Source organism: Fulmarus glacialis, unplaced genomic scaffold, assembly GCF_000690835.1.
Source record: "Fulmarus glacialis isolate BGI_N327 unplaced genomic scaffold, ASM69083v1 scaffold8305, whole genome shotgun sequence".
Classification (NCBI taxonomy): Eukaryota; Metazoa; Chordata; class Aves; order Procellariiformes; family Procellariidae; genus Fulmarus; species Fulmarus glacialis.
In genome coordinates this window covers 8,243-80,331 of record NW_009212291.1, presented here as the reverse complement: position 1 = coordinate 80,331, position 72,089 = coordinate 8,243, and the positions used below count along the sequence as shown (strand labels likewise).

The 72,089-nt window shown below is 42.5% G+C and overlaps 2 protein-coding genes across 2 annotated transcripts in view; one reads left to right on the top strand and one right to left on the bottom strand.

The window, feature by feature from the left end:
- The window catches only part of DHRS12 (dehydrogenase/reductase (SDR family) member 12), a gene marked incomplete at its 5' end in the record, with an annotated part of 28,888 nt that extends 22,330 nt beyond the window's left edge, over nt 1-6,558 (top strand). The window contains 5 exon segments of the mRNA XM_009577823.1: nt 827-888; nt 1,618-1,722; nt 2,266-2,356; nt 3,677-3,814; nt 6,431-6,558. Coding sequence (XP_009576118.1) covers nt 827-888; nt 1,618-1,722; nt 2,266-2,356; nt 3,677-3,814; nt 6,431-6,558 — 524 coding nt within the window.
- A 9,502-nt stretch (nt 6,559-16,060) lies between these two features.
- Nucleotides 16,061-46,921, bottom strand: WDFY2 (WD repeat and FYVE domain containing 2; the record flags this gene model as incomplete). Its single annotated transcript, XM_009577822.1, has 11 exons — nt 16,061-17,187; nt 17,830-17,938; nt 18,280-18,410; nt 19,944-20,045; nt 23,080-23,185; nt 25,217-25,343; nt 26,277-26,389; nt 28,034-28,184; nt 35,494-35,548; nt 41,498-41,571; nt 46,854-46,921. Coding segments are annotated over 11 exons (1,066 nt in total), but the record flags the coding sequence as incomplete, so codon positions are not given.
- Between the last annotated feature and the right edge of the window lie 25,168 nt (nt 46,922-72,089).

The following is a 72,089-nucleotide window of genomic DNA, read 5'->3' as shown; positions in this document are numbered from 1 at the left end:
AGTGGGTGGAATATCACTAGGTGTGTCTGAATCAAACACACTAGCAGTTGAACGATGTTTTGGATAACAAACTTTGCTGGTCATGGTAACAGCTGTAATGGAATATATTTGGGCGGTGTGTACAAATCTATGCTAAATGAACACGATTAAAGTGGGGAAGGACACACTTCAGTTTCCCCACGTAATCTTAGCTCAGCCTTGGGCATGCAACATTAGTATTTTCCCCCCAAGGGCTCCTTATCATCTGTAATAGTCATGCTGGGGATTTAAGAGGCAGTTTTTGTGTGCAACACAAATCAGAAGTGTCAGGGTACTCTGAGTGATTTCACAGTGAGAAGGTAAAAATGGATGAGTCTTAAGTGCATACGCAAGGGCCTAAGAAACACAAGTGTGAAGCACAGTTTCCTTCTCTTGTTTGTGACCCGGCATTGATATGTGTATATATGCCACATGTAGAGTGGAAATGCATTCCCTATTTCTTCACTGGCATCACCTCACCCACGAGGAAATCCATACCTGAGCCATTTTGCTTTCATAGTCATGGCTGGAATGTAGTGATCAGTTTGCTCTATAGGTACAATAAACATAAAAGTCTATAAAATAACTGATGTGCCTTTTGAGAAGTATGCAGCAATGCAGACCGCTACAAGTTGAATAGGCATATTGCAGGTAAAGCAGCGAGAAAATGGGTAAATTCAGATGAAGTTTCAGAAATATGATGTGATGTGATATGAAATATGATGTTCAGATGATGTGATAGGAGATGGAGAGAGAAGAAAGCTTTTTTAAAAAGAAAAGTTAATGTCGGTGTCTGTCTGTCTTGTAGGTACATATATTCTGACAACTGCCCTGCTGCCCCTCCTGGAAAAAGAAGCTGATGCCAGAGTGGTGAGTTTGTGATGCTATTGAAAAGTGGTGTTTTACTATTCTTACCTTCTGGTTTGTGACAGCATTCCTTTGACTGTGCTAGCAATGCAGGATTAGTTTTAATGCTGTAAGCATTTCTAGAATCCTCTTGGATTTTGTTAACAACAACCTCCTTCTACAAGGCAAAGCTCCTGCCTGCTACTCTCAACCCTTCATTGTAAAACACTTCCTTTGGAAACTTCCCCTTTTACTTTCGCAGGGGCAAGTTACCTCTCGCAGCATAGTGCAAAATACCTATAACAGGAGTATAGGCTTAAAAGAACCTTGCAGGTCTTGGTGTAAAAGTGGACAGCAGGTACATTTTTTAAATTAGATTTCCCAAGTTTTGTAGAGTGTCTCTTGTTTTCTGATTAGCTTCTGTAAATGCTAAACATAAACTACAAATAGTTCTATTCTGCTATTTTCTTTCTCCCAATTACTTTTCAAAAGGAAGAAGCACAAAGTTCCCTGATGGAGTCAACACCGCTTCAAATGAAAATCACTTTCTAAAAAAAATTCTATGTCTTCTACCTCATCTCCAGGTATGCTCCATACATGAGCACAAGCATAGTGCAAAGAGTATGCAGAGGAATCCTCCTCCTAGGGACTTAAAAAGATGGCCTGAAGACCACATTACATGCATGAGTGCGATTGTGGGGGAGTTCCTGGTTTTGTTTTTCATTCATTTGTTTTTCATTCATTTGATTACAGATAACTGTCTCTTCGGGGGGCATGCTAGTTCAAAAATTAAACATATCTGACTTGCAGTCGGGAAACGGGACATTTGATGGAACTATGGTGTATGCACAAAACAAGGTACAGTCCATGGTTTTCAAAACAAAGTCCAGCACTTGTTTGCTAGACGGCTTATACCATCTGCTTTGCAAAAAGCCTGTTGTTCACTGTTGCTTTCCCAGTGCATCCAATCCATACAGAGCTATAATCTTCAGGAGTATGATGGCATGCACTTATGAGTGCATACCATCTTGTACGGAAAGCATGGCTAGGCTTCCACTTGAGTTGATTTAAGTCTCAAGAGGGAAAACTGTCTTTAGCTGACAAACCCTTTCTGCCTGCTTAGTTCTCACCTACAGTCTGCAGCAAGTAGATGTGGTCAGTAAAAGCAGTGTAACCACTTTAAAAGTAAGCTTGTGGCCAGGATATGGATTGCAATGACCATGGTGGTCTCTGACAAAATTATCCAATAAATCCAATGAGGGTGAGCAAGGGTATATTTCTGCTATACATAAATGCCCTGGTATTTACAGCATATTTGGTGTAGTTTGTCTCCCTGGGAAATAACTTGGTGGATAGGCTATTGAACTTGATGCTAGTCTGGCTCTTTTTGCTCTATCCTAGAGACAGCAAGTTGTCTTGACAGAGCAGTGGGCAAAAGCTCACAGAAACATCCATTTCTCTGTTATGCACCCTGGCTGGGCAGACACTCCAGGTAACATCGGCTTGACACTCTTGACTATGTTTTTTTCTTTTCAGGATTAGTCTAAAAGCAAAGAGAAATGAGACTTTCTGGTAGATTTCTCCAACATGTGCAGTGATTTCTTGGCTCCATACTGGTGCTTGAAGTAGTTTTGTAGCCCCTTGGTAGCGCTGTTCTGCACAGTGTCTGCTATCTGTGTATAGCCAGAGAATAATAATGGACAATGAATGGTTCCAGCCCCACGCAAATGCACAGCAGAGCTGTAGCGCATTAAGCTAACCTTTAAGCTACATTTGTAGTGGGACTGTTAAACATACAGATAAGAGCTTTTGCCTCTGAGAGTACCAACGTGCAGACATTGGGAATTTGCAAGGGCATATAGGAAAATGGAGCACGCACCCATTGTGCAAGGCCTATTCTTCTGCTCTTCCTCTAAACATTTACTGCCGTTGAGAAGCAGCGTGTTTGGCCAGACAGCCCTTTGTCTGAGCTGCAGCTGTTCTTCGGTGACTGTGTCTCAGCAGGCGGGCCAGCGTTCCGCAATATGTTACCAGCCCCTAATACCCAAGTTTGGGATGCAGACTAGCAATCCAATCTCTAGGTCTTTTCTAGGGATGCAGTTTCCCAAATTTGCTTTTGATGACAGAAGCACTTACTCTGTCTACGTTATGCTTGAAAACTGCCCTTTCCAACTAAATATCCTAGTATTTCTTTTTCGTTAAGATACATTTATTTTTGCACATCCTTTGTGGATTTCAAACCTAATGAACCATAAAGTTATCCCACCTTAAAGTTCAAGGACTCTCCAACCCCCAGGGTTGGAGGAAGTGGGCCTTCAATCATCACCTGTTGGAGAAAATAAAAAGAAAACCAGAGTTTAAACATTAATTATGTCATTGGCTTAGGTACTGTTCACCATACAGTTTTTAAATACAGTGCTGCAATTGGTTTCCTTAAACTGGTGAGAAAATAGGAGCTAAAAATCCTGTTTGAATACCTGGTTTTTGGTATTTCTGTTTCCCCATGTCTTACTTCTTTGCAGTTTAGAGTAGAATTGGCTCAGGAACCTCTCACTGATCCTGTTCTCAGCTCCTACTAGTTTTGTCCCTGTAATTTGACGCAAACAAACAACTGGTGGATCATCTGGCAGTTTAGCACTATTCCACCACAAGTCATCGTACCCCTAGCTATGGGGCAATAATAATTCTTTCATAAACTCTGAGATGCCTGGTCTTCTTCCTACACTCACAATGGCAATTTTAAGCTGCTCTTTTTTTTTTTATCAAAAAAGCCTTGCATGGCAGGCCACCATTCCATTGTTATTCTTTCTAGCTGTGAGATCATCAATGCCAGATTTCTATCAGAAGATGAAGAATACTCTGCGCACAGAGGCCCAGGGAGCTGATACTGTTGTATGGTTGGCAGTATCATCTGAAGCAACAAAGTTACCGAGCGGCTTGTTCTTCCAAGGTAAGGCGGCAGTGTCTTACATGGCGTAGCAGTGGAGATCCCTAAGCTGCCTGAACTGTAGGATCCCCATCTGGCCCGGAAGGGGATGAAGGCTCGACCAGGCAACTGTTGTTCAAAGAGTAAAGTATTTCTCAAAATCTTTCCAAGACTAATGGTTCAAGTGAGCATTGTGCAACCAGAGAACGACCATGTTAAGTTGTTGTGTTCCTGCTTTTGTCCTCTAAAGTAGCTGATAGAGACTTCAAAGCATTTGTTTCGGGAGGTTGGGGTTTTCTTTAATGAAAATGGCTGTATGCAGGTCTGTGCCAAGGGAGGGTGAATCACAGCAGTCAAACAGCATCTTTTATGGTGCTGGGAAACTAGCATCCTTCTCACAGAGCACTGGAGGTTGGCTTTGCTTTGACAGGCTCTTCTTCCTACCGTTCCATGCTAGTTAGAACTGCCAACTCCCCCTTTTCTCTAACGCTGGGTAGAGATTTCAGCACAGTGGCATTTTTGGCACTGTAAGCATAGGGAATGGAAAAATAGGGCAGAGCCTTTCTTTCCTCCCAAGCAAATGACAGGCATCTTAGTAGAGTAGCTGGAAGCACAGATGTCTTAATGGTGATGCAGGTCAGCCCAGCAGGAGAAAGGAAAAGCTCAGGGTAACTGCTTACAGGAGCCCAGTATTTTTGTTGGATGTTGCACTCAAATCCTGATCCACTGAATTTCTGGCACAGCATGCAGGAAGTTCAGACTTTGTCCCTTCTGTCCCCTCCCAGACAGTCACACAGGGTTGGTTGATAGGTATTTAACCAGACCTTTTTCATGTCATCATGCAGTGCATGCAGAAACCCTACATCCCAGCTGGTCAGTGTTTTTTGTAGAACCAGGCTTTGTCTTTTTTGTACTCCTATCACCTTCTTCTGGTCCTAATGCTTCTGTGCTGTTGTTCTTGGTCTAGATCATAATTCCACCAGGGTCTTGCCTTTGGCCTTTGTCTCTAGCTTTAGTAAACAGGGAACACACTTTGGCTCTTTAGCTATAGATAATTGAGAGCTTTGGTCTTGAGACTTTTGAGAGCTTTGGTCTTGGCATGACTGCTCTTAAGGCTGCAAGAGAAGTCCTGTGTCCGTGTCCCATGCTTATCAAATAGTGATGAAGTTAGTTATTTCTCTCTCCTGCTGCCCTTTGGAAGCCACAGCTTCGAGTGGGCCCTCTTCAGGCCCTTTCAGTAAAGGGCTTTGTGTGCAGGAGTACTTTACCACAAGCCCTACTTTTCTGGTCCTAGACGGCCATTTCCTGAATCAGTCACACCTTCGTCCATTTCCTCCATTCTCTTTTATTCTGTTCCCTTTGAGTGCAAACCAAAGCCAACAAATTGTTTTTTCCTTAGGGAAAAAAAATGGGAAGTGAGAACATGACTCGTACAACCAGAATTCTCTGCATCTGCCAAAATAAATAAAAAATGTTTGACAGAGTCTTGCTTTCCAAAGACTAGAAGCATCTTCTCCATGATGCTGAACTTGGCTTTCACACATAGTTCCCAAACTTTAGCACAGGCTGCTAGAAGCACTACAGTTAGGTAGGAAGCAGTTCATATTCAATGATGGAGAAGGGAATGTTCCTGTGCATGTTTCTTTCTCCACAGTTTTCCATAAGCAGAGGTTGTGTGGTGTGTGCAGCCAGCTACAACATTTGCTCTTAAAGAGAGCAAACATCTCTGCTCCCCTGGGAAGCCTGATGGCAGCCTGGTAGGTTTTCAGAAAGATCTGCTGCCCAGTGTTGCAACAGCTCATTCTTTTAGTCTCAGCTGGCTACTGCGGAAGTTGGACTTATTAAAATAGACTAACAGTGCTGCACCAGCGCTTCATAGACATCTGAGAGCACTGTCATAAGGTTCCCAGGCTCTAGATACCATGTTTTTGGAGAGAAAAATCCCTTGGAATGGATGGTGATATAGCTATATTTACAAAGAGTGAGCGAGGAGTATGAGATTTGGAAAACCAATCAAAGCATCAAATTGAGCAGACCTGGTCAGACATCTTTATGTTGGATACATGTTACTTATCGCGATCGAGCAACTAGCGTAAATTCTTTAGCAATTAGAATTTAACCATTTGTTTTTAAGGGTGAAAGTAAGCATTTTAAGATATAATCCAAACTACGAAGTCCCAGCTGGGGAATTAGTGTAGCGCTAGAAACATTATCCAGGAGGCAAGGAAAAACCCTGTCTCATGCTGAAAAAGCAACCTCTGCCTGCAGCAATAATCTCAAGTTATTGGTCTTTGTCTACAGGAGTTACGCTAGCGACAGGGAGCAGGCGTAAACCCCCCAATAAGGCCTTTCTTTATCTATCCTGTCCCTAGCTGCAAGCGAGGTCTTGCTCCCCAGTCTAAGTCATATCGTGCTAAAGGACAATCACTCTAGTTCCAGAATACAAATGAAATTAGTTTAATTTCTGTTTTGGAAGATATGCTTAACTAACATTGTTTACAGATACCTAGAAGGTAAGTTTCCTGGCTTCAAACCATGAGGTATGTTTGGGCAGTATAGAGCCTAGCAGAAAAATCTCCTTTGTGCTAGGAGAGGTAGTTAAATGCACCCATAAGGATTTTTTTATTTTTTGTCTTCCAGACAGGCAACCAGTCCCTACACACTTACCCCTGGCAAGCACCCACAGTCCACCGGAGGATGAGGAGAAGCTAATGGAGGTACTGGAAGAGTTCTCCCAGAAGTTTAAATCCACTTCTCCAGGAACTTAGTGTCACTACTGACACAGCGTAACCACAAAGCTTCTAATTACACAGTAACAGTACTGTAGTGCATCTGCTGTTGAGGGGAAGTAGGATGCCATAGGCCTATTAAAAATAAATTGTGTTCAGGTGTTCTCATCATGGGGGAGAGTGGTGCCTGCAACTTTTTTTTTCTGCTGCTGAGACTCTCGCCCATTGTGAATATGCACCTGCTGTCTCAAGACACAGTAAGGTTGTGTTCTTCGAATTGGAAGAAAAATGGGGAGGCATTAAAATAAAACCCAAGGCTTTGTGAAGTTATCCAAAATCTTTTAAAACACTCAGCACAGAGAAATGCAGAGGAGTGTACCTTCAGTAGCCCTCATGAAAGACTTCAGGAAAGAAGTAGTAAATGTTTTAAACAGTGTTTAACTACTGTATTTGACAGATTGGTGGCTCCCTTCACTGCGTGAGGGTGACTGGGCTCAAACCTATAACTGGGAATGCAGAAACTCTCTCTTGCATTGCCTGCTTAGTTTAAATGGAAGGATTCCTCACAGCATTCAGTCTCTATAAAGCAATGCTGGTATGCAGAAGTGATCTGCTTCCTCATGTTTAAACAGCAAGAATTTAGGAACATTGCCAAATGCCTTCCCCATTACTTTATGCAGCCAGGGCTGAATATTATGCTGTTTATGTCAAGACACGAAGTAGGAGGTTTCAACACATAGCACACCCAGAGATGGTTGGATCCAGCAGAGAAATGGCTGCATGACTCTAGGCATGAAAAGAAATAACATGCTAAGCCGTACGTGCTTGCCATTTCTGTGAAAGATCAAAGGAATTGCTTTATCATTATGGGTGGATTAAGAGGGGGAAGGGAACACAGAGGGGGCACAGGTTTTAGAGAAGTCCACCTCCTGATGAGAGGGTTGTATTTTGCCTGGAACTGTTTATTTCCAGACACAGAGGATAGGATTCATCTTACCTGACCTGTGGATGTTTGAATTATTCATTGGGATTCTCACTGTAAATCAGTAGAGAGAAAAGAGGCTTTTTCACAGTGATTTACTGGATCTAGTTTAAGAAACAACCCCTACATTCCTACATCTTTCTACTGATGGTGAAGACAACCAGCTCAGACTAAGGCATTCAGGTGGGATTCATTTTGTCTTACGTATTTCAGATTTACTGCAAAGCCAAGACTATTAATAACGATAGTGGTAACACATTTTCTCCTGAACTGAGTGTGTTTGATAGCAGACTGCATACAGAACCCAACAAAGTTGCACTACTGTTTTACACATGGCTGTAGACCAGTGTGGTAGGACAAAAGACCTAGACACAAATATAACACAGGCATTCTTGAGCTCTCTGCAGTGACTAGTAGCTAAAGGCCATGCTGACAGGCAGAGGAGAGCTCATTATGTCCGCTTTACATAATTTAGTTTCCCAAAAGATATCATACTGGCTGATGGTATTTACTCATTATTCAGAGACACTCTATTAAGTATCAATTTAGAAAAAACTTCTATTGTCCATCTCCTTGGAAATAAAGGCTTTACTGTCAGAGAGGCCCTGAAATAAGTTTTCCCATGATAAGCAGGGCTGAGACACGTCAGGCTGTCACGGCTCTTCCTGAAGAGGCTGGATCAGCATTCAAGCTGCTGCTTCATTTTAGAAACTTAACTCCTTCTCACACTACAGTGAAAGAAAACAACAGCAAAGCTTGTACAGATGTTTATTTCCTAGGAGTCTGGTATTAACATTTTACATGGTTCAGACTCTTAAATACAGTTACTGAAAATAAGAGCATGGCTGAAAGCATATATAGTAAATAGCTTTGCAGCTACTGGATAGAGAAATGTAAGAAAGATATTTGCATACTTTAGTATTTAAGTTGCTTCTCAGCTCTGCAGTATAGAAGAAAAGTTTAATGATGGGTATTTACATAGTTCATAAAAATAACCAAAAGTGCATAATATATATGTAACATATATTTTAGTCCACATTCTGTACTGATGTATTTGAATAACCTGTATTTTTCTTTTTAGTCACAGCTTAAAAATGAAGCCAAGGGTATGAAAACTGCTTTAATCAAAGTTTGGTTACAGTGTGGTTTAAGACACTTGTGATTGATTGAAAAAGAATTAAAACGCAGGATAGCGATTAGAAACAAAATCCGAAGTCTCACACACTTTGGTATTACAGTCCCAATGATGCTTTATTTCAGCCCTTTTCCACAAGAGCAAACACGGTGTGTGGCTGTAAAGCCAGCGAGATGCTTTGTGTTAATGCAATCCGGAATGACTTGGAAATACGTTTAGTGTCACCTATAAAATTTTTAGGGGCAAGAGAAAAACAGAAATACAAGATGGTGCAAATTCTTGCTGAGCAAAGCAGTACAACCTGGTTCATAGGAGCCGAATGACAAGTACAGCAGCTGTTCTGGCTGCCCTTCCCTTTCCACGCTCAGCCCAACAATTCTTGTGTCAGCTTTCAGGCTTATATGACTCCGACCTCAGTTGTTTTTCACATTCTGAAAGCTTTTGCATTTTTCTTCATTTTGTGAATTCATGTACTCAGAAGGTTTTTGCTCTTGGGGATTTTGCACAGAGAGATGTAGCGCCACAGACTATGTGTAGAGTCATTTCTCCATGTCCTAATGGAAGGGCACAGCCCATCAACAGTGCGGCGGGACTCACTGCAGTGACACAGGGGCCACTGAAACGTTTCTCTGTCTTGGGTGAAAATTTTAGGACGTCAATGTAACAGATAGCAGACGATTTTGTAAACTGCATTTCCTCTTTTCCTAAATTTCATTTCTGGGCCATGTTTATTCTTTGTAAAAAACCAAAACAATCTGTGGTTGATTAAAGGTATAAACAATTGTTTGTTTTCTGCCTTTGAATAGCAGGGCATTCCCATATATACACCTCACTATTCTGGAGTAAGCTGCAAATACCAACTGCTTGCATTTGCACCAACACAGCTGCCAGCTTTTGTGCTGTCCTGGCTCTCCACACTCACTGTTCCACTCACTGGGAACAAGATGCAAGGAGGGACAGCCCTTCCCCTTAAACAAGGTGCAGGTGGGATCTTGAACATGCTGTGTCTGGGCTCAGAGAGGGGAGTTTTACTATAGACTTGAATATAAACAGACTTCAGTCAGTGCTGAAAAACTCAATGTAAACAATTCATTTGGTGGGACACAGCCCCGGGCCAGACATTTCAATTTTCAATTCAATCACTAATTGTATTTTTTGATTAACAGAGCATTTTTTAAAGCCATAGCAATAGAAGCAGTACTAGTTTTCATTAAGCAATGTTTAACTCGGTGAGCAGAGGGTGAACATGGAGTTATTCTTTCAGAGAACAACCTGGTGGTCATTGACTCCAGTGGAGAAGGGCAGCTATAAACCAGTTTAATCCATAAGTTCCTTCTGCCGGTGCCCTTCTTCCATTCCCTGTGTGTGTCGCTCTCTCACACTCCCTGCAAAAATAAAGCTCTCCTCGTGACACCAGATGCTACTTATCTAAAATTAGTGCTCATCAACATCCACCCACTGTCTTTTTAAATGAGCTGTTATCACTCTGAATGGCAGTGGGACCCTTCAGATCTCTCTTGGCTCAGCTCAGAGTATTTCCCCGTTTGTCCACCAGGCTTACATCTCTTGTTTTGTTGGGAGAGGTAGTTCTGGGTGCATTTGGGCAGACCGGGGACTGATTACAGGAAATAATTTTGAAATGCAAGTAAGATGACTTGAAAATTCTGTATTCTGGCAGGCATCCTAACAGCACCGATCTCGACCATGAAAGAAAGAAGGTATGGAAAAGGCAGGGAGTCTAACGGGGAGCGAGTGTACAAAAACACTTCTGGGACTAGAAGTGACCAAAGCCAAGAACTTCAGTATGTGAAGTAGGTCGGTATTTCTGTTCCTCTCTCTAGAGGGAGCCATCAGATAAACGTTAGGAAAAACGACATATTCTTGCGAAGGAAACTTGTTCTCTCTCAGAGTAGAATCTAACACGCAGCCTTACAAAGAGACACAGTGCCAGCCTGGCCAAACGTTTTCAGCAGGGCAGGTTTTCAGCCTACCGTCGTGAGAAACAACTCAAACCTTTGCTTTGACGTGCCAGCAGTGGCAGTGGTATTTCACAGATTAAAATGTTGCTAGAACGGAGGAAAAGGGGTAAAACCTGCACTGGTGCAAACTTCGGGCAGCTGCCAGGAAGTGGCATTTTCCTTGATGGTTAAAAATCACCTTCTTGAGCACCTTCTCTTTACTTCCAGCTGAGAATCCGCAATCCGCAGGGAGCCTTGGGCGATGCAGAAAATTGTGCAATTCGTTCGCTGCCCAAACACCCTGCTTCCCTTGGCTGCTCGCCTGCTGCCAGGCAGTCGGAGTGAGAATTCGTCGCAGCAAAGGACTGACCCCGCTTGCCCAAACAGCAGTTGTCAGTTCTATGCCAACTCACAGAACAGGTAGATGAAAACTCAATAACCCAAATTCCTCGTTACAAATCAACACACACATAGAGATGGAAAAGTAATAGCCAGAAGCTGATAGAAATTAATTCAGTGGGGTTAAACTAGCACAATTTATTCAGTTATGTTGGAGACACTTATTTACATAATGGAACAGAACTGGAAAGTGTTACAATATAATTAGCGGAAAAGATGGTCAAATTGCTGAGCAGTATTCCTAGAAAACACTGACCTGAACAGAAGCCAGTAAGACTTTTTCACGTAAAACCCCTCTATTCTGAAAGACAACAAAGCCCACAAGATATTGGTCAGTATGGTGAACTTAACTTACCAAGTAGAGAGTCAGAAGCAATGCTCAGCCTTTGGAAAACTAACCCACACCTGAAACTAGTGGTAATGACAAAGATGAATCTTTTTTTTCCTGAAACTTTCTTGATTACTTGGTGCTGGCAACCCCACAGAATTTTCTTGGGACAGGACAAAGTAGAGGTGTTAATGATGGGTCTTTCACATCTGAGGGAAGCCCTGAGCTGTTATAATATCTGCAAAGGTGCTGAATTCAGTGAACAGGGATGAAAAAAAAATCGTGTAAAGAAGCCTGGAAAGTACAAAGGTGATAAAATGTTTAATAAATTCACATTATTTAATGTATAAGGAACAAGTAACTGGAGAGAGGCAAAACCTGTATCTTTATAAGGCCTGACACCTCTTGGCACCATCTCAGTAGTGATGTGTCTCTTCCCCATCATTTAAATATCAAAGTGCTTCCGCATTTAATGCATTTCTCACAGCACTACTTGAGGTAGACAAATACTGGGCAATTAAACCAAAGAACAAGAAATTGAAGTCAGATCTTCAAAGACTCACTCTACCACCCCATCACTTGAAACAACTCTATGCTCCTCCTGGCTTCTGGATCCTCCTGGATCAGGGCTGCTGGTCAGCTTACAGTGCTGGGACAGGGGATGGTTCGGCTTTGTACAGTTCTGATGAATATTCATTTCTACACTACTGGCTTTTTTTGTATGCTGATAACGTTCTCTCTTGGCATCTCTTTTTTGCAAAGACTTTGCCAGTAGACTGTGCTCTTTTGAGTTCAATGTCCCCACATGGCACCAATTTCAATGCCTTTGAACTCAACCTCATTCTGTTCTCAGCGGTGTAATACTGTCCTGCAGCAAACAAAATTTCAGAGGTGGCCAAAAACTGGTCACAAAGGAAGATCCCCCAAACGGGGAAAATACAATGAAAAGTCACATGTGACCACACAGAGTTAATCTCAAATTTAAATTCCAGAACTTCAGGTTGTTGTCAAACCTAGGGACCACTTTTTTCTTCTGAGGAGCAAAGATTTCGTGCCAAATTTCACATGCAATTTTGAAGAGAAAAATCTGTTTCTTCCTCAATATTACACAAGAGGTCAATGCCGAAGGGACTTAGCACATCAATCTCAATCCATTTTTCAGGATGGATTATTGTTACTGTTGCATACTATTGTCACATATAGAAACAAAGTCTTCTAAATCCTAATTGAAAACATCCCATGTGCTCAATGTGGTCTCCTGGAAAGGACATGGCCCTGTAAAACCACACATCGCAGACCTATTTCCTACGTGCTACAAAACAGAATTTTGGCTGTTCTTACCCAAACCCTACTGTAAGCAGCAAGGACAGGCGTATGTAGCATTTGCCAACTTGTTAGTAGCCCTAGTATTTTAGATTTAAAGACAGACATCTCTTTTTTGGGGTTTTTTTTTTTTTTTTAATTTTCTAACCCATGCAGTGGACGCAGATGTTAAGTGGACTTCAAATTACTGAATGGTTGAGGTGGGAAGGGACCTCTGGAGGTCATCTGCTCAAGTGGGTCACTTACAGCTGGTTGTCAGGACCATGTCCAGACAGCTTTTGGCTGTCTCCAAGGATGGAGACTCCACAACCTCCCTGGGCAACTTGTGCCAGTGCTCAGTCATCCTCACAGTGAAAAAGTGTTTCTTCAGAGAGAACCTCCTGCGTTTCAGTTTGTGCCCATTGCCTCTGGTCCTGTCACTGGGCACCACTGATAGAGCCTGGCTACGTCCTCTTTGCACCCTCCCCTCAGGTATTTACATACATTGATGAGATCCCCCTGAGCCTTCTCTTCTCCAGGCTGAACAGTCCCAGCCCTCCCAGCCTTTTCTCACAGGAGAGATGCTCCAGTACCTTTATCATCTTAGCGGCCCTTTACTGGACTCTAACCAGTAGCTTCATCTCTCTCTTGTACTGGGGAGCCCAGAACTGGGCACAGTTGGGAAAAAAGTTGCAAGTCCTCTCTAACAGTGATTTCCTCAGCAGGCATAAAGCAAACTTTTTTTCCCCCTACACCTTTTTTGGATCATGCACAATCCTTTTTGAGCATCCAGCCACCCACCTTCTTTTCAGCAACCAACCCCACACAGAGGGGACACATCCCTCCTTTTCCCAGTACTGGAGATACTCATGCCACCCTCTCAGGCAGAGCGCAGTTACCACTTTTGATGTGCTAAGAGTCAATATGCTGACATTCAGGTGATGGCCTCAAGTTCAAGAGGATGAGGTGGGGAGGTCACTTGGGCTTCACTGTAAAGAGCAGCTGTAGACAAGAGTGCTGACAGCTGAGCACACTAATGTCAGCACTCAGGATTATTCTCTGTTACGCTGGCTGACTTTTAGCCCTATGCACTACCCCGTTTCAACCATGTCTAACCATGATGTTAGTCTCCTGTAGATGTAAGGACCATCAGTGCTATCATTGCAAGCAGTTGCCCACATACTTTTCCCTTTACTTAAGTATTTTCAGCTTAAAAAGACTGAAGTTTGGGGCTCAGGTTGATCTTCCTTCAGCCACCTGGAACACAAGCGGCTCAAGTCAGCTGCTCAGGCACTGTGTGTGCAACCAGTGCCTGCCCCATCATCTGCCTAAGTGCTACAGATACCGTTCATTTTAAAACCAAGAATGGCAGGTAGATGCTCTGAAGAATGCTGCTTCTTCCCCCAAGGAAACACCAGCTAAGAGACAAATGAAAATCAATTTTTCTGAAGTGAAGTGCAGAGGAAGGCCAGCATTGTTTGTACGCCCCTCGGCACAGCAGGAGGTATCACTAAAAGCCTGCTGCTGCACTTCAGCAACCCTGGGGGAAAAGGGACTTTGCTTCGTTTGAGTGTGTGTGGGTGTGTGTGGGGGTGCTGCATAGTTTACATCTGTACCAAAAGGCACCCTCCCCCCGCTCCCCAATAATGCAATTCATAAAAATAGCTCAGATTTGTTATTCAGCAACTAAAATGGAAATAAAAGGACCAGGCAACAGGGATCCCTTTTTGTGTGCATCTAGGAGACAGAAGAAATTGAGACTGTTACCCTAACATGGCAGAACAGGAGGGCAGGCATTTTAACTCGCCCAGCGTCAAATCCTTCTTGTTTCATTTGGGAGGTAAAGGAATTATTGTTTGAATTAGAGACACTTATTTTCCCTTCATATCTCTACATTACAGTTCTTAAGGTCATAGCAAAGGGACCCACTTACCCTTCTCCTCCAGCTTCACTTTCAGCTTATATCACTTTCTAAGCCAAGACAGTCTGTCCTGAGACTGCAAGATAAGGGAACGTTCAGGTTAAATTCAGATAACCCTGCAGGTAGTTTAGTCGGAAAGAACAGCAAGGAAAATTTTGCAAAATGGATTTGTATACCCAGCATCCACCCACAAGCAACACTGAACCCACAGCTGCTTGGAAGAGAAGGCGGGGGTGGCCAAGAGTTTACTGCAGAGCAGTCCAAACACACCTCGCTCCCAAATTTAGTATCCTTTGGAGTCGATTCCTCACCTTTGTTTGAATGTTACATGTTCAAAAGGACTAGCCTTGACTCAGGGCAGATCCTCAGCTTGCTGACTCCACCGCTCCACCAGCGTAAGCACAATCCATGGTGGAGTCCCAGGCTTGTTGCAACTGCTACGTCTCCTCAGGAACAGAGTGCTGAACAGCAATTTAAGTTCACTTCGGTGCTCCCATGTTTCTGCCACCATGAGAGATACTCTCTGCACAGCAAACCAAGTCAGGACTTCGGCCCTGAGCCCAAGGGAACGTGGAACAGGTTAGTCCAGCAAAGTTTCATACATCTTCTCCAGTTGGAATGAAATATTGGCAGGCGACTTGCTCATCTTGCATAGCTTCATCAGCCAAGAACACTTCAGTCATCAGAAAACATGCACAAGGTGTAAGGAAAAGCCTTCCAAGAGGAAACAAGCATCTAGCTTCCAGGAGAGAAAGTGGGAGGACTTAGAAAACAATTAACATTCAAGCTGGAAAAAGAATCTTTTTAGTGCTGTGTGAATTATGTTTGAAAATATGCTTTAAAATATGCTGCCTAGAGGGGAACCAACAACAGGCTGCATGACCAGGAAAGCCAAGCATCATTTCAGAGAACATGACTGCAAAATGCTTAAGCACAGTTTATAGGATGTTTAAAAAGAGAATTTTCCCTGAAAATATGTAGCAGTCCTGCAACACGCACACGAAAGTCCACTCACCCTTTACTGTGGCAGCTCACTGGTCTAGAATTAAGGCCAAGGATTGTGTTAACCTTTTTATCTCCTCAAAAATGAATTACTGCTGGCCAAACAAAGGAGAAGCTTTATTTTCTTTTGGCGTTATCACTCAAGGGAAAACACAAGGCTTCTCTAGGTAGCAATGTGCTCTGTAGTGGTAAACCTCATGGCCTCCCCACTTTAGAGGGGAAAAGTAAAGTCCAAAATGGGGCAAGACTGAGCACCACTGATGTGCTGTGTCACAGCAGCTACAGGCCACGAGGCCTGCTTAAACAGGAGATAGAGGAAAGCCCTAGGTCTGATCTGCAGTTCTATTCTCTACACCAGTTTCTTTGAAGCGCATCAGCAATAGCGTGCTAAAAAGTGAAATGGATTAAAGGAACAGAGAGTTGACTCTTCAGATAAGATCCCTTTGGAAAAAAAGGGCTTTTTTTGTTTATTCGTCTTGACAACATCCTTCTAAAAAGGTAATTTTGGTCAATCCAGGTTTTTAAATACCTTTTATTTTTAAAAGAAACCGTAAAATATGACAACAGGACAATGGGCATAGTTCAGCAGTATCAGTTTCTGGTCTATTGAGGAAATTAATAAAAACCATCAGCATTTTAAAAAATAAATATGACTAACCATATGGAAAACAGGAAAATCAAATTCATCTTCAACAACACAGACAGGTATAAATGCTGAAATGTTGCTGTGCAAGGTAGAGGTAGAGGTAAACCAGACTTTTCAGACCTAGACCAGTCTTAGATCTGCCCCCCCCCATGCACACACTCCCAAAAGTTCCTGTTGCCAATAATTTAATTTGAATCAGCCTGTCAGCCTCATCAAACTCAAACGGGTCTGTGCGCTCCTTGTAACGCTCTGAGGCGGAAAACTATTTCAGTTTTTGTAGAAATTAGTTGCTAAGCAACCTGCCCCCTGGTTCTGCGACTTGTGCAGCAAGGGAAGAGGCAGGAAGCTGGATTTTAGCTACTACAAACCAATAAATTCCTCTCTGGATGAGATGATGTCCGCTAGGACAAGTAGATGGTAGAGCCCTTTTAGGAATTGCAATTGTCCATCAGTTCCTCAGTGATGCACCCGGAGAACACGCAATGCAGCGCCTGGAGTTCCTCCACTGAAGAGAGCATGGTCAGCAGAAACATCCCAAACCAATAGGTACTCGCTGCAGGGAGAGCCGATTGCCTTATACAGTATGTTGATACCGAAAATTCACATGGTAAGACACAACCCAAGAACCCTCTGTACAAAGCAGCAAGCATCTTGACATAGTGAAATATAAAAACTAAAAATTGCACCGCACACAGATTTTCCAAACAACTCAAGACAACTGAAGTCAGATCGTACAAACCATTAGTTAAAAAAATATCTTCTTGTATATTTTGAGAATAAGTGGAAAGAGTCTTCGTGCAAATGTCCAGCCTTGATCAAGCAGAGGACGTAAAATCATTGTAAACGCATTAGTTCCTTTCTCATCTGCCATATGCGCCCGCGATATCTATCTTCTGCAGTATGATTAGGGTCAGGAAATCTGTTTCTTCTGTAAATATCACCTTTCAAGTTCCACTGATGTACCATCAAGACACTACTGGTGTCATATCCCACAACTGTTAATACAATAAAATATAACAACTTAGTGAATAATGGTAAAAGATAATAAAATACAGTATATAATGTCACCTCTAAATAATTTGCACCTTTTTTTTTTTTTGCTTAAGAGAGGCTACATGGTTATAGGTGGATGCAGCAAGTCTGAAGAAGTTTGATTTCATTTTCCAGCACTCATGTCAGACTGGTGGAGGTTGACCAAATGACATTCTGTATGTCACTATTCTTTACCTTTATGAGCCAGGTTCATAGCTGGCCATAAGAGAAATCAAAAAACTCACACTATATTGCTAACTTGAATGATTAGCATAGTCATAACACATTGTGAGGGTTTTTTAAAAATTATTGAAACTTTGTTATAAACTTATTCATTATTTTAGCTATTTCTTTACTTAGCCACACAAAGAAAGATTCACCGTGTTGAAATAGTTTGTCTTCCCAGAGGAAAACCTACAGTGAGCACTTGTCCCAGCCCCTTCAGGCAACAACTTCATAGACCAAGACCTCTTTGGTCCTTATTGGGCAGAAGTCCATCAGTGAGAGGTCTCTGGGTGGAAGAAAGCAGGTAGGACATACCTGCAACCACACGGGAGAGGAAGGGGAAATTAAATACAGGAGCTAGAGCAACCTCCTCGCCCTACCTTAATAACCTTGTCTGTCCCCGAGGTCAACAGCCATCCCCTGGTGGCATCAAAGTGTACATGAACGATGTTGTGCTTACTGTCGTGGAAAGTAGCTGTGGGCGCCCGCCTGAAGAAAGAAATAAAAAAATCTGCAAAGACTGTGACTGCAATATTTTCCCCCAAAATGTTCTCTATTGAGGAAATAAGTATTTGAATGCTGCTGTAAGTCATTAATTCAGCAACCTCCCTGTAAACTCCACTTTGAGACCTTTCCGGCATGAGAGGAGCACAGGTGGAGGGTGCTCTATCCCTCCCAGTTTGGTAAGCACCACAGAAGCTTATCTTGCTGAAAGGGCCCAGGGACCACCCCGCCAGACTGCTCCCTCCTGGAGCCTCACATCCACCCAGGCCCCCCCAGATACAGGAGCTTTGCCCCACTGTGCAAGCCGGCTCAGTGTCCACACTTACTCTTCATCCGTTATGGACTCGTGACAGCTATCGCAGACCCTCACTTCGAACTCGAACCCCATCAGCGGGATGGAGGAGCGCTTGGAGCTGCATTTACCGCACACAGCTTTCCCACACTTCCGGCAGTGATGCTGTAGGAGACAACATGCGGAAAGACATCTTCAGCCACAAACTCAGGTCACTGCTCAGGTCCCACTGGCTCTACCATCTCACCCCAGCAAGATCCAGCCGAGGCTGCAGCAAACAGGAAAGTGACTCTTCCAGAGAAGATGAAGGAAAACAGGCAAGGACTTCAGAATAAATGGGTGGCGGGGTACAGGGGGAGGAATCTAACTTTTTTTCCCCTTTTCCACTACCTGGGGCAAGCAGCAGCTGATCATTAGCATGGACACTGGGAAGTGGCAGATAAAGCACTACCCAGGCTAGGTGGACTCTACCTCTCTCCCAAGCTTCAGGGTGACAAACATACACCACCCAGTAAATCATCGCCACCTCCACCACTTGACACTTGTGGATGTAGCTGTGGGTCAGGGCTTCTACACTGTGACCAGTGTTACAGTGGGTTTTCAACAGGGTAGAAGGCAGAAGAAGAAAGTCCAAGCTGTCCTTTTTTCGTTAGCACAGCTAGAGAGGAGAGGACAGGACAAAGAGCCCCCCACGCACCCAGGAGATATGCCCCAGCCAGCCGGGCATCTGCTGCAGGGCTGGGAGCTGTAATTACCACTGTCCCCGGGAGTCTCACTTTGGGGCGTAGGGGATGACACCACCACTCAGCAGCACGTGACACATTAAAACATCTCCAGGTCAAGGTAAGACAGGGCTACATTAGCGCAGTGTCATTCTGGAGTCCTATCCCAGCCTCTAAGTATAAACATCTACCACTTAATCATCTCGGTCAACTTCTTTGGCCATTTTCAGCCCCAGAAGCACTAGTGTTTCTGCATTTTGATGCTACCCATCTCGCATTCTCATATGCACTAGCTGTGTAGGACCACAAGGCTGCCTCGCCAGCTGTAGGAGAGCCAGGCTCTGCGGTGATGAGCATTTCATCAAGGGAATATGCAGCTCAGCCCTGCCCCAGACACCTGACTTCTCCAAGCTCTATGAGAACATCCCTTTTAGAATTTTTTCATCCCTCTCCCAAAAGCCTGCAATCCGCAGCCCTCTCCTGCTGGGCAGGAAAACACAGCAACGTGTTCCAAGCAGACCAATAAGCCTTTTCCAAAAGAGCCTGAGCAGTTACAGATGTTTACCCAAGCCCATTGAAAACAGCTTTGATTCCAGGACAATCTCCAAAAATCAGTTACAAATTTCTTTCTACAACACATTCAACTAACAATAAGCAAAATCCCACATGGCTAAAGCCATGAACAGCCTAAAACCAATTTAGTCAGCCCAAGGTCTATTATATGCATTTGCTATTGGGACTGGCTGCAAGGGGGAAAAAAAAAAAAAAAGAAAAAAAAAAAGACAAAAGAAGTGTGTTCCTCTTGACCACAAAATCAAGCCTGATCAGAGGGGAGCTTACTGTCCCACTGTTGAGCATTCAGTGTAAGAACAAAGTGCATGTTCTCAAGGCTTTAGGGGAAAAAAGGTTACTATGATCTATTATGAGCAAGAAGCCTATTTGCACCATGTTAACACACCAAAGAACCCATACAAACCTGCCTGAGGCCTATTTTCTTACTGTCCCACATTTGCTTGAAGTTCCAGAAGAAAGGCTGGTCACATTTTTGACAGGAGTCACTGTCCAGCCACTCAGGGGTCTGCAACACACAGACACATAGACACAAGCGGGAGTGAGCAACAAACAGAAAAGCTTCCAATGGACCCCAGAGACAGGACAAGAAAGATGTATTGGGGTGCAGTAACATGGTGAATTAAACTTGATTAAAAATCCCCATTTTCACAAGAAGCCATTTTGACTGTTCCATGGGATGTCTTTTTTGGCTCAGCTCTGAGCCTTGAAGGACACAGGAGGGACATGTCTCATCCAAATCATGAAGCAGAGTTTGATTATAATCCAGGAACAAGCAAGCCTCTCCCACCTCTCCAAGTTTGGAATTAAGCTTTTAAAAATATTCTGTCCTGTCTGGACAGCATTTATCATCTGCTATTGCCTCTGGTAGGAACTGGGGGTAATTAGTATTTCCAATAGCCAAGCTACTCATCTGGAGTGAAGGGAGAAGTATCTGAAATGCTGGAGGGGTTTTATTATTATTTCTTTCTTTCTTTCAATACTGTAAGAGGCGTTCCTGCTGTCAGAGGTATCTGTGCTACAAATCACACATAGGGGCAAGAAAGATGAGATTCACCTGAACAAGCCTAAAACCCAAACCAGCTCTTTTCCTGCTTTTACAGAAAGACGATGGAAGAAACATTTTCCATTTCCTAACACAGCACGTAGCTTTGCCCTCACGCTGTGGATGAAGTGGGTAAGAAGATGTAAAGAAAAGAAAGAAAATATTAAAGGCACTTCCTTCTCCTGCAGCCAGGTTTTGCTGTGCGGAGCAGCATGGACCAGACACCCTGCAGGGAAGCAAGTCTTGCCAGATCCTGAAAAAGCTCAGGAAACGCCTGAAGTGGCAGGGGGGCATGTGGAGGGGGCAACTGATCTCCTCCCCTACATTTGGGTCCCCCGACACTTCTCTCGCATTGAGCTGCTGGGGGACAGACAGTGCATCTCCCCACAATGTTTAGGAAACCCTCCCTGGGATGTGAGACCCAGGAAGGGTCTTGGTTCTTGACCCCTATCCAGCTGGCTGTCAGCCTGTCTGTCCTAACCTGGCCTAGCAAGAGCAACCCCCCTTCCCCGCAGATGACTTCTGCTCCTTTCTCTGCCCCGCCAGGACAAGAGCTCAGTCCAAAGCCGGTGCTGGCAAGCGGGTCCGTCTTGTCCCTACAGTGGGGCAGCCCCAGCCAGACCAGGACATCCCTGCCAGCGCTGCCTTGGCACCACTGCAACACACTCTCACCAGCCCCACCAATCCCATGAGATTAAATAAACACTAAATAATGTTTAATACTTTGTGAGGAAGTGCTATTAGCAAACTGCAGTTGTCTTATCAGAGCCACTGGTTCGCACACGCTGCAATTTAAAAAGGCAAGAAACACAGCTGAGATTGAGAATTAAAAATAATACAAAAGCCAGACAAAGACAAGGTACAGCTGATGGAGACCCTCAGCTCCCAGGATAGCTTTGACCCCCAGCAATAAAGCAACCGCCTGCTTCACTACTTCTGCCAGTTACTCTGAAGGCAGTTCATCCTTCTGGGGCAAATCCTTGTCTTTGCTACCCACAACTGTCTTTCTGCTTGATGCCTACAGATTTACATCTGCGTGTATAAATATTAAAATAAAAAATCAAGGGCTAAAATGGCTTAATTCACTCTAATGCAATCTCAGAGATGTGGGAAAATCTGAGAGCATCAAAGTGAGTACTGAGCACACAAACCAATGTTTGGTATTAAAATCTCAAAGGTTTTAAGGGTGGTTTAGTGCCATGAGCACCCTATTGCACTACTGATAACACGAACAAGCCCACATAGCCATAGGCAGAGAAAGCAGTGCACCCCGTTAGCACCTGCTGTTAAGCCCTCATTTAGCTAATTATATTTCTCCTCCATTTTTTAAACCAGCCTTCTCACAGCATTACCGCCTGTTTTGCAACAAGCCAGTCTTAACCCTTACTGTAGCCTTTCGAAGGCAGCAAATAAAGGCTTTCATTTCTGGATGTTCAAGTTGCAGCAAAAAGGAAACATCTGTTGGGAAGGAGGAAGCCGCTCTGCTTTCGTTTCACTTTTGGAGCTGATGACATAATTGGCCATTAGATTAGCAATTAAAGAGAGCCAACTGGAATGCTAATTCACATAAAAAAGGGAGCTCAGTTCCTGCCTAGGCCTATTTCAGTAGTTTTTTTAAATCCAATTTTCCACTTAGCTTTCCTCCTCGCTCCAGGGAGACACACACACAGCCTGGGGAGACCAAAACCCTTGAGAACCAGCAAAGCTGGTGAAAGCCCATGCTGCTAAAACCATGTTGCCATGACTCACGTTACCAGGATTTGCCATGCTGCCGAGCAGGGCTGATGCCTGACTCACTCAGCACAGCACTCGCTCCCCCTCTCTGAGTCAGGTCTCAGAAATTGCAGAGCGGAGGCTGCTCCCACAGCGCCAAAGACCCAGGGTGCGTTTTTGCACCCGCTTACATTTGTTGGCTGCGCAGCACAAAGGCAATTAGGAGCGCGTGGGTGAAATCTTACTGTCTGGATTGGCAAAGTCACCATTTACCCCACTTTACGTGGTTACACCGGAGGGAAGCAAGACTGAGTAGCAGGTGAGATTGAAGCCCTAGTTAAATGTCTTTCTAGCAAGAACAGGAAAAAAACCACTGGGTTGCAGGTTTCCAGGATGACAAAGAGCTTTCTTGTTTTGTTTACTAAAAAACCCTAATAATTATCAATCCATCCATTTACCTCTAAACTGATAATATTTCTCATGATGTCCTGAAAAACAAAGCAGAACATCTCACGATATCCTCCTCAGAGGATGTCTTTCAGAGCAGTAATGTAAAGGGTAAGAGCCATTTAGCAGCCTACTTAATACACATTTTCTGCCAGACGATTTCCCCTGGACCATATTATCAAAGGCACTGCATAATTGCTGTATAACAACTGGAGCATGTCCAAAAACATTTTTAAAGCCTGGAATGATCTTGTTCAGGTTGAAAGTTGCACATTTTAGAAAGGCCCCTTCTGCCCAAGACTGTTTCAGACCAAATCGACAAGAACCAAGTATCTACCTCCTGCCTCTCAACATCCATGTTCCAGACAACGATTCCCCCATCTGCACCACAGGAGATGAGCTGTCGAGTGTGGTGAGCATAGGAGAGAGACTGAACTTTATCGCTGAAAAAGAAACAAGACAGTTACTAATCAACCATCTACGGCTAGCACACAAGTAAGCATAGAATATACAATAAAGCAGTATAAACCACTTGTTTGCCCATATGTTTCCCTCCCCACCTCACTGTACATGGCATCCATCAGATGCAAATCAGTCTTTGCTGTCCAGCTGGGACCAGAACCAGAGTGTTGCTCATCTGAGCAGGATCCACAAAAGCAAAGACCTGTTCTGATAACTGCTTTTGCTGCTCCTGAGATGGGAGGTCTCAGCTCCCCAAACAGAGCTGCAGCTCCGGGCTTCTCTGAAGGCACATCTGGATGCACAAACACAGCCTCCGTAAGGTACCTTCTTGTCACAAAGTCAGTAACAACTTTATTTTCGTAAATCTCTGCCACATCTAGGAGTGAAGCACTGAGGAACTATTGAAGATTTTCTTTTAACCCTAACAAGCATAGAGAGTATCAAAAATAATATAAGAATCACTAAATTGTTCCTAAGCCTTCCCAAAGTAAGGTAGAAGATTTAGGTGCTTTTGCTTCTTCTTTTAAGGAAAAAGCAGCATGGGAGAAATAATGCAGTTTAAACCCCCAAAGCTGTGCTCATTCCTTCATAAAAGAAAGAAAACCAGGCCTCACCTCAAGCTCATTTACAACCTGGGAAACAAAGACCGTACAACACTACTATGGAAAAAACAAGATTAAGAATAATCAGTAACCAAGCATACAGCAACTGGAATATCCCATAACATTTGGTTTTCTTTGCTACCACCACTGGTCTCATCTACCAAACGGACTTCCATGCTAACGCACTTGCTTGTGTGTATGGCTGCTCCTCCAGAGGGGAATGCATTTACGGGACAATTTGGTACAACACAGCCTGCCTTAACAGCGCCTGCCTGACGACGCCAGTGGCACCATCAGGTGAAATGTTTCTTAGTCCCTGTTGTCCTTAGGACCAGGTCTCTATACTGTACAGTGCCAGCCAACAGCCATGCCACAGATCTAGTTGAAGATGTCCCTGCTTATTGCAGGGGGGTTGGACTAGATGACCTTTAAAGGTTCCTTCCAACCCAAACTATTCTATGATTCTATGATTAAAATCCAGAGACTAACTTTGTATTAGGAGAACTAATTTCCACAGCAATAAATCTAGCAGCAGTGCATTAGCAAGCACCACTGGTAGGGTACGAGGGTGATCTGGGAATTTCAGCAAGAGCTCTGCAGTGCTCTGAAATCCCAGCAGCATCCAAATCGCTCAGCAGAGTGCAGCATCACTCAAAAGAAATGTATGAATATGTAAGAAACTGTTAGACCAAAACCAACATGGGATTTTGCCTCTCCAGACCTGAGCCTGGCATGCAAGTCCCACATATACGCACTCCCAATACACTAAAACAAACTTGTTGCATTGTCAGTGTTAAAAGGCTAGGATGTCATTGCAACTAGAGCCACTCTATCTCTGCTCAACACCCAGCACAGGTTTACTCTTCTTCAAAGACTTCTGCTATGCTACGCAAATGTGAAGTCTGTACGTGCGAAGATGAAGCCTCTTTGCATTGAGGAGATGGTGAAGGCCCCTATGGGTAAAGCACAATACTTGGAATTCAGGCTGTAGGTAAAGTGGCATAGAAAAAGTTAGCGTGGAGGAAAAATGGACTAATTGTCCAAGCCTGATGCTCCCTCTAGGGGAAGGAAAGACCTTCACACCTAAAAAGCGAGAATTTCTCTGCAGATGTTCTCATTTGAGGACCCTCCTCTTTCCAACAAAGGTGCAAGCTCTGGCATAACACATTCAGGACTACAGATACTGTGTTTTCCTTCACCACCCTTTGCAGACTCTCAAACCAGCCTGTGGGCCCAACGCTGAAAAACTTACTATAAGCAACTTATTCCAGTTGTATATGGGCCACAGGGAGTCACACATACAAGCTTGAGGCATGTGAAGACTGTAACCTTTGGGCTGTTTGTTTCCAGATATGGCTTCTGCCTTTAGCTTTTCTCCCATAAAAGCAGGAGGAAGGGCTTTGAACGTACTTATGTCCTTGCAGCTCGATGGCTGTTCCTTTTCTTCCTCCAATATCCCACATTATAATGGAATGATCAGAACTGCCCGAGAATAAAACTCGCTGTATTGGGTCCCAACAGAGAGCAGTGACACCACCTGAAATAGGAGATGTACACAACAGTCATTTCACTACAGAAAGTGGAAGACAGGAATGTAGCTAAATATATATATAAAGATACAATAAAAAATATGGAGAGATAGTGATTAAAATGCAGGTCTCTTTAGCAAAGGCCATGCAGCCACTGTGCTTGCTAGTTGAAAACTAACAGCCTAGAAAACCTACTGAAGCCCCATCCTGCTCTTCTCCGGGCAGAGGGCTCTGCTGCCACTCGCATAGATGAATCCACTGAGCAGTAAAGCATGGTAGAAGGATGGTCACGGTGTGACTACACAGATTTTCATCTCCGTCATTCCAGGAGATAGATTTTATTACAAAAGGGAAGCAAGTGTGGAATATTATGGGCATCTTCACAGTATCCTAGCACGAGGATTGAACTACCTTGTGCTACCTCGTGATTGAGCTATTAGCATTCAATCAGAGAGGAGGGATATGGAGAGAAAACGCTGAGGAATGACCACCATTTTTTCTGCTAGATGGCAGGATCACATTCCAGGGTTGCTGCTTTTAAAGTGTGATGGGCACAAGTCCCAGCAGCGAAACAAGCAGTTAGTGCCTCCAAGATGTGCCTATTCCACTTGGGCAAAAGTATCTACCACTATGGGTCTTTCCTCGAGGAGCATCCTTTTCCCCCCAAAGTACCACAACTCATTCTACTCTCACTCTGCTTTAATTAGCAGCTACTGATTGCAGCATTTTCTGCCATAGAAGTTTTCTGATCGGAAGTCTGATTGCTCTCGTTTTTACCAATAAAGAATAAAATGCCCTGAGCTGTAGTGATAGTTTAAGGTCTTTCTCCCTTCCACGCTATGCACTGACACAAGCCTTCCTAGTGTTTCACAGGAGAGTCAAACCACCATGATGCTGAGCACAGATGAAGAACCAAATTGGGTCTCCTCCTGAGGCCTTACCTGTGTGTCCCTTAAATGTCGTAACAAGGCTGCAGGACTCTTGTTCCAGTTTGAGTATGGTCACTTGCCCAGAATGATCACCAACAAACACGTGCCGAGTTTCCACATCAAATCTAACAGATAAAAGCTGAGGAAAATACATTGCTTATACAAGCTTTGCATTCCTTTCATGACTTGTTAATTCTTTTAATACAAGTATACTGCAACCTCATGAATAGTGCTCCAGGCTCAAGGAGGTATTCAGAGTGTACTTTTAGGCATCAAACTCATGCCTGTTCATATTAATAGCACCGTCTCCCTGAGTAAACCAAAGAGTGAGAACAAATGAGACTATTCCAGAGGACACAAGCTGTGTTTTTATTATGAAACACCTTTGAAGTAGCCCTTCGCCATGAGCAGAGGAGTCCTCTCCCCAGGCTCTCTAACTTAGAGAGCTACTGTTAGCTACAGTTGGACTTTCCCTTTCCAAAATTGTATGAAATAACTACTACTAGTTTTCTGCTTCTTCATTAGAGTTAAGTTTATGAATACAATGAAGGGGTATTTTTTTATGTCGTATTTGGGGATGTGAGAGCTACATCAGGTGCATCACACATCATATTCTAAGCTGAGTAAAATCTGGACCCATTCAACCACTTACTGGAACCACCTATCTGGACAGATTCTGACCTCTTCATCCAATTTAATTCCACATTTAGAGTCCATACTGGATATTTAAGGAGCAACTGCTTAGCACTGATTTTATGCACACAGGATCTTGGGGGAAAAAAACACATTCCTGGTTCTGCCAAGCTTTTTGCAATATTTGTGAATGATTCTCCCTTCCTCTGCCCTCCATCAGCATTACCTGGTTGACCCAAATTAAAGTGTCCTCCAAAATTTTGAATCACTCGAAACTGTCCGTTCTCTAGAGAGATCTAGGAAATACAGAACAAATTCCTGCATTATGCTTTCAAAAGTATTTATCATTTAATTAAAAATTAAGTTCAGTCTTTATGCCATTTAGATTGGCTGAATGACCAGATGCTATAAAGCAAGTCCATGTTCAGACAGTAATTTTGAGTGAGTCTCACTTCCCATGAACTAGCAAAACACACGTCATCTATACCACATACACTATGGGGCACTAAAAGTCTGTTTATGCTAACCCCTGGTTTCAGTCTAAGAGCTCATACTTTTCCACTTCCCTTTTCATTTGCAATAAAGCTGAATTAATATTTCTTTTATTGTCAGGCAGCTGGGGCAGCTCTAGGTGAATAAGCCACTTGAGTGCCATTTCTGGAGCCATTTACTCTTTAGTTAACCCAAGTTCCCAATACATAGTGGGCTGTTCCAGAGTGAAGGACAAGTACTCATTATTTTATATTAAAGTCATTTAATTTTTACCATGCATACACCCAGGCACACTGACCTGATCACTGACCTACTTTGCTACCGTTAATTCTTAGAAGAAAGCATGCGCTGCATGTTGAAATGAAGGCTCTGTCCATATTTATTACAATAGCAGACCACAATAGGTTGCAGATCGCCCATTGTTTTGCTCAGAAATGCTTAGACCTAAATATGCCACCACGTATTAAGGAGACAAAGCAAGGAGAACAGACAGTTTTTAAAATTGGTTTTAAATAGCAGTTTCTCTCACAAAGCACTGAACCTATACAGGGCACAAAATTTGGAGGATAACTAGAAAAATAAGCCAAAGAGGCTGTTTAAGTGCCAAAGGGCGGAAATAAAACTGAGAGCTCAGCAAAGGATACTGCAGGCCACAGGCACCTGCACTGGTGCGGTACCCTCCCAGCCGCTGGCCACTCTCTGAACAGTGCCACGTGAAGTGTTTGTCTTGTCCGGTGCTTAACACCCACTCCATCTCCAGGACAAACAGAATCATCATGACCCTGCTTTGATGAGCTGAAAATTAAGCAGACATATAATCGCATTGTGGAGAAGAACACGGGGGCAGAAGACCACTGCAAATACCAACTGCACTGAGCTCACCCTTCCCTACAGAAGAAACTGGTGTTTAATAATCCCATTGACACGAGCTACCATGCAAGCTTGTAAGGTCCCTGCTCTGCATGTTCAGCGTTTGCATGACAAAGAGCAGAAGCAAGACTTAATTCCTTCCATCCCTGTTGCAGCCATTTATCTCCTACAGTAGCACAAGTCTTCCTTCCATCATTGTATCATCACCAACAAAGCTGCCATTGTGGAAAGCACTCTGGGCTCTACTTAAACTTCTTTTGAGCCGGTTTTATGACAGCAGTGCAGATGCCTACGCTGACGCTCCTCCCGCTGTGAGGTCTGGTGGATCTGGGCTGCGGATTGTGGTACCCCAGCAGAATGATGAATTACAGCACAGGCACAACCCTGCACCAAAGGAAAGTTTTAGCATTGCATGTAAACCAGCTAAAAAGGAAATTGGAATAAAATAAAATAAAAACTAAAAAGATCACAGCTGGGCAAGATGAATAAAACAGCTGAAGGAATAAATTTCTACTGCTACCTAAATAAAGCCATCAAAAGCTTTTCATTAAAGCAAGGGAACCCAGGCTTGTGCAGACATTTTTTTGTATGAATGACCAGTGGGCTTGGTCATGAAGTGCTGATTGAGCCGACTTTTTAATAAAACAAGTGGCTGGAAAGACACGCAGAATTATTCCCAGCTGTAACTTAGCAGCGAATGCCATACTCCTCAATCCACAGCCCTACTGGTTTATTACTGTTCTGAGATCCGGCAACATGTGTTGCACAAAGCAGGCTCCTTGTATTTGTTTGTGTAAAAGCTGACACACTGGAAAGATTAAATATCTTTAGAAGCTTAAAAACCACCCCAAAAACTCTGTTTGAAATGCAGAGAAATTCCTCAGAACAGTATGGGAAGATTGCTGCCTGCCCTATACAAATATACAGCACAGATGAGAAACGTGTTCAAATCCCATGAGGGGGAACTAGTAGCAAAGAATAGGAGGCTTGCACAAGCCAACATCTGCCCGTGATTCACACTGCTTTTTAGACCCAGATTCCCTAAGGAGAAAATTCAATAGGTGCATTGACACAAGTTGCCCTAACTGTGAACTGGTCCAGCTGCCAACCACAGTGTCAGACGTGAACTGTGCCCAGAAGCTTTCACCCTTGCCCATAGAAGAGATCAGATTTTGGCTCTCGTTTCCACCCACTTTTAAACTCCAGGTTTGTAATCAAGATAGAGGGATGAGGACCACCCAGGAGTCACTTGAGCTCTTTTAAGCAGATCCTCTCTCCTTTCCGCCTTCCAGATTTCTTCTCTGGGAAGAAATTCAGTGACCCTATGGGTGACTAATGCTTGTCTTTATCTATCTGTTGGTCTCCTCAGGGGCATCCGCACTAGCTGGTGGAGTGGTGACTGCAGAAAGGGCCACGATGGGACGCATGCACCCTGATGGCCTCATATACATGTCCCAGGAGCTTGTGTACACCAGCAGTGCCGTAGATAGACCCATGCACTTCCACAGGATGTGCAAAGCTGGCTGAGATCAGGCTGTTCAAGGCCTGTCCAGGGATGTTTTCTCAGCACGTGGCAACTGCTACTGCTAGGTCATCTAAGTAAGGGAGGAAAGAGAGGACAAATGCAAGTAGAAAGTCACTTGTCATTTAAAGGCAATTTGACCCATGTAAAGCTTAAAGAAGCAAAATGTCAGTAGGCTGGAAGTTGATAGAAGAGCAATGAAGAGGTCTGGGCCCTAGGATCAACACAGGTTCAGGGTCATGAAGCAAACAAAAAGCTCGTCCTTCATCCACGGAAGGTTTGATCACCATTTGTGTGCAGAAAAAAAAGCGGAGCAAACACTTCCAAAGCTGCTCACTGCAACAACAGCAGGACGGAGAAGGGGGGATGGAGGGTGAACGTGGTCACAGTACAGAAAAAGCCACAGCAAGCACCAAGCAGGAGGAGATCTGTGTAAGCCAGCATGAGAAGAGAGCCTATGTGCAGAGGAAGATTATGCTGTACAGAAGGTAGAGAAACAGCAGGCAGGAGAAGGGAGCAGGTCCATCTGCAGCAGGAGGGTGGGAGGGAGCAGGGGAGCTGCACTCCTGCGATGAGAAAGCAGCAGTGAGCACTGTGCAAAGAGCAGCTTGGAGAGAGGATGGAAGGGCTATGCCTAGACAAAAGCAGCTGCAGCCAGGAGGTGCATGCCGAGATGTCAGCAGCCAGAGTGCAAGGGAAAGGAAGGTCTGCGCTGTGTGTAAAGGCAAAGGTCCGAGAAGCACAGCCAGCGCACAGCCACGCACAGTGCAGGGCAAGAGGTTGTGCTGGGTGCAAGGGAGAGTTACAACAGTGAAAAGCAGCAGCAAACACCAAAAGAGAGGTGGAAATTAGTAGTAAGAAAGAAAAGCTTAGCATGAGCAAGAAAAGCACAAGAGAAGAGGCTGTGCATAGGGGAAAGCAGAAGTAAGGACATGGCGTTAGCTGGCCTGAAAGCAAGGAGGCAGGGGGACACCCCCCAAATGGGCAGGCTGCAGAAAGCATGGAGCAGAAGCAGGTCTACAAATCCTGCTTGGCAGAACAAGCACGTGTTAAATAAATTAAGAAAAAAAAATTTACAAAGCAGGAGCTATTATATCATCCTGAGGTGGAACAGACTGGAAACAAGGCCCCTGGCAAGAAGGTGCAGTTGCAAGGAGCAGGGTGGAGAAGGCTGTGCAGAGCGGGAAGCAGCAACAGCCATGCAGCAGGACCAGCCTGTGAGGCACGGGGGGGGCAGGAAGCCGGGGCTGCTGAGGGGAGGGAAAGGTTTCTTCAACACTCACAGAGTGTCCCAAATGGCACCGTTCAAATGCTTGCACCACCCCTCCTCATGCAAGGGAATGAGTTAGTGCCTGTAGGAGGCCAATGCCCCGTGACCCACCCCGGAGTCCTGACTAACGCTGTGTCACATCCCCAATCTCTGTGTTTTGATCCCTTTCAAGAAAGGGAAGATTTTGCAACTCCAGACACAGTGTCACAGCAAAACCTCCACAGAGCACGGCCAGCCACGTCCGCTGCCGGTGCTCGGCCACCGTACAACATCCGACCTGGCTGCAGACGCCTGCCAAGACCAAAGCACAGCCTATGCATGTGCTGTCATCCTCTGTCACTAGCAGACCATTTGGCAGGCATATTCATTGCCTTTCAAGATGCAATTAGTGTTCTTTAATCACTACAGCAGCTTCAGCCACTTATAATAATAATACCTTGTTGTGGGATGTGATCAAGAGCCAGCCAGTCACTGGGCAAGGTGCTACTTTTAAGAGCATTGCTGATCATTTACAAACAAAGCACAGGCAAAGCACAGGCAAAACCAGCCAGCATGGCTAAGCTAAAGCTCCTTAGTAGACTGAATAAAATTATTTACTCCCCCTAAAATATCTTTGAAGAATGTAAAGGCCTTACTTGAAAACTTTAAACAAAACCATATACCCAACACTTTTTAAAGTAAGGCCACCATACCCAACAAAACTACATGGTCCTTTTTAATTATGGTTTTCCTTGCCCAAAGGCTTTGCCAAGATCCTTATGCCAACCCCTATACCTTGGCAGAGCCATGTGAGGAAGGTGTACTATGGGGATGGGATTGTGGAGGGAGTCACCCTGGACCAGGTGAGGAAGGTTCACCTCTGTTGGATCATGACATGCCTACCCAAACGACTAAGAGGCCCTTCCTTGCATATTCTCCCAGAGAGCATGGTGAACACGGGGCCCTTCCCACCTTGCTGTGTCGCAGCAGTGCTGTTGGACTCTGGTCCCACTGATGCCCTCAGTAAACCCAGTGTCCTGGATGAAGGCAACTGTGAGGAGCATAGAAGTACCTCCCGGTGCATGGTCCAATGGAGGTGTAGGAGCCTGTGACTGACAGCAGCTCCCAGAGCATCTCACTTCTGCAATGCTTCCCCAACACCCCAGACTCCAGTATGGGTCCAGCTGAGCCCAGGGAAGTGGCGGAGCCGGTGCTGCGCTCCCCTACCAACATACGACGTGAGGAGTGGAGAATCAGGGAGCATGTCTCTATGGATGGGAGCTGCGGAGCAGTGGGCACCCTCAGGTCATCAGTGCGCTGCAAACAGTGGAGAATCTCTGCTTTGTTTTCCTCTCTTGTATGGTCAAAATTGCCCCTTGGGACTTTGGGTGACATTTTCCAGTGGAGCTGAGGCAACCCAAGATTGTCCCTGGTTTGCTGTAACTTACTCTGTGCCATGTCATTGCTGGTCTGGACAGAGGAGCAGCCCAGAGGGGTTTGTGCAGCTCAGAGTGGGCTGCTAGCATTGCTGGTAAGCTGGGCAGAGCATATCTTCATGCAGAAGCTCTCCTCCATCCCCATGTCCTGCCTGGCTGTGTTATAGCAGCTGTCGACTGCTGTTCCAGGGAAAGTTTCCTACCGAACCTGAATGGCTCTTCACTGAGTCTTGTCCCTCTTGTAGCAATAAATTGGGACCTGTCTTTCCCCCTCTCTGGTCGCCATCTCCATTTGCAGCACTAAGAGCGGTCTGGCTTTCCTAAGCTGGCAGTGCAGGAGAAAAACAGTACCTGAGGGCATTTTTTTCCAAAACCAAACTTTTGCCCATGTGGCTGGCAATGTGCAGAAAGCAGAACACCAGCCCTAATGCTTCTTTAACCCTTGTACAGAGGGGATTACTATACAAACACCCACATACACATGAATTTGGGGGATCCCAGCAGCCTGGGATCATCACACTTCCTTTCCACTTCCAAAACTAGGTCACTCGCACACTGCCACTCTTTTTTAAATTAGGGGAATACAGTTTTCATCAGCTTAAACAAGGAAAAGACCAAACATCAAACTCTGGAAGTGGGGGAGGAAAACGGGGAAGGGGGTCCATGCCCCTGATGGACACAGCAGGCAGCAAGCGTTGCACACAGTGGCTTAAACACCTGAAGGCAGACACTGTCCGCTGTCAGCGATCGCTGTGGTTTGGGCTAAAACTGAAATGATGCCTCTTCCGGACACGAGTCTTATGAGGAACGGCTGAGGGAACTGGGACTGTTTAGTCTGGAGGAGAGGAGGCTGAGGGGAGACCTTATCACTCTCTACAACTACCTGAAAGGAGGTTGTAGCGAGGTGGGGGTTGGTCTCTTCTCCCAAGTAACTAGTGATAGGACGAGAGGAAATGGCCTCAAGTTGTGCCAAGGGAGGTTTAGACTGGACATTAGGAAAAACTTCTTTACTGAAAGAGTGGTCAGGCCTTGGAACAGGCTGCCCAGGGAAGTGGTTGAGTCACCATCCCTGGAAGTATTTAAAAGACGTGTAGACGAGGCGCTTAGGGACATGGTTTATTGGGCGTGGTGGGGTTGGGTTGACTGTTGGTTGGACTTGATGATCTTAGAGGTCTTTTCCAACCTTAATGATTCTGTGATTCTATGATTCTAAGTATTGCTTCCCTTACCCTAAAATAAGTCCACAGTTTTCAGATAAAACCTTCTAACACATCGTCTGAGACTCCTGGCACAAAATCACCAGAACTGATCAAAAACCTTCCCATGCAGAGACAGGCAGTCTAGGAAGGAGGCAACTCCAGTTGGGACTGTGGTCAGTTGTACCGCCTCTCTACTGATGTTAATGGACCCTCATTAGAGTCCTCTGTTGTCCAACATTTGGGGGATGCCAACTGAACTCTTGGGGTTCTCCCACAGGACAACCCATGGAGGTTCTCCATGGCATCTTCCTACCCAAAGGCCTCCTCCAATGCTCTGCACTGCAGCAGAAGGCCATAAGAACAGCCTTCATTTTCCTTCATTTTTCTTTAATTTTATGAGGGTGCTCCCCAGGCCTTCGGTGGGCTGCCAGTCAACTAGCTATTCTGCCATACTGCCAAGATATATGTTCCCCCTTCCAAAATTTTCAGCCTTTTCCCTGAAGAGCTCGGCAAGAAAGGTGGTCTCATGCATATATTGTTCTGCATATGCAGAAGAAAAGACTTCAGCTCACCCTTCCTAGGCTGTGATTAGCCTGCAAGATTGAATCCAAGCATGCAAATGGATGAGCTAATAACAAAGGGGGGGCTACAGAACAGTCAGTAGGACTCTTCAGTGCAAGAATAGGAAACCTAGGTGTGTCAAACTTTGGTGATTGTGGAGCAATCACAAATTCGGATACTAAAGACTTATACAGTCAGACTGCAGCAGTCTTATTTAAGATTCACATGTATTTTATCATTATTAGATATTTTTCTTCAGTTTTTACAACCTAAGAAGAAATGCAGGCATTCTAGCTTAATTTTACAACACACCAGGCATTCATGAAAGAGCTGAAGTAAAACGCTCAAAAGCTGATGCATGTTAGCCGTGCTCTGTAAAAATCAAGATTCTTTTCATACCTTAAAAACAAAATGTTACAAAGTGATCCCCAGAGCCTCCATTTAGAGATTTAAATTATCCTCTCAATCTCTCAAGGTATAAAACTCAAAATATATGAGTAAATACATATTTTAAAATGTATGTGAGAAATCTCAAGCCAACATGCCAGAGGCTTCTATACAGAAACATAATGCTTAGCATATAATATGATATGATACCATACAATATCATAGCACCTCTTCGTCTAACAGCAAAAGAGATATAAGAATAAATTGTTGCATGTATTTGTTACTTTTATAAGGATAGCCGTCCCAAGCACAGTGTCCTTTAGAGGTTTGACAAGGATAAATAGCTAGGTTTCTTAAAACATCACATTAGTGAATACCAGAATATAATTTAAAAAGGTATGGATTAGCATTTCTTGACCTTTTATAATGACAGCTATTCACTGATAATCTTGAGATTACTGAAGCTGACAGTTATTGAAATATAACCAGACTAACCCCAAAAGCTACAGTCTTAATGCTTCAGCCCTAAAAGATGGGTTAGTTTCCTAAATTGTTTCACTAGATACACTGGATTACTAAAGATTAAAAATTAATACTCCTCTCCCCGAAACGTGGTCTGGATTTTGGACAGTTTGCTGTCTAGAATGATATTCCAAAGGAACACTTAAAAGGAAAAACAGAACATGAAACAGCTCTTTAAAAATCTTGTAATCTCAGAACAAAGCACATTATTGATCAATTGATAAAACTAGCATTTACATTAGTTTAAAAAAAAAAAAGTCCCTTGTAAAGGGGACTTCTCTCCATTCACACTCTTTAAGAGAACATTAACAAAAATTAATGACAATACAAACCAATTAACACGGATCATGGTTCTTACCCTGGTAACTTTTCACTAGTGTCATCTTGTTGTAATCTTCTGATAAAATGAATTCCTGAGGGAGGGGAAAGAAAAAACAAAATAAACAGTGCTTAGAGATGTAAAGTGTTTGAGATGTAAAGTGTTTGAGAGTGTTTTAATTTGAATTCATTACCAAGGTAAGCTCTCCCTTCTTTGCAAGCACAGCCCTGTCTATACCTTTGCAAATTTTGAGTACCTCCATCTAAAAACCTAAATTATTTCACTTCTTAAAGCTGCCTAAGAAACATCATCATGAGTGCTTCTTGAATAGAATGGTGGAGATAAAAGAGGAACTATTAAAAAAGAAGTCAAAAAAGCTGACAGAAATGGCTGGCTATAAGCCAAGGTACCACAAAATGAGAGACCTGAGATCTGGCATGTAGCAAACATCTATTGCTCAGGACTGCCTGGGCAGAAACCTGCATGTGCACACAGCTATGTGTGCGTGCATATGTGTATACATGTATCCATGTGTGTGCATACACTACACCCCAACCTGAACGCTCAGGAAATTCAATATAAATATGTAAGAGCCCCTTGAAGTTGCTCAGTCCACACTAGGTACCAATAATCCACGATGGGAATACATTTCAGGTTTCTGCTCAAAAGTCTCTCAGTGCTTCAGACAAATAGAAACCCAGACTTTTCCCCCCCTTGATCTTATCCCACTATTGGTTAATATTTATTCTGGTATCTCAGAAGCAGACTTTCTTGCTTTGCTACTGCTTCATTGTGGCTAACAAGCAGTTGTGTGTGGGATGGAGGATGGCTTAGCACAGGCTGTGGCTGCCTGGCGAGAGATGCGTGGTGTGACCCAGTTGGGCTTGCTCCTGCAGCCCGCGAAAAGCACATCTATGGGGACTGCTCTGCAGTCCTGCTGCCTTGGTGCTGCTGTTTAACCACTGATATGGCTTTTGCACGAGGAAATGATGAAAACAGCAGCTAAGAGTCTGCATGGCAGCCTCAGCTCCTGGAAAAACCCCATGTGGTTAAACTGATTGAGCACCTGGGTGTCCTTGCCACTCATTTTGAAGAGGAGAGGTTGCTCAAAGCAGGGCTGGAGTGGCCACAACAAAACTCCTGCAACATGTCTCTGGAGGAAACACCCAGGCAAAGGGTAGGCTCTGTGGCCCCATCGCATGAATTAGCTTTCAAACTGCTGTCAGGTATCTACATGTGTACACCAAGTACTCAGAGAAACACGAAGAAAAAACAGGGAGTGTAAAAACACATCATATTAATAATTTATAGCAAACTACACAGAAACTCCCTGAGCTAATCTACCCTGGGGACAGAAGTAGTAAAACTTAACTCATTTAATCTGGAAACAGAGTGAAAATAAAAGAAGCATTATAAATACAAGATAAGCTAAACTTTAAAGCATACAGTTTCACAGCATACAGTGAAATATTCATGTATAAGCATTGTCAAAAGCACTGTGCAACATGCAGGTGGAGGGGACTGGACTTCAGGAGCCTATGGACTGTATTTAAGGCAAACCAAACGTTTAGCACAAAAGAGCATGAGAAGACATTCTAACCACCAAAAAGCCGGTATTTACCCACAGTTTCCAAACCGCAATTAAAAAAAAAGTCACTCTGCATTTTCTGTGGAGTCGCTATAGGTAATCTGCACAGCTTTCCAGCACCAGGATTACCCTAACACATCATATCTACTGCTTGGCACCAAGGTGGAGGGGCTATGATACTCATCTGTGGAACATCTACAGATCTGAGCTTCCAGGAAAACAACTGCAAGTGAGTTGAGGCAGCTATGTATTTTGCTGTTTCTAGGTTTCTGCTCATAAGTTAGTAATAAATATGTTCTCTTGAATTGCTCTACTTCATCTTCCTTTCCTTAATATGCTCCACCTCCCATTAGTTTTCCCCTGGCAGCTGAGGACAGTAGGGAGTGTTATTTAAACAGCAGTAACAAATCAATTAAGTCAGCTGAATTTCTATACCAGGGTCACCTTAACTCTACAAACCACAGAACGTTAAAAATCTGCTATACCTCCCTAGCTACTTACAGGGGAAGTGGTTTTCATTAACCACTGCCTGAAGAATGCTAAACCACCACATGAAATGCTTTACTACAAAGCCTACTTGAAGCAAGACCCTTTGCTGTGAATGCTAACTTTCTGCTGTCATTATCAAAAGGGAAACGGCTTCAATTGTTGCAACACATGGTGGGAGAATATGTCTGCCTTTCCCATAATTTGGCTGTCCTGGTACTGATCCCAGCTTTCACTGTGGTGGCACACAGATGCTGGTGACTTCAGGCGGGATGAAGAGTGTGGTTTGCATTCTCATTTTTCTTTGCATTTTTCCTTTGACAAATTTGACATGGCCATTCTGTTCCGTGATCCGAACAGTCCCACAGTTTCAGTGGGAGACTGGAAAGGCTTTTGAGTCTCTCCATTACAATATAGTGAATCAAACACAACTGCAGTTTGTAAGGTTTACCCAAGTATTGATTAGCTCTTTATGCTTTAATACAAACCACAGCTATGTACTATTAATATACTGCTCCATCCAAAGAGATAAACAAACACAGTAAAAAATAAACACAGTTCCATTAACCTGAATACTGGATATAATTTTTTCTTCTTTTTTTTTTTTTTCCCCTGAAGACTTCTTGCTTCTCATTTTTTTCTTTGAAAGCATACGATAATTTGCGATGCATTTTCTTGTTTTGCATTTTCTACTCTTTCTCCAGGTCTTTTACTCCCTGCTCCCCTTTACACTATTACACGTTCTTCCATTGCACTCATTCCCCTCTCCCTCTCAAGGCCAAATGTATTAGTTGCGTCAATAGACAGGTATTTTAGCACAGGGCACCTTGCTCAAGAAATTCATGCCCTATTGCACATACATTGTGTCATCTGCACTACAAAAACACCGAATTCATCTTTTTAACATTGTACCAGCAGAAATTGTTTTTTTTTATCCTTCCATACATAGATGTTTTGCTCCTCTCAGAGCTGCTGATGCCCAGTTCTTATTAGGCAGCTTCTTACTGAGCTAGAAAGGCGAGTGAGCATCCACACAGCTCAGTCGGTTCTTCTTAACAGAACAGAGGAAGATTTCCAAGTCCTGTGCGAGCCCTTTTGCACAGGAGGGGCTGGGATATATCAGAGCGCTCAAGAAAGCAAAACCAAAACCCCTCCTTGTAGGGATTAAAAACATTTTTTCTGGCAAGATCACTCTTTGCTCCTCAGAGGTTGTTTTGGAGCTACATTACTACCTTTTTTGCCATACTGAAAATGTTAGTGATCAGTCTTGGCTGTTTCAGGTAAGCTTATTATTACAACAATGACTTGGTACCATGAAAGCCTTCACAAAGCAGAAAGGAAAAGTCTTGAGCATCTGAAAAGACTGTCCAATCTAGTGCTCGCTGTTGTACAAAGACTCAACTATACCTTCATGGAGCACACCTCCCTCACACAAACATATACACCCACCACAAACTTCTCTTGAGCCTAAGACCTCTGTAAATCCTCACCCTGGAAATATTATCAGCATCTTGTTTCAAATTACTCTTGCTAAGGCAAACAAAACCACACTCAGGTGTGTGCCATTTCAGAGTCCTTGGCCATGGGTCTGGCTGACATGGCCCAGGGTCTAAGGAAGACCCACGTCTTTCCAGAACTGCAGGTCAATGTCAACAGATGTATCCCAAAATAGCACTAGAGACCTCTGCTTAGGCAACTGAATCCATTTCTGAGAGTTAATAATCTTTATGTATTAGTTATGTGTTACCCATTCACAACCTAGTTCCCACCCCAAGGAATTTACAGTTTGTATTTTACAGATGATGCCATTTTGACAGCACCTTGCAGATCTCCTTAAAGGCTTGATTTTGTCCTGCTAACACAAGTGACCAACAGCACTCTCACCACGTCTTCCAGAGATCAACAAACCCGCTTCAGAAATGGATGAGAATGAAGACTCTCAAATCTACTGTCAGACCCTACATCTATGTTTGTTGCAAAGAAAGCTCTATAAAATGATTACAGTATTTTCACTTTATAAAGTACAAAAACTGGGAGAGGACAGAAACTATCATGTAGTTTTCTTGAAGGAAAAAATAGTAAACTTCCCACAGTGGCAGAGGGGAAGGGTACACATCAGCAGGTAGAGCCTGACTCAGTCTCAGGTATTCAAAGTGCTGTTTATGGCCAAACCTGTAGATACCTGCAAGATCAAATGATGTGGAAGATGAATCTATCTTAATAAGTACCATCCCCAAGGAAGAATTCTGAAGGGCTTATTCTGGTGCCCTGTTGTCCTTGGGCTCTGCTCAAAGTGTATAACAGCTTCATCTAGACACAAGCATGGTGAGCAAAAAAGAACAATTTAATTCAGCTTCAGCTACCTAAAAACTAAATCCTTCATTTAAATCTCCCCAGAAACGGGAGAGAGATTTATGCCATTCTAAAACAGTCTCTAGGGTAAGTAACATGGATATGTCCAAAGGCCTCACCTCTCCTCTACTGGCTGCAGAACCTAATGATTAACTTGATCTAGGAAGCTAACTTTCAGATGGGTGAAATTAGGTGAGGAGTCTCATCTTGGCTGTGGAATTCTCATGTCTATTGCAAGTAATAGACCTTTCCTCTGTTTCTTCTTGTTGTGGTATCTTGAGAGACTTGCACCCATTAAAGCATGTTTTTTTCCACTTCAGAGCAAGGAATTTATGACCATGGTAAGGTCTTTTGGCTTCCAAAAGGGACCTCAGGCAGTCTCTATGACATAAAGTAACAGAAATGCCATTTCTTCTCAAAAACAGTTTGCAAAGTGTAAAAAAAAGATCATAGAAAGTTTGGGGTTTGTTTGTTTGTTTGTTTACTTTAGGTACCACTGCTTTCAAGCAAGGTGCTAGACAATCTTTTTCTCAAGAGAATGGTCTACTGTGCTGCACAAATGTTTGTGCAGCCTTCATGTTGAGAAGTTACACAAGGTTGAAAACAATCTCTTCATCTTTGTAGAAGCAAAAATTGTCACCCTGTTTCACAAGGTAAGGTGGCCATACAAGCTCACCTCATGGTGGCTTTGCTGGAACATCTTTCTTTGATAATAGCATTGCTGCCTATCCTTCTTAAAATGCACCATACATATTTCTGAGGTGCCAGGCTTATAACCAAAATCCATACAGTTTACAAAAAATTTCCCAAATACCATCTTGGCTTTAGTGCAGACAGCTGCCCTTATGTCAACCTTCAGTTATAAAGCCCATAAGGCAGAGACAACAGCAGTAAAAATCTGAAATGATGGTAAAATGATCTTAAATTAGAAGAGAAGTCTATTGATGAGGCATAGGTGAAAAATACCTCTCTGACCCATGACCCTCCCACAAAGTGATACAGCTCTTTACTCATCATCCCACAAGAAAAATCCAATGAATAACGTCAACTGCTACCCAGATCTAAAAAACAGACTCTTGTTTTAATACCCTTTCCACGCACACAGATCTCTCTTAGATGTTAATGAACCAAATCTTTCAGCAACAGCACTGCCAGTTAGGAACAACTCCTCTGAAGGAAGTGAGAGGAAAACAAAATCTGAACCCTGAAGTTTGGAAAAGGAGCTAGATATGGAGCAGAAATCCATCTTCTGCCTCTCCAAATATTATTTTTCCCCTCTTAATTGTTGCTTTCAGAAAACTTTGGTATGGTATGATTAACAAGGCACTCAAATTTAATAAAACAACAGCTGGTTTTCTGTGTTGTTATTTTTTAAGAGATATGCAAATTAAGACAGTTTGTTGAGTTGCCTAATAAATAGTGTAAACCCCAGTCAATCTCTTTGTGGCAGTTGGAATGAAATTTGTAATAATCTGCCATTTTCTACACTACAGCTTCGGTTCCACTAGCAGTAAGAAGTCTCTCTCCCAAGCACTAGCAAAAATATCCTCACCACATCATCACACATATACTTCTCAAAAGGGAAGCATTTCAACTAGAAATCTTGTATGTACTTACTGAGATTGTACCATTGTCTAGACCTATGGACAGCCTTCTGGTTTCCGGGTTAAAAGACATGCATGAACATGGAGCTGAAAAAAATGAACATGTTGATGAAGTTAACAAAACTGCGATTCTCATTTTCTTGAAGTTCTGGAAAGCCTAAAACTAGCTAACATGCTTTATGAGGCTGTTCAGCATTTTGCCCCTTCCAATAGACAACCATTACAAAAAAAAAAGTGTTCTTGCAATTCATTCAACCCTGTCCTATTAGGACATGAAACAACGGCTATTTCTTGCTCCAGCTCCTTCATTTTTTCTTACTAGTTATCTGAAAACAGGCATGTCATACAAGAGCAGTGGTGGTGTTTTGATATAAGAGGCACCTGACATTTCAGTATAAATCTGAGAGATTACTTAGCTGAATAATTTAGTTTTTTACATTTGCCTGAACTTTACTCACAATAAAAGAAAACACTGTATTATGTCAGAGGCTTGCATCCTATACCTGCAGTAAGAAAGTTAACCTGTAGGAATCAACATATCAGCCAACATTAAGGACTATGAGTCCAACCGTCCCCTACTCTAGTTTCACCACAGACAGTGCTATGACAGCATCACATACTATGGCCAAAATAAAAGACTGTATTGAAAACTAGCCATTGTTTTATTATATCAATATTACTCTAATAAACATCAGGGTATACTCTTAAATTGCACAAAAATCAGTTATACTATGCTCCCTCGAGGATCTGGCAAGGTTCACATCACGGGTAAACCCAGAGTTTTCTTGCAAGAATTCAAGAGCTATGCCTGGTTTAATTGAGAAACTGTGAAGTTGCATTCAGAAGGCAGGGATCGTTTTTATTGCTCAACACAGCAGCTTGCAGCTGGGAGTCCTGCTGTCCCAACAGAAACCTTCAGGCATCATTATTCAGCAGCAATTGCCAACTGCAGCTAGGGGCAGGCATTCTTGCTCCTTCGATAGTGATAAGACTGTTTTTTAAACCATATTCTTGTGATAAATATAGAGTACAGTCAGATGTGCTTTTAGTTCTGCTTTTTTCCCCCTGTTGGTTTCTACTCTCTATTGTGATTACTCGCGGTGTTTTTGTTACTGACGAGCTTGGAGTCCTCTCTTTAGCAGTACCATATATTTGGTATATTCTCAATTTGTTTAATGTCTCACCTAGGATTAAATAGTCCATAGCTCAGCAAATCTTCATCGATAGTTTAGTTGGTTGCAAAGCTATATGAAGAAGAGGAGAGTATGTTGACTGTTTAACAAAACTTGTTCTACCTTCAGTATTGACTCCCCCTTGAAACACTTTCTAAATGACAACCAACTTCAAGCAGAAAGCCTACCAGATCCACATCCAGGCAGGCACCTCGATTTATTCTTTCCTGGACGGGTTGACTGAATTAAATCAAAGAAAAGGGTTCAGTTCAAGGAAACTGCCAGAAGGGAAACACTTAAATTAGGGCTACCAACAGTGACAAAATTGCTCCTTCCTATACCTCTTCCTCAGAAAAGGCAAACTCGAATCATGCCTTTGGATGGTGGTGCATTGCTATTATATTGAGGCTTCTAGGGTTGTAGCAGAACGAGACATTTGTAGGAAAAACAGACCGGAAAAAAAAGCAATTCTAAGCAGAATAAACATCAAATCCTTTTAAAGGCACTTAATGCCAGAACGGGCATATTCTACATATAAGCTTTCAAACGCTAGACACTGTGCATACATTGAAAGAGCTACTTGTGATTCTGAAGGCAATAAACAGCTTGCAGAGAAAAAGTCTCAGGTAAATTAGCTATTTGAAGTATGCTTTTCCCAAATAGCCTGAAACACTTCAGACACAAAAGGTGCAAGCAACTGATTGACATGGGCTGATTACAAAAAAGTCACTTCTAAATTCCAGACCCGTGTGTACACAGTCACAGCAGTGTAAAGATACTTATTTTGCTATAATTGTTTTCCTAAGGGAATTCTTCAGTAACATGTGCTCTTGGAAATATTATGATGTCAGCACTAAAATTATGTCCACACTAGCTACACTAATGTAGTTAAAGTGATGCCAATAGTAACAGGACTGCAGCAGCTTATGCTTTAGTGAAAATAAGATGACATTCAGATACTTAAGCACTTAGGCTCATTAAGAAGAGGGGGAGGGGGGGAAAAAAAAAAAAGGAAAAAAAAAAACCAAACCAAAAAACCTCAAACTCTACACTTCCAAGATGTTTAAGATCCTTTTAAAATAATAGCCAGGAAAAATAGCACTCCAAAGGCCCTCTACTTCAGAACGTAGCTATGGTTTGGATTTCAGACTGGAAAAAGATTGATCTGAACTACTACAGAGGACAGGCAGGATATTACTGATGCAGAAGTCTGACTGTAGTCTTTATCTTAAATACAGGGCAAATACAAACTGATTTTAGCCTTTGGAAAATTAATTATGGAGGAAAAGCCCAATTATATACTTCATGCTCTCAACAGTGTGTCACCTTTATTAGAGACTGACAGAAATAGAAGACAAATACAAACTTTGTGCCTGCATTTTCAGGGACCCCCCCTTTGAAGTGCCTAAAAGTGCCATAGTTTAAGACCAAAGGAACATGTTTTGCTTTGCATTTTTTTTACCCTCCTGTTTAAAGCAAAGTGTTAGCTATGAAAACCATCATAAGACAGACAGTGTATTATCTGCCTCAAAGATTGGATACTCCACTGTTCCTCACCACAATAAATCCTTTTCTCTGTTCCACATCTGTGAGAGGTTTTTGTTTGGTTGGGTTTGGGTCTTTTTGGGTGGCTTTTTTTTTTTTTTTTGGCAAAGTTTACTTCTCTTGACTACAATTCCTTTCCCTTTTATAAATTTGTGTCTACTAAGTTGGTTTTTTTCTCCTGTACAGACACTGCCCAAAAGTCACACATCTAACCATGGTTACACATCTGTAATCCATGTTGCACATGTGTAACCATGGTTACACATCTAACCATGAGGAGGGCTAACCTGCTCGTCAGAGGTCTGTTGTTAATACAGTTGTTGAGACAATGCTGGCGTGAAGGAATCATGTTAGCCAGGTTTCCAGCTTACCTAGTTTGCCTTACTGATGATATAACAGCGTGTATAATACCCACAGCTCTTTCTTTCTCATGGGCTAGAGGAGATGATAAAAAATGTGGCCACCATGTTTTCCAGAATTTTCCAACTACAGAAACACCCATAGGCAGGGCATAAAATTTCGTAATTAGGGAAATCCCACCTCTAAACAGCAGCAAGTGTCCCTACTCAGAAAGGATCTACAATCTTGATCTTTTTTTCAGGTATTTAATGGGTTTCAAGTTCAGAATGCATTGATGGCCCCATTTGGGTGCAGAGCTTGACCAAAGCAGACGGCTTACTCAGCCCAACTCCTCATCCTCCTCATCTCCCAGAGCACTCAGGGCGCAAGCTCAATTATTAAGGCTACCTGATACCAAATCATAAAAGGGTGTGGGTCATACACCACTGTAACCAAAGTCACGAGTCATGCTAACGGTGTATCTATAGGTGGGACCACCACTCACAGCTTGCTAAGCAGCACAAAGGCACCATCGTGCCTAACTACATTTTTACACAGAGAACCTCTGGGCAGTTGTTGTTCTCTAGACAACAAAAACCAATATGAACCTAAAGCAGAGGACCATCAAAAAGGTGATCCACACAGAAACAGACAAAATTATCATTTCCAGTCAAGTGCAGACCTGCGCAGAGGCTGACTCAGAGCCCTTCCTACGATTTCCAAGCTTAAAGCCATGGCTGATAACAATGTTACTGGCATTGTTCCAGTCGTTAATTATACCTGATCATTCTTGAAATTGGTGAATAACACAGCATAATTTTAGTATCTCATGGCTCAAAAGCTTACCAGCCTTCTAAGTGAAGGAGCAGTGTCAGGTGTTCAAATTTATGAAGGAGCTTTAAAATAGTCCCCTTTGAGTGGGTCTGGATCTACTCCATCATTTCCAGCGAAGCTGTTATTACTGGCAATAATGCAGCCTTGCTAAGACCAGCGGAGGAGCTAACAAGATTTTAAAATGCAAATGTATGCAAAAACATCACATGGAAAAAGAGAAGTATCATTGCCAAACTGCTAAAATAGCAATTTCGTAACAGTTTGACTGGGGAAAGCAAAACTCTTAGGACAGGTCAAGGGAACTCAGGCCACTGCTAGTGATCATGACAGAGCTCCACAGACTGCCACATCATTAACTGGTTTCCAATACCTTTTTGTGCAAAATCTTGAGCAGAAAGTACCTTTGAGGCTTGACATATTCTTATGAGCTAGTCTGTCACCAAAGGAAGAAGAGAGATCCTCCTCTCTACCAAATGAACGCTTTCTTAGAGCAGGCAGTCAAACATCATGGCCACTCTAGGGTCCCAAGCTGATGTTGTTGTGGTACTAAAACTTGTATCTATTAAATATTTTACATATCATGGAGACAGATGTCTCTTCCAGATCTAGCTATCTTGGCTTAAAATAATTCTTTCTCCAGACAGTAAGAACACCTCGATGGGACTTGATAAATGCTCCCCAAACTGGATTTAAGGTCAGCTTCATAAGCTTTCCAAAGACAGGCTAACCCAGCACATCTGAAGCTGATTGAAGAGCATCAGCATACCTCTGCTGTTGGTGACCTGCAGAGTTATACTCCTCCACTCAACCACAGGGGTTATGACAAACAGCTAGGGCTGTGATTTCTTCAACTGTCTCTTGGAAAACTGGACATCGATCTGCAGTTTCTTTTAAAGAAACTTTCCCTCTTTGGGAGAGGAGACATACAGCAGATCATATTGGAGGGATTCATCAGTGGGACTTGGTTTTCCACATTTAATTGCAGGGGTAGAATGATTCTGCTTCTTCACTGGAAGAGCTGCCTTCCCTGTCTAGTATCCTCTCTATCATATTAGCTGCTGCAGGATATTAAGTTCTGATCAAATAAAACCATTTGCCATTGCACGCTAATGGACTGAGCACATTCAGTAGGAAGGGCAGAGTGATTTATACTGGAGACTTACAAAGTTTTATGGACTCCATTAGTAGCAGAATGCAAGACTACATTTTGAGGTCCCACATTTTTTAATCTATGTTTGCATTAAATACTCATCCCTTGCTAGCATATCCATATCCTTTTGCTGCTGTAATCCCTGATGCCTCTCAGAAGCATTAGCATGCAACTTGGTAAAGCTTCAGAGAAACTAAGAGAATTGTTCAAGAGTAATATTTAATACAGAGTGGTAAGCCTGTAAATGGTCATAAACATGAAGTTTCATCAAAACCAGAAAAGCCATTTTGCAAATACACAGTAGATAGTGAACATCTCCTTATACTTACATGGCATTGCATGGTATATGCTGGGCCAGTACTGCCCACTGTCTCTCTTCAGCCAGACACGAACTGTTCTACAAAAGAAAAAACACAACGCACATGTGAGGAAAAATGAAAAAGTAACCATGAATGAAAACAAAGTGGCGACAATGAATGCACAAGACCTTCTTCAAAATTAAATTATTTTGCTGAGAGGGAAAATAAACATGCGAACTCCTACAGCAGCCTTATGCATCAACCTCAGATTAACCTCTGTAAGGTGATGAGGGTAGCCCATTCCTTGGTTCCATGTAGTACTCAACATCTTGGCTGAACACATCACAACAGTATTTGGAAACTGCTATGGCTTTTTGTTCTTTGCCTTTCCCAAGGACTGGAACACCACTGTTCATTCAATGCCTCAGATGAGGATTTGGGACACCCTAGGTAGCCCAGGAAAACACACCTGTATCAGCCCATCCAGTCCCCTGCAGAAGCCTTCCCCCTGCTCTCAGGGTAGGCCTTGGTCCATCTGCTGCCTGTTGTTTCATTGTGCTGCTTCAGGAAAACCTCTAAGCAAAGGAATGAGGTTCTGAGATTTTCAGCTTCTATTTACTAAGATTATGTCCATTTGTGCCAACAATGAGCTCTTCAGCTTCAGGACCTTCCCCTCTTCTCAGCGTACTCAGAGTGCTATCAGATGCCCATTGACCATCAGGCTGAAGAAGCCAAACTAGTCCTCTGCCCTGTCAGTTTGGAGGAGTTGCCGTCCTCAACCAGAGGCACCTAGAACCATGCAGTGCTCCAGGCCTCTCCACAAACACATCAGTGGTTTCCTTGCTGCTAGAAGACCTTCCCAATGTATCTCAGGATTAGTTTTGCTTTCTCATAATCACATAGTACTGGCAGCTCCCTGTCACTCAATCCGTGCCCTTCACACTTGAGGTGCTTGTTGCATGTTTCCTGAGCAGAGGATCTGGACTGATGTACCATCTGGGTCATTAAATATTTGTTATCTCAGTCCTCAGTGTCATCCACTTGTTTTGGTCCAATCTCTGAAGCCTCTTTCTAATTTAAGTTCTCTTTTAACTTTAGGTCATCAGCTAATTTCATCAAAACAAGCCTAGTAACAGTGGCACCAGTTAAAGCAGCAAGCAACCAGTAATCTCCTGCTTGTTCCTGCATAGTCCACTGTCATCTCAATTACAGCCAACTGTAACCTGCCTTACTGTTCCTCAAATCCTTATAATCTCCAATTTTAACTAGTAAACTCTCCATATAATACTGTATTCGATGCGTTACTGATTTACACCAAATATATTAACCGTCTCTAGAAAATTTAGTTATCCAAGATAGCATCATGTTAGATTTTAACCCGTCATCCACTTCTATTTAGTCTTTTTCACCAAAGTTAGTATGCAATAGTAGGTACAAGAGAGATCTAAAAAACTATTGTTAAACATAAGCCTTATTTTCCTGTAGCAAGTCTATAACTTGCACTTGGTAATGTTAAGGAAAAAAAACAAGCAAGAAATGGCTCCTTCCAGTTCATGAAACATGTGGAAATATAGTTTATAGATGGTCATTCCTACTGTTACCTCATTTTCATGGAAAAGCAGATTTCAGCCCTTTTCAGCCAGTAAAAGTTTAGAGCAATACATTAATATCATATCATATCCTATCATTTAAATTGATCTAAGACATTACATACACAAATCGAGTCTGAACAGAGATGCCATGCAACATAATAAAGCAATTCAAGAACTAGTTATCTATCCCGCAAACTTCAAAGCTAAGAGCTGCACCACTATGTGTTCCTGGGTTGCATATATCCAAAATCAGGTTTCTGCTCATCCTGCCCTGCATCCAAACCCATTTTTCAGAAAAAATTCAGAGACCCGCGTATTTGGGCACTACGCAAGCTGCATCATTTTAGAAATGTCTCAGGCATACACTTTGACACAGCATGTCGCTCTGTGAAAAACTAATATTTCACTGGGTCAGCAAGTCCCATGGTTAGAAAGCACTCACAAATTACTCAAAACATACAAAATTCAGTATAACTACCTCCTAAGTCTAATTGCCTTTTTGCAACAAACACATCAGCAGCTCTTCAGCAGATCTGAAGCAAAATCACGGATACTTTTTCAGGGACAATTCATCAGCTGATAACAACACTATCGTATTGTCGATAACGATAGGACCAAATCCTTCTGTGATTTCTCACTGTAGCTAACCATAGCTGTTGTCAGAGGGGCACTCTGCGTCTGGACATCAGCACACAACCCTGGGAAGATGCTCACTGCCACAGGGCTGTATATTTGGAACAGGGTCCCCCCAAAGGAGTCCACCTTTGCTAAAAAGGTGGTCACTGTAATTCTGGAAGCAGATCAGCCACTCTGCTTCCCAAACAGGTGAGCTCTTACTAATGTGTTTATCCTCGACAAGTAACATTATTATGGGAATGAATGAGTGTGCACAAAAAATAATGGGATGAATCGCAGGGAGCTGAAGTAACTCAATATGAAAGCCCTGAGGAGGTGCACCAATATCCTGTGAGAGACTTGTCTTTCCATATATTCAGTGCTATCGGTTTCAAAACTCCCAGGCTTTGACAAGGTTGCCTCACCTCTCCTCTCCACTTTAAGGTTCTGGCAAATAATAAATCTAGTACAACATAGTACAGATTATTTAGCTTGTTAAAAAAAGGACTATGTACAAGAAAAGATTTTTCAAAAGCTAGAGGAAATAAAAATCAATTTTATTTGCAAAAATGGCAATAATTTGGATGCTTTGGGTTGTTTTTGTTGTTTTTTTTAAACTGTACCCACTACAGACTTACTAATTGATTTGACAATTATGTCAGTGTTAAGACTGTTAGCTGAATGATATTGAAACAAAAATATTTTCTGCTTAAGTTTAAAAAAAAAAAACAAAAAACAACAAATAACTGGTGGAGGTTCCTAGGTAAGAGTGAAACTACTTTTACCAGTGTAGGTCTCTTCTATAGGCACATAGTATGCTCATTTCATTACGTAGTCAAATATATTTCCATTCAATGACTAATTCATGCAAAATGAGAAACAAAGCATTCTAAGAATAAAGAGAGTCTGAAAGGATGTTATCTAACTCTAAGGTGCGTGAAAGAGAACATTACCAGCAAGTCAGTTCATGTAACTCGTTACAGAAATACTTATCTCCCCAGTAAATAATTTTAAACAAAGGAAAAAAAAAGATCTTGTAAACAATTCATTTTAAAATTAAGGACAATTACTATGCATTTCTTTAAAACAAGCATTTTAAAGTTATGTTAAGCATTATAATGGAATTCCAATATCTATGTATAAGCTGATGTAAAAGCATGAAAATTCTTCCTTACGTCAGAAAATGATGACTCATGATTTTCTTCTCTTAAGATCACTGGATTATATAAGGCATTTTATTGAAAGAAGAAAAACTGACTTCTGTTGATTAAACTTTTCTGGGTAACTTCCTCTCAAAGTAGATTCCGGCTAAAGAACAAACTGCGCCAACTGAACTTGGGAGAAGCCAAATGCACTTGGAAGAGAGTGTCTTTCTTTCAGCTGCAGTTCTGCACATTTTTGTATACTTCTGAACACAATACCACCCACTAGACATGAAACCCAGAGCTTTTGAAGCTTCTAAAGAATGCAAAGCAAAAAACCAAGCATGAACGAAAAGAAGCTTTTTTATGGATATATAGCACAAAGAGTACTTGCTGGTTGCATGGTTACTGGACTTAAACACAGCACCCACCCAGGTCAGGATCCATTCTTCAACTGCTCTAGAGTGATTCAGTCAGCATCACCATGGAAATGAGTTGTCCCTTCATTTTGTTGTCAGTGAATTGGCTTGGAAAGACTTTTAGAACCTGTCAAATCGATGGATACTCTTCTAGTCTTTTCATAACAGAGATGATTTATTTTTAAATGAGACAGGCTATACAGAAATAATTCTGCCGTGCAAAAGACAGGCTATGTCTTCATATATTAAGAGGATGTGAAAAATGTATATTTTAAAAGAAAAATTGCTTCTCCCTGTTATGCTCAAGTCCAGGTGGCTGTGGTTGTACTGGCAAGTCTCAAACACACTGCTAGGCTGTGCTCGTGGTCAGGAGGTAGGCTTCATCTGAGCACCTTCTACTCACAGAGGTGCCTACGTCAATGGTAACACATCCACCTCAGCGCGGCAGCTCTGTGCTTCACCATCTACAGAAACTTCAATCAGTGGTATGTGCCATGGTATCTTCTTTCTGACAAAGACATTTTGCTCATACAAATCCTAGTTTGTGCTTTTAGGTTGCAGTGTGCTCCGTGAAAGCCTGCACAATGCTGCCGGGCAGGATGCAAGATTCTCACTCGGTACCTACTCTGGCCTGAGCTTCTTGCCATCTCACTGCTGGAAAACTGGGTGTCGCTTGGAGCTGTAGAGTTGAGTCTCTGGGACTGACTCAAAGGCAGGGCTCTTGTCTTTTGTCCGTGGTGCCTTGCGTAAAATTAAGGGAAAAGACAAATAGTGGTGTTGCATACAGTACAGACGTATTAGACATGTCTAAGCACTGTCCCAAGATGTTTCCATGTTGCAATACTGTGAACTCTGTTGTAGGGAGATCCAAGGCCACCATTACCTTGAGAAACAAGTTATGATATTCCATTCCATTTCTCCAGAATATCCATAAACCCACCGGTTCTAGTTGTACAGTGTGAGCAAAGAGATCCGATATGTCAGTTACCCATACTCCTCTCCTGTTTGTGAATGTTTTCCTTCCTCACTCCTGCCTTTTTAAACATTTCTCTTTGCTGAAGTGCACTTGCGTAACACACTATTACCTTCATGCCCCAGGTATATGCCAGCTGTAAAACAGAGCAGAGCTAATCCTCAATACGTAGAATTTACTACAATATTTTGTAGGTATTCTTGGGCTTCAGGAAATTGTTTTAAATGGCATTTTAACATAATCCTCATTATTTTATATACCTTGGACCACATATTGTGGGTTTTTTTGATATCCTGTCTTGCTGAGGGACCAAGAGGTGTAAGCATCAAACCCAGTACAAGGTGTGAAATGAGTGTTATTCCTATTTGTAGTGAGCACCTGGTACAGCAATTTTCATCTCTCACTTTCTAAAGTTGTATCAGGCTCATCCAGAGATCAAAGCCTGCCCCGTGCGCATTACTGCTCCTTGGGAAACAGAGGTAGGTCATCAATGCAAATGACATTATGTGGTTAAAAATAAAGACATCCCCTTCTGTCAGCTGTCCTAACCACAGAGCTGATTTAACACTGTTACAAAACAGTTTCCAAATTGGAAAAGGAAGACACTAAACTATTCTGGAAAATTCTTTAAAATGCTCATCTAGCTATTTAGTTGACAGCAGAAAGGAAAAGAACTTAGGATAATACTATATCTAGGGTTAGTGCAGTCTGTGAGGTTTCAGGCACACCAAATGGAGTATTAGCACATATTCTCACCATCAATATATTGAAGTCTTCTTTAGTGTTGAAACAAAAAATTTAAAAACTCCACCTGTTCCTAAATATCCAATAATAGACAATTCAGAAGTATTCAAAAGCCATGTCTCTCTGGAAACTAAATATCTGCATTGGAAACAGAAAAAGCTTTATCTGCTGTCATTAAATAAACATGACAATAGTAGTATTTGAAGTCCAAGTACAGCATTGACAGTTTTACTCCCTTTAACAGAGAGACATTGTAATTAGAAGTGGGATAAGGAAAGATATTTAACAACTGCATTAAAGATACTACAGTACTATAAACCCCCCAACTTCTCCAGGGACTTTTGTGGGCAAGAGATGTGAAGACATTCTGGCTCCCACCAATTAATGACATGAGCTGCTACTGGGATTTTCTGAAAGAATAAAAGATCTTTCACATTTTGCAGCAGCTCATGAACCACTGCCAGTGTACTACCAGCGACAAGGAGTTTTGTTTCTCTGATAAATTTTGAAAGAAAATATATGAAAGCAAAAGTCGAAATCAGTTCTGGGCTTTATCCAACAGGTCCTCATCCTATGTCCTCCCGAAAAAAAATTAAAACAAAACCAACCCGACCCATAACCCCAACACTTCCACACCACCCCCACTCCCAAACCTAACCCCAAAGACCCAGGGAAGTGCATGACTGTCTCTCTCAGGCTCACCCATGCTAGTCCCCACAAAGCCCATCACACAACTCTGACAGAGGGTTCTGCAGAAACCCTACGATTTTGGGGCACATTCCAGGTTCTACCTTGTTTTCACTGGTTTTGATGAACAAATGTGTGATTTAAACTGAACTAATCAAGGGTTTACTCACTGGACTCTTTCTAAGACTATGAGACGGTGTACAGCTATACATCACAGATCTGTTGTAGGTTCTTTCATATTACAAAAGGGCAGGTTCGGTTTTTAAAATGAAGTGCAAGAGCGACTAGTTCAGGAAAGGGGGACAATGTGTCAGGGAAAAGATTAAAGAGTTTTGAAGAATGAGCTTTATTTCAGGGCTATTCTAGAGAGGTTCTCTCTTAGCAGCAATTACATAAGGGCATTTCTAAAAGATACAATATTTTTATTGTAACCTCAGTCTGTAACTCAAGCATCAGGCTTCCTATGAAATAAAAGCCTTTTGAGCAATAATTGTACTCTTTACTCTGTATGCCTCAAGCCCTGCAACAAAGCCTAGGAGCGGTAAGGTCTGGCTTCAAGAGGAATCTGAGCCAGCTCCCAACACTTTTGACATCCCACTGTTGTATCCGAAATGCCACTGCCATTGCTGCCAGTCCAGCAACCCTCGTGCACAATGCTCAGAAGCACCAGAGAAACATGATCACTGCAAGGGAGACGAACCAAATAACGGCTGCACGCAGTCCTAGATGTGAACAGCACAGGGAGTGCACCGAAAACCATGTGGAGGCAGCTGGATCTGGCAGCACTAGCGCAGGCACCAACTGTGCAGGAGGAAGGAGTCTGATGAGTCCTTGAATGTTCAAGTGCACTGTCAATCCCATCCACTGATACAAAACTCCACTGCTTTGATTTTATACATATCCAGGCTAGCAGAGTATGTTTTAGGTGATCATCACTACAGCAATCTCCATGATAACGATCTACACAGCACTTGTCAGACATGGGCCGATAAAAGTCCAGACTTCTCATTTCTCCTTCTGCCACACAACAATGCCGCCAGATGCAGAATTTACAATGCAGGCACCCACCTGATGCTGAACAGGGACCTCAGGAGCAACCCTGCAGTCTGGTGCAAAGAGTAGGGTAGGGGAGAAATGGGGGTTCACTCATGGACTTTTTTGACCATCAGCTGGTGGCAATGAATCTGATTTTTGCTACCTTTAATGATTCTACTTATTAAATCAAAAGAGTCTTATTTGCTCTCCTTCGTAATCCTTCCCTGGGAATGTCTCTTGCCTAATCCATTCTCAGAGTCACTAGTATAGTTTCTTGCCATGGACCCCAGCAAGACCCTGGATCCTACAAAAATTAAAGTATATATGTTATATAAAAGTTTTGATCATGCATAATCTCATTTTGAGCCAACATCGCCAGAGAAGACAGGGAATGAGCTACTGAAGTGTTGTGCAAACTAAGCTCAGAGGTTAATGACCTCGCAGAGCGCTTTACTAGTTCTTTTCTGCTTAGGAGGAAAACGGTGGAAAAGTCTTGCAATGAAGCTCAGTGCAATGGTACACTAGGGAAGAAACTGCAAACTTGGAAGTACTCTACATTTACCACCTATCTTCAGAAAAAAACATTGCACAAAACAGTATGCCAAGCAAGCAGGCAGACGGACCCATAGGCAGGAATTTTTTCACGCAAAGCTTACATAACATCCTAACTCAAACCATAACTCAAGATATTTCCCCATTTAATTCATGCTGCCGTAAACTAAATGCAAATGCATATTGCATAATAGGGAAAATGTCAAAGTTTTGGTAGGTTATATGCGGCTATAGAATTGCATGGGTTTGTCAGGGAAAAACTGTTATAATCACCAGCAGTACTTAGACCTAAGAGAAAGAGACACCACTTTATTTAACACAGTTTTGGTTTACATAGAGGGCTTTTTGGGCATTTTGTGGGAAGTGACTAGAAAACAAAGATTCATAGGAGACAATCTCAGGAGAAATGGATTTTTATGACTCAAAAAAAATGATAGCGATATGACAGTTTTACTACTTAGCTGTGAAACAGTTTCCACCCATTTTTCAGTTTTCTGGACAATAAGCAATGCAGTTCAGTGATTTCTCCAGTTACCTGAGCACATATGCCTGGCAGCAGTGCATGCTCTGCTGTTCAGGTACTGGACCAAAATCAGATTCTGACCAGTTTCCACTGCAGCAAGTTTGGGCAAGTAACGAGAGACCAAAAAAAATGAACCAGAAGTCACAACCACAGAAAAGTATTTTGTTACCTTGAGGTTACTAGCACAAGGTTCAGAGAGCTGAGCTGCCTCAGGTCTTCACCAGCTCCACAAAAGCACTGCTCATCATGTATCATATGAAGCAGTGCAGTGACTACACCACATTCCAGCATAAATGCTGTAGGGAAGCTGATTTTATCTGCAAATGCAGGTAAATGCAGGGCTGGAGTTCTCAGTGAGCATCAACCTACAGCTTTGGGAATTATTAAACAACGAGTGTTATACCACACTAGGATTTTTTTCAAGCAAAGTTTCAAAATTAACTCCCTCATTAAGACCTGTGCATCAGTCTTCCTTACAGAGCTTTGGGGTAATAAAATGATCATCCCTCTTTCTAACCTGCAGACCCCACCCACACCCCACCAAATGATTTCCTTCCAGAACAGATGCAGCTTCAGTGCTTCTTGTACTGATCGATTCCCGTTTGCATTCGGGAAGCATAAACACACAACCTTTTGAAGGTAATCACATTGGATGATTTAATTATTGCAATCCAATTACTTTCACCTCCTTCCCACATTCAAATGTTTCGGTAATGGAAGTTATTAGAAAGATCCTCATTAGATTACAATACAGGCCTGCTATGCAGTAAGTGACTCAGTGGAACCATGCTAAAAATACCTAGCGGATCCACAATTTGCAAGAAGGCAACCCTCCAGCTCCCCTCTAAATTGGCCATGTAGCAAAGAACACACCAAGTCACCAGCCTGCTTCCAGCTGCCCAGTAGGAAGAACACAACAGTTCTGGGTTTTTTTTTTTCCAAAGCTGCTATGGGCTATCAACTAAGTTAATGTCATTTTTAAATTATGCATGCTTTACTCTACATAAAAATGAATTCATTACTCAACAGATAAAAAAGTAAGCTTATGCTTTTGAATCTATGAAGTGAAAGCTGGACATACCCATTTTCAATATACATACCACCAGCATGACATTTCTAAGAAATTATATTCATGTATAGGTTAATTTACAGGAAAAGATTGATATTTGATCCCAAGCACTAAATTAAGTCCCTAGCTGGAACTTACAACAAACATAAATGCTAGTGTTCTGAAGCAGAAAGAATTTCTTCAGTTTTACTCTTCTTTCCCATTCTGCTCTGAAATGATACCACGGCATCAGTAAGAAAACAGCACAGCAGCTGGGAGGAGAGATGAATGCAGAGGAAAAAGGTTTGCAAGTAATAAAGGGATATGGAGGAAGATGAGACATCCTGGCTCAAACAGTCATACCCTTAGGCCTCAACTTATTTGTCACATAAATGTTTTCCTTGGTTAACTATACAGTGCAGCATCTAGTAAATTATGCATTTACTGTGGGGGAAGGAACCCACATTTCCACATCCATAGGATGATGCTCTCTCTCAGCATTTTAATTTCTGGATGTAAGTCATCTGCATCATCCATTGCAAAAGACTAAATTAAATCATTAACTACTTCACTGCTTCTTGGAGGATATTTGACGTATTAAACAGAATATAACCATTCATTGCAGATATTTGAGAATCCTAGTGTAAGGAAAATAGGGTCCTAGCTGCAAAAAGACAAGAGCATACACCACCTGTAAAAGTGTTATTTTCTACTAACAGTACACTTATAACATTCAGTCAGAAAGCATCTAACATTCAATTCATACAACACAAAGTTGTAAGGGAAAACCTGTGCTTTTTTGGATTTTGAAAAGACCATCAATCATATCCCGATGCAAATGAACCCCTTTCCAAGCAAGTAGCTGTTAAGTCCTAACATCCACACAGCTCCCATAAAGTCGTTACCTCTCAATGTACAGATACATTTCTGTTGCTATATGAACTTTCACTTTAATTGTTTCTCTGGTTTTGTTCTTTGTGCAAAAAAACCCAAACCCAAACCAAAACCCAATCGTCATACGTGTACAGTACAGCCAAGTTCCTTAGCCAACAAACAGGACAATCAGCTGGTCACATGCGGCTGTAGATGCTGAAGGCTTATTGAAACACCCTCTCTAAGAACAGATAGGCTTTTGTTTTTCAAATATTTATGAACAATTATGGCACTGTTTTTCCAGAGACAGCAAACGCATCTGCTTGGAATGTATTTGCATGCTCTGCCGCCACACCAAGATGCCTCTGGAAATGCTCTCCTTGGGGCATCAAGGACTTTCTGCAGAGGAGTCCCATTTCCAGTTCCTCTAGTTTACCATTGATCTTGAACAATGATTCACGGGTGATAAAATGTTCCCTCAGCTTTTCTGCTCATCGCTATTTTCCTCTCAGGGCAGCCTGACTCAGAGATATTTTCACTGTCCTCACACAAACCCAACTCGTACCTGCTTTGCTGTGCTAGAGAAGGCAAGAAGCCACTCTGCCGCTCTGACCCAGCAGGACAACTTTGGCTGGGGAGTCATAGTACTGATGCAGTAGGTATAGTCTGTTACAGTACCTCTTATTCCATACTGCTCGCTTCTTTAATTCTAAACAATGAAGATTTGTTGCTTAGAATTAGGTAACTAACAGGTGTTGTGTTTGTAAGTGTGTGGAATTGTAACTAGTATAAATTGTGTATCCTAGAAGCATTGTTAGATTCTAGTGATAATTAACTTCGACTATGGAAACCATAAATAAAAGCAATCCAAGTATGGCTCGGGGACAAGTTGCAACCTTATAAGGAGAAGGAAGGACAAGTTCACAGAAAGTTCACTACCCTACTGACCACCAGAGACCACCCGAGACCCTCAAGAAGACCCTAAAGGCTTTAGTGCGCATGTGTCTAGGATGATGTAATATTATAATTAGTTCCCGGAAACTTAATGAATATGTAAAAGAGAAATTTAAAATATGTATGAGAAGCATGGATATAAACAGAAAGGTGATTAGACCAGGTGTGCTTGATTTGTGGCAAGTCCGCCGAGCACCCAGGCCTGAATAAAACAATATCTCTCCTGAGCGTGTGGAATTGGTTACTTGCACGCCGGGCACGAATCCGCTTTTCGGACAACAGTACTGTCCAGGAAGGAAAGCAGCAAGCCCTGCAGCTTTGGTGCCAGCAAAAAGGGACGGAGAAAGCAGGACACAGCAATGCAAACCCAACCCTGTCCTGAGAGGATTGATCTTCAGCTGCAAAGGAACTGCAGTCCTGAAGTGCCTTTGATGGGCTTCTCAGATTTCTTCTTATCACACATACTGAGGAGTGCCTTGTGAGGTGCCAGCAAAGCCCAAACCTCTCATTCTGTAATTTAGAGGTGATCCGGCATTTCAAGGGTTTACAAGATAGCCACGGTTTGTCACCTCTGCATTCCCCTTGGGCGTTGCGAAGGGAGATGGAAATCAACACAAGTGAATAGAAACTGTCTTCAAACCTGTATCGCAAGACTGTACATCACATCCTAAACTTTAGGTTTTATTATTAAAAAAATCTGTCTCAAACATGCAGTCCCTCTTCACATCCAGCTACTTCTTTCATATAGCCTTGTTACAGCTTTCCCATTCTTCAGCATTCAACTTCATACTGTGCTGATTTTATTCTATCATCTTTAAGGTAATTAATTGCTAATTTCAATGAACATCTTCTTGCTCTTGTGTTACAAGATTAGAAGTTTCTTTTGCCTCTATTTTCTCCACTGGTTAGTTGTTGTGTATACTCCTATCATTTCTTACATGCTTCCTTTTTAAGGTAATCAATCTTTCTGATCTCTTGAGAAAGCTGTTCTTGTGTCCTGTTCTCCTTACCTGTCTTCCAATCCCTCTAATGAGGCAATAACTTGTCTGAACTGGCATCTTCTATACTAAACACAGCAATCCAGACAAACAAACCTGCTTAATTATAAGAGCATTATCATTCTTTTCTTTATCTATCTTCTCCCCTTACGTACCCTAGCAGTGTTTGCTTATTTGAATAAAAAAACATGTTTTTTATTCACACTGGCATGACTTAGAAACTTACAAAATATGGATGAGAGAAAAAATTATATTTATCAATATTAGATTCTCTCTGCGATACACTGCTGTCCACTTACTATGTTCTCCTGCAGTTCTTCACATCTCTCCAGATCCAATCAGCTTATCTGCTAATTTGGGGCAGACGACTGGCCCAGACTGCACTGGTAGGGGAGGGAGCAGAGGATTCACCAGCTATAGCTCGTAGGGGCAATCCCAGAACCACATGTTTCTGGCAAAGAGAGGTGGAAAGAAAACGATAAAGGAGAGCAACAGGCAGAGGCAATCACAGGCCAGGGCAAACCTTGACGGTATGTCACGCTTTCTCCTTGTGAAGATGGGACAGGAAAGCCACAACTATTACATAAGCATAGGGAGGACACAAGACCAACTCCCTCCTCAGGTATGGAAAAATACATTATCTGAGTATGCGAAACGGTGCAATATATTTACAGCCTTGTAAAGATGTCTGGTGGAATTGTGTATGACAGGAGGCCACTGCTTAGGTGACTGCTACCCATCCACCAAACCAATAAAGCCTGTAGCAGCTCCTGCTTATTTATCTAGTCATTGCCTTATAGGTAACTTCCGCTTTGCAATAAGGGACAGCTTCCAGTTCATGGCAAAAGCATCAAACATTATTTGAAACCCTCTGCTGGCACCTTGTTACTAGCTTATTTCACAGACTTATTTTTCTCTAGAGGGTTACAGGAAGAGTCCTCTGCAATTCCTGTCCAGATGCTGTCTCAGCTTATATTCTCCAGACCTTTATTGCTGCCATTCATAGGGGAAGTATCAGTCTTATCTTGGAAGAAACAGATTTGAGGTCTTGAGACAAAAATCAGCTTTAAAGATCTGGCTCTTGCAACCCCTCATATTTAAATCTTATTCCAAGCTAATACAAAAGGCAACATCCTGAAGTTCAAAAGTAGTAAGTTCTTACTAGGTCATGTTATTAGGCATGGTGATCACAATAAAGGTGTTAGTATTTATATATTTACAGAAATCAGGGATTTGAGGCAGAGTAATTTCAAAGCAAGGCCTTTATGTCATTGCTGATTTAACTACTGAGCAACTGTACGTGTTCACTGGAAAAAGCTGATCAGCTTTCCCCATCCTGAATAAAGACAGGGTTCCTTACCAGAGACCTTCCTTTCAGTTAGCCCCTGCACCAGCCTGCCCAAATTCAGATGGGTAAGGATTCTTGAACTCATATAAAAGAACACTGACAGATACGGAGATTACAACAGATGCAAACCATTTTATAACACGTACCACAGAGCTGGCCTACAACAGCAGCACAGTGCATATGCAGGTATGAAGAGCACATCATCCACTGTGCTACACATCAGAGACAGCATATGCTGCGTGTAAGTGCTGTACATGGTCAGGATGGTGCCGTGCCTGTTACTACTATTAGCAAATCAGGCAATCCTCGTTAAAGTGAAGTAAATATTTGGAGACTAAAGATGTGGAAAGACTAAACTATTCTATTAGCAACAAGAGGATGATTTGTATGGTTTCTTTTTAGGAAAGGATAACTCGGTGTTAACCAAGATAGCTACACATCACTGATCTTTGATTTAAGTAATATTTTCACAGTGGCCTGAGTTACATGCAGAGGGGTTGCATGCACAAGAACACAGCTTGTTCCACATCACTTCATTCAGAGGTGTTGCCTTCCAGCAGAAGACTATTAGTTAGCATAGACATAGACAGTGCGAAGAAGGTGTCTGAAGTAATGACTTTGGGCTAATTGAGTGCTGTTGAAAGCAGAGGATGGCAGCAGATTGAAGCAGGCTAGACCTATCACTGACCTTGGCAGAGGACACTAGATTTTAAATGGTAATACAAGGTAGAAGACAGCTAGAGACCACCCATTGGGCAAGTAAATCCCTGTGCTATTAGTTAAAGCATAAAATCAGCTCACAGCATCTGCCAGGGAAAAAGATGAGCTGAGATGGGGTAAAGGCAGTAAGTAGGGGAAGGGTCCTTTATGATCCTGCTGCCTTGCAGGCTCAGCACTGCCTGAAAAATTAAATCAGGTTTGTAGTTTTGGCTCAGCTATTCACAAGTCAGACAGGATTGCTCCTTACACGGAAGGCAGGGAGGGGAGGAACAGCTTTCCTTGCAGACAGTTAAGCTACTATGCAAAAAGGCTGAGACGATATGTCCAGTTACCTCAAGCCGTAAGATACACTTCCCACAAACTAAAACTCACTCTTTTGGTTTCAAAATCCATGTGTGTTCTGCTGTGTCAAGCAGTTCCTCCTCCCACTCTCCCGTTCTGCTATCTCAGACACGCTGAAAACATCCAGGTGGAATGACCTGACAGTCGAGTAAGTCTCTTCCACATGTCATATCTAATACAAGTGAATTGTGTCTTCTTATCAAACACACACAGTGAGCTTTGGAGGGATATACGCAATTTGTGAGCAGTTTTCAAGAAATGCTTCATTAACAATCTGCAGCAGATTAAGCAGTTTACTTAATTCAGAGATGTCCCAACTACCGAGCATCCGAAGGGAGGCAGCACACATGGAGGGCAGTATTTTAATAATTTACTCAGAGGCCAGTGGCAGGTAACAATTTTTATAACCAATTTTTATTCCAGTTGAAGGGGAGGAGGGAGGAGAGATTAGACAGAGCTGTCCTGCGGACAGGATCTGGCCCCTAAAACAGATCAGCCGGACAGCTTGCTCTAAATAATACCAATAAACAGGAACAGCAAGTTTACAAGAAAGACCCAGAACAGTTATGACCTTGAACACTGCAGTGAACAAATGGGTTGTTTTGAAAATACACACAAATTTTTATCATCTGTGTTGCACAATATAAATAAATGCAAGCTAACAAAGGCTCTTAGAAATGCAACCACCAGATCATTTCACAAATGCATCTTTTCCCCCGGCACTGCACCTTTAAAATACTTGCTTTATTCACATAAGTCTGAAAGACCAAGGTTTGTCTTTGCTTTTCCCACTGACTTTTTTTTTTCAGAGCATTTAATAGTTTTGTTTGATCAAATTTTCAAAAGGAAAATATTTCTGTAGAAGGAAACAAAAGCTCATGGTATGACAGCTACATGCTAATTAGATGCCACTGAACACTGGGATCTATGTCCTGGCTTTCCCAGTGGTCAACCAGTAACCCCTACTTAAGACTTCGGAACCAAAGAAGACCTACTTCCAAATCATGCATTTAAAAGCTTAGAGACATTTTTCTGTACTCCCATCAGTTCTCCCAGTCATCCCACACTGTATGCTCCTCTGGCACCCTTCATTTTTATGCACATTTCAACCATGCTATTTCTCTCCCCACAGTTTTGGCTCCAGCACTCTGGTTCAGCAAGGGCTGACAGTGATTTACAAGTCCTGCTAGACTTGGCCTTTTAAAAATACTCATACTATTGGCAAGAACACAAGCTTCAGATGTGTATGTGTGTGTGGGAAAGGTGCAGATACTCCCTTTGCATCCCAGTCCTCCTGTTTTCAGAAACACCCGTTAACCAGCAGTTACCAGACTACCAAGGTCACCTCTCCTTGGCAGTAGCAAGCCTTCAGCATTTGTGCACCCTCAGGCAACTGCAGAGGTAGTCCACATACCTGCTCAAGCAGCTGTTGTCCCCTTCCTCACCAAGTCAAACATGGCTTTGAAGCGATGAGGCAAAGGCAGATATTGCCATTCCTTCCACCTCACTACAAAGGAAAGAATCTCTTTCCATTTGATTTTCATTTCTCTACTGCTTGTAGCATCCCAACCCAATCCCCATTGCCTGAAAGGCATCACACATTCACTGTCTCTCAATTACTCAAAACAATTGAATGCATTTTAATAATATTTAAACAGGTTAAAAAAATCCATTAATAAACTGGGAATTACTATGGGCTGCCAGTAGGAAAGGAGCTGCTGGAACAAAGAAGGATACAGTGGGTACTTCAGGTTTTCAGAAGGCAACATCTGGCAGATAAAAACTGCTACATATGCCAAACACCTTTCACATCACCAATGCACAAGGTGTTTTTTATCAGATTTCTGGTGCCAGTGTTTTCCCCGATTCAAGCTGCCCCATTTGACTTTCATATCAGATGACTGTTTGGATACTGGTATTTAACAGCAGTCAGCATTAGCAAGGATGTGCGGCTGCTCCAAGAGTTCATGCAGGAAGGAGGCAGCTGTCCTTTTTTGAATTTCAAATTGATAAGACGGGGCCACCAAAAGAATGAATAAACAGGAAGGTGAGGAAAGGAGAGAGTGAGTTGAGAGGAACTGTGTTAGAGATAAAAGAAGAATGGGAAGAATAAGTAGTAGGGAACAGGTTATAAAGTGCGAATGATACAAAGCCTGCAGTAAGCACAGCAGCGAGCAGCTGGTACAGTAACCCCTAGACAAGAAAACTGAAACGGCACAGTATTTTGGTAATAATCTATCCAAATTGAGGTAACAGGCTAAAGACAAACCCTTCAAACCCCAAGAGTCTCCCCACATCCCAGTTACTGGGGTATCAAGAAGCCTGTGCATGAAGTCAGCCCAACCCCAGAAGGAAGGGAGAAGTCCAGCTTCACACTTTGCATTTATGAAGCACTGAGGTGGTGACAGACACGGTAATGAAAACCCTTCCAGGAGCATTTGACAACTGAGTATTTCCCTGCATGTAACCTCCAAATATCTAACATGGAAAGTATTTCCTACATTAAGGCTTTTCCAGATAGTGCACTTGCACTTACCTCAGTACCTCACAGAGAGGACATTCTTGCTCTGCTGCTTGGCACACTAAATCCATTAGGCTGTATCAGTTTCCTGTTAACAGGATTTTTTTTTTTTTTTTTTTTTTTCATTTAAGGCAAACAAAGCTTCATTATCTATCACTGTGAAATAAGCATAGAGGAAAATAAACAATAGTTTGAAAAAGGAAGTAATGACCAATGCAGACTATCTGAATTCAATTTCAAGTGATCTTTTCTCAGTTGCATACTGCAAAATTTGTACTTGAAATAAAACGTTTTCACTGTACATTTTTTCAGGGAGACAAAAAGCTTCACTTCAATTGGCTTCCTCTACAGTGCTCATGGAAAGTTTCAAGTCTCAGCACTGGCTTTTAGCAAGTTCCTCCTCTTGTTCCCTCTCCAACTTGAGTCAAGTTACTACCGAGTCTCAAGAATAACACATTTTTTTTGTTCAAAGAAGCTTAGCTTTTGAATAAGTAAACACACACCAGGGAACCAAACTCAGTTCTGTTCATGGAATATTTACAAAATATTAATATTAGTCAGAACTAAAACCCAGATGTTTGAGATGCTTCCAAATCAATCCTGGACAGGTAGAGAAAGCAGCGCCATGACCCAGCTCCACAAGATAACTTAAGGATAGGGATACCAAACACCAGCAGGTCTAAGGTAAGTGTCTGGGAGCATTGCTCCCACTAAAGAGGTAGGTACTCAAAAATGACTGTTATTAAACATGGCAGTTGAAGCCAATCACTGCAAAATGCCAAAAAGATGTGTGAAATCCCACATCCTCCCCAGACCCACTCCTGCAATCCTAATTTAGACTGCATAAGCACCTGGATCCCAAACGCTCACCTCATGACACCCATTTTACTCCATAGCAGCTTAGCTGTAAGAACACTCAACTAGGAGGACAAGGCAGGCTGTAAGATCTCCTGAGCATGTGGGGATTGACACCACCCTCTCCAGAATCAAATCTCAAGCATGAGTCTGAGGGCGGGGGAAATAATTAAATAAACAGTTGATGCTAGGTCACCTGGTAGGATGGACATTAGCCTGGCCATTTTCTCCCCAGGAGACTCACAAGTCACCTGTACCTGCTAAGTTCTTACAAGAGCGACTAACCACTCTACAAACTTATCAAAGATGCAGCTGTTAGCTCCAACAGCAGTTAAAAACATAACATCGAGACTGATGTTATGAACCAACTGAACAAGAATTAAACTTCTTTGCAAGGCAGGATGGATAACCATACGTTCCCTCCCTCTACAAAGAAACTTTCAATTTCTACTTTCAGCTTCAGGAATTGATCTTTTTTCCCCCCAATTGCCTAATTTTTTTCAGATAATATATAGCCATAATATATTGCCAAATGGCAACACCAGTGTCTCTCTGATCTGTGATTTCAGGAAACAGTATCAATTTAGTTACATAGGAGGAAGCAGAGCCAAGTTAGACATCTTGTTCTGTTTATTTTCATGTTATTTTCATGCATAACTGATAGCTAGTCATAATTTAAGTTTATTTGACTCCAGATCTGCTCCTCTCTCTCTTAGTATCTGGTTAAAATTGTTGTTTCCATAAGACTTGATGCAATGGAGGCCGAGTAGAATTTCTATTTGGGTCTGGAGTGAGAAAGTGCAATCTTGTGGTACAGCAAAACCAGCAGATTTTGTAGAAAAATACTATAAAGACTGTTGTAAAACTTTTATGTCCTGGGTATTCAAGGTACACATGATTCTAAGGAAATCTTGTTGCTTTCTTGATCCTCTGGTCTTGGACCTTAAAAAGGCAATCATAATCTTGTAACAACTTAGGGCTGGGCTAAAATAATCTGACACAATTTCCTTAGTATCAGAGGACCCATACCAGAGGATAATTTCAGATCAACCATCCTGAGAACAGTTAAAGTGATATTAAAAACTAAACAAGAAATTTTTCATAGAAAAGGAGTAAGCACAAAAGGCTCCTACAACAAGACACTCCACACAAGAAACCCAAACTAGAATATACAAATTCCCTCACAATCCAGGGGGGAACAATAATGTACCGTGAAAGAGGAGGAAAGCCCAATGCTCCTCGCCACTGGAAAGTCTGGTTCCAAGACAAAAAAACCCAGCTTAGCAACTTGGGCCGGGAGGAGAACGCAACTGCCACGGGGCAGCACCATGCCAAAGAGTGTCAGAACAACAATCCTACATCCAACACGTATTTTCCGACTCCACCACTGCCCCAACCCAATTGCTATGGCAGGGACGCCTATCATCCTTCTGCCTACAGCAGCAGCTGTAGGTACACTTCTCCAGTAATGCAAATATGAGCTGCATTTCTGAAGCACTCGTCTGATCCTGCTCACAATGAGGTCAGCAGCAAAACTCTCAAATAACACTGGAGCAGGATGAAACCAACTGTGATAATTTTAGAGTTTGTTTATGTATTGAAGCAAAAGCAAATTACTACTACTTCCTAACAGGAGACATATCACTGTCACCACATCAGTGGGTAAAGAAAAAGAAAGAAAAAAAAAAAAAAAAAGACTGAAATATATATCATGTGAATCGTCAACCAGATACCCAAATGGAAAGAGCTTGTACAAAAATAAGCTATGTAAGACTACGGAAGAGAGACTTTCTCTCCACAAGCCTTTGCCCCAGTGATGTATGTAACTTCTGTAACATTATCAGTGGCAGGTAAACTGCACGAGGCAGAAAGACCTATGCAATAGTTACAGAACAAGCATCTCTAGCTGTACAGTGCTTTCTATTGCAAACATGTTTTGAAGCTTTCATTTAATTATTGTACCTGAAGTTTCCTATGCTTTTCTTAGGTAGAGAAGCTCATAAGCTATTGAAGTAGCACATTTCCTCTTCTTGGTTCCTTTGTGGCATCACCAGTTTTACTAGGAAATGAAAGTTCCTTATCTTCTGTCCACCTTTAAGTTTTAATACAACCTACGTATCCTATTAGAGTTTTCTATAGTCATTTGGCAGCAACACCAAAGATCTTATTGAAGCCTTGGTTACATGAAAAGATGTATGCATGGAAAACAATGGTTGGAGTAAGGTCTGGGGCGACTGTATGCCCAACTTATTCCAACAATTTTAGGGATTGGAAAGAGCAGAAATGTCATTTTTATGACTGAAGGTCTTTTCAAAGATGAAAAACTTTGGCAAAGCCTCCCTGCAGAGAGTCTCTGGACTTCCTCGATCTTCTCCAAGCTTTGCTCTATATTTGGATCACCCCGATGAAGAATTCTCTCTTCAGCACGTAACATCCAACTGTATATGTGTTTCAAAGGGGTAGATGATTCGTGGCTTGTATTTCAAAATTGGGCATTACTACAGCCTAGCGCTGTTCTATGACTTAAAAAATACAGGATCAAAGCTTTAACTTGGTCTGAAACAGTGGAGGGACTGTCACACTTATCAGAAATGAAGCCTGGGCTCTTCTACTGGTAGCACACAGAGCAGCCCCAGTGCAGCTGCAATGACACCAAGCCCACTAGAAGGATGCCACCCTAGGACGGTGTAAACAGGGAACGAGCTGGCGTGTAAAGAAGCATTCATGTCCCGTTTCCCAGACCTGCAGGACATGATGAAGCAATGCTCTGCTCAAACCAAAGATACTTCCCTGGGTGTCAGAAGCAAAGGCTCGTGGAGACAAATTATCTTGACGGCTGTTGAGGAATGTGAGGAGATGTACTCACACAGGTTACAGGTCCAATGCTTGGGCCTCCAGTGGTGCAGCAAGCGAACACAGGGGTCTAACCAGAGGACTTGGCCACAGAGGCCATGAGTGCCACCTCAGTGCTCCAGCTGGGTTCCAACCCTGGCTGCGGCCCCGCGGGTCGCTGGCCGATGTTGCATGCAGGAATTTGGCAGCACGCACTTCTGCTCAGCGTCACGGCTCTGGGAGACCTGCCCTCCCCCGGACATCTGGTTGAAGTTACTCTTAAGAATCTCAAACTATTTTTGGTCTCAAACTCAGGCTTTAACAAACTTATTGTTACAGATCTCAAACCAGCAGAAATGTTTACAGGCAGACTAGTTTTAAGGGCTGTGTCTTGTTTAAACCAGCAGCTTAGTTTGGTTTTTTCCTTTGTGTTTTTGTTTTTTTGTTTGTTTTTTTTTTTAAATCACAGAACCAATTTCCCATAGGCAATCTGACTCCCCACCAGCAGGGACGGCCACATGATCTGGGTGCCCCGGAGATGTGAAAGACACCTAGATTAATAAATGACACAGGCCTGGGACCAGTCTCTGGCAGCAAGGCCACCTGGCACAGAAACCAGCAGCTGCATCCAAGCTGTGTACTGGGAACAGTCCCCGGTCCAAGCTGACTCCCAAACCCTGTCTGGGGATTATCTGATGCTGTGCAAATTGGCTCATGGCAATAACAGTGCCTGGTACCAAGAACCAAACAATACAGCCAGCCAGATCCCTGTGCCTGAAAACATACCTTGGCACTATTTAATTTATTAGAAATACAGTCACTATAGCAACTGGCCCTGGGTTCAACTTCCTGTTTCTCCCAGCTGGTTCATGCAGTCACTGAAAAGAAGAAACAGTATTGATCCCACTGAACTCTGCCCTACATACACTACCCTGTGAAATATTAGGCTTGTTTAGAAGAATTTGGAAGTCGGAACAAGACGGGGTTTGCTGTCTCTGCTCACAAGAGCCCTTCTTTCTTGTTACCTTGTACACCACAAGAATATCTCAAGAGGGTCCATATTTTCCCCACTTTCCCTCCTTCATTTTTATTAGCCTGAGGTCAGTATAAAAGCATTGGCCAGCAACTGAATAAACAGCAATTTCTGGCTTAAATAGAGTCATCACACACAGCCATAAAGGGAAATCAAACTAAAAAGAAAAAGAAAACCATTGCCAGGATAATGCTTCAAAGAAACACAACTGCTGGCTTGCAAACTAGGAGCCTGCCTGCAAACACAGGCAATATCATTTATTTCTGGAAGAATACCATTGAATGTGGGGTGTCAATACATGCACACACATCGCTTTTTGAAAACACTGTTTGCACTTTTTAATGCACATGCAAAACACTTGAACACAGATCACTAAGCAATTACCCATGTCATTTGCTTTTCCCACATCCAGAATTTTTGTCAAAATGGTTATTTATCTACTTCTCCCACATCACTTTGTATACAAAACACTTGGCTACATAGTTAATAGTCCTGGTTTTGTGATTAAGAACTGAATAACAATTACAATTGTTTCTAAAAAAAAAAAAAAATCTGTCTCTTTAAACATGTAAAAGTGTCTGTTCATGTCAAAAACTGCACATGAACACAAGCTCAGTTTTAGAGCAAGCCAAAGACCATGGGAGACACTGACCGAGGCAGACCAAGCCATTCATTAGGTTTATGCAGGCTTCCTGCTGGTGACCTCACCATTTGCAGTTCTTGGGCCATTCAGACATGTTCACACCTCATAAAAAGCAGACAAAGATGTTCATTCCTGATTCCTCAAAAAAGAGTTTTTAAGTCATCAGATTTTTAGAAGGATGAATATAAGTTGTGACCAAAAGGATGCTGTGGCTGAAACTAGTCTGGGATGGAGACTCTTCGACTTGGTTTCCTATTAATGAAAGCTTATTAAGGAAATCCTCACCAAACTTATCTCTTATCTGCCAAAGAACCTACTGGGGAGAAGGGAGAGAAGGAGAAAAAGCATCCTAATAGAGCTTTCAGAATTCAGATAAAGTTCATGCATTTTCAGACACTACAGCATGTAAATTTTTTTTAAACAATCAGTACATTCATAACTCCCTGTCCCTACTGCTTTCTCTGGTATCTAATATGGCTTAGCCACAGCATTTAAGGAAAAGTTAACTGCCGGAAACCTAAGGACCAGCATTTATAGCATTTCTTGTTTAACAAAAAAATTCTACCTTTGTTTTTAATCTTCCACTCCAAAACCAACACTTTGGAACTGAATTAGTGGTACAAGCTACTACTGTGGGGTTTCCTACCTTTCCGCTGGTCACATGCTCCCCCACCATACAAGCAACCCTAAAGAGCGTACAAAGGGGAAGATGAGATGCCAAACAACAGAGGTCCCAAATGTCCCCCAGAGCAACGTCCACAGCTGTGCAGCCTGCAGAAATCCTGCCTGCAGTGGGGCTGAGAGCGTGTCCCTGCTACAGCCCATCACACTCAACGGGGCTCCTCATCTGCAGGTGCGTTGCAGCTCAGGCTGCTGCAGGACTTCAAGCACCGCAGCAAGCTCTCCAAAATTTTATGTGCTTTTGCTTTTTGGCTACAAATAAACCTAGCAACAACAGGAATCAGAGTGTGAACCTGAAGGTTTGTACGAGACTGAAATGATGTCTCTGCTGAAGTCCAGCAGGATCCAGCAGGATCATTTACTAGTTCATATTTTGAAAGCATGATGATGGATTCATCTATTCCCACTTATTTACTGGCAGTTGCAGAAGTTAGTGAGAAGAGATTTGTTTATGAAGTCTGATTCATTTCCTGAAGGGAAGAGAGTGCGCTCTTCTTCGGAAATGGATTAGTGCCTATATATTGTGTAACCAACCCCTGCTACGTAACACACTGTGCCAAGTACAGTGGTCTACCACACATCGGAGTTCATATGCTTAAGCTAACTCCTTCCCGTGCTTTCTCCTGCCTGAAGAAATCCAGAAATGTCCACTCTTAGCTGCAAGTGGCAGCTAATGCAGTCTCAAAAACTCCTATTACTCCTGACTTCAGATGCAACACAACCTAGAAAACATGAGGTAATATCAGACAGGCCTTCGCTCATCAGACAGTGCTAAAAGCCTCAGCTGCTAAAGCAGCACACAGACTGGCCTGGGCAAGGCTCTGATAGACCCGACACGCACTTTTGGAGCTTAATTATAGTTATTCTGACTGAATGGGACATAAAATAGGGCTCAGTGGAACAGAATAAAATGCATCATTTCACTACAGCAAAAAGCATCAACTTCTTAATTCCAGTCATCAAATAACTTTAGTCCAGGCATAGGGTACAATAAAGCTAAAGGTGTCGATTTTGACTTGACAGATACATTATCTTCTCATCGTCCTCCCTCAGCACAATTAATGTTGAATCAGCTTTAGTCCTCTCTTCCCCATGTGAGTACTACCACACTGCCCTACTTCGATCTCTAGTTTTTAGCACAGGCAGAAGCAGATACTGATAAAGTAAACCATTACCATGGCATATTAAAAGCATAGAGATCATTCATCTCTAGAAGCCAAATGCAGGGCTTTTCAGCAAAGGCCCTTCCACCTCCCCTTGAGCTCCTGGCTGGCAGAAAGCAGGCTACACCGAGGCTGCTGCCTGACCGAGGACTCCTGTGCCACCGGAGTTTGAAGCAATGGGACCAACAGGAGAGAAGCAGGCACAAGGGCTGTATGCCTGACATTGGAGAACAGCACAGGCATGAACTTTCCTACTGACTTCCAGTAATTGCAGAAGTGCAATAAGCCTTTGACAACAACTTATTGCTGGCAGAGCTGCTGAAACAGCCAGTGAAGCAAAGGCATGATTTCTAAGTCCAGCCAAGACATCGTGTAGAGGATCTCCCCTGCCACCAGAATGCTGCAGCTGTCTTTAGTCAACCCTGCATGCAGTAGAAGGTAGGCTGAACCACAGGCTATGTCCTTACCATCAAAGCAGAAAGTATCTCCTTGGAAATTCTACTTTCATTCTATCCCAAGCACATGGTGGTGCAAAACATGAGGTCTTTGCAATGTCAGTTTGAACCACTCATTGGATGACTCCATAGCCCTATGCTCTAGCAAAACACAGAGCTGAGAGGGGGGACAGAACTTCCCTGTATCAAACGGGGAAACAGGGATGGAGTAAGGGAATGAGAAGATACAGCTTAATAACACTAACAATCAAGAAGAAAATGTGTAAAGTAAGGATAATTCAGCACATAAGCAAAATGAGGGCAAACTAGTTACAAATAAAATGTAAGCCGTCATTTCCAGTTTCACAGCACATAAAAAGGGGGCAAAATACTTAATAAGGGACCTGTCTCTTAAAAGGGATTACATTACATGGTTTTCTGAGATAAGGGTCAATTGTATTAAATGAAAAGGCAATCCCTTCTGGATCTTTGTGTAACAAACTGGCCTAGAAACATGCATATAGGCAAATACCTTACAG